This window comes from Melospiza georgiana, chromosome 4 (assembly GCF_028018845.1).
Source record: "Melospiza georgiana isolate bMelGeo1 chromosome 4, bMelGeo1.pri, whole genome shotgun sequence".
Lineage (NCBI taxonomy): Eukaryota > Metazoa > Chordata > Aves > Passeriformes > Passerellidae > Melospiza > Melospiza georgiana.
The window spans coordinates 29,870,290-29,940,655 of NC_080433.1; the positions used below are offsets into that span (position 1 = coordinate 29,870,290).

The 70,366-nt window shown below is 47.5% G+C and overlaps 2 protein-coding genes across 2 annotated transcripts; both read left to right on the forward strand.

Annotated features, from left to right (window-relative positions):
- Nucleotides 1–2,081: 2,081 nt before the first annotated feature.
- HMOX1 (heme oxygenase 1) lies at nt 2,082–8,223 on the forward strand. Its single transcript, XM_058022798.1, has 5 exons — nt 2,082–2,243; nt 2,560–2,680; nt 4,979–5,470; nt 6,072–6,183; nt 7,506–8,223. The coding sequence occupies exons 1-5, from the start codon at nt 2,110–2,112 to the stop codon at nt 7,637–7,639; spliced, it is 993 nt and encodes a 330-aa protein (XP_057878781.1). The 5' UTR covers nt 2,082–2,109; the 3' UTR covers nt 7,640–8,223.
- Nucleotides 8,224–10,815: 2,592 nt separating this feature from the next.
- MCM5 (minichromosome maintenance complex component 5) lies at nt 10,816–20,344 on the forward strand. The gene is made up of 17 exons (XM_058022880.1): nt 10,816–10,900; nt 11,152–11,334; nt 12,196–12,322; nt 12,420–12,548; nt 13,251–13,423; nt 14,654–14,809; nt 14,898–15,064; nt 15,645–15,816; nt 15,918–16,029; nt 16,764–16,907; nt 17,193–17,258; nt 17,830–18,006; nt 18,109–18,221; nt 18,410–18,538; nt 18,749–18,891; nt 19,452–19,579; nt 19,991–20,344. The coding sequence occupies exons 2-17, from the start codon at nt 11,168–11,170 to the stop codon at nt 20,090–20,092; spliced, it is 2,205 nt and encodes a 734-aa protein (XP_057878863.1). The 5' UTR covers nt 10,816–10,900; nt 11,152–11,167; the 3' UTR covers nt 20,093–20,344.
- Nucleotides 20,345–70,366: the final 50,022 nt, after the last annotated feature.

The window sequence follows — 70,366 nt, forward strand, 5'->3', positions numbered from 1 at the left end:
GGGGCTTTATCACATTTGCTTTGAAGATCCAAGACATCCTGATAAATTTATTTTACCCTCCAGAAAAGCAAGCAAGTTGTCTGCAGTGGCATGAGGGTAAGAACGGAACATCAGCTTTTGCCAGCGTGCACTGTTGCTTTAAAAGACAAAAGCAAGGCAGGAAAAGTCTGGCTGAGTCAGGATGGAAATGCTGAGTAATCCTTCCTGAGCACTGCACGCCAGATGTCTGCTGGAGTCAGAAAAAGAAGCGTGGAAGGATACTTTTTCTAGAATAGCTTTTTAACCTACAGCCCCCAGCCCTGCTGGGGCCGGTGTGGGTGCAGGGACAGGGAGGCAGGCGAGGTGCTGGCTTGGGTGGCAGCCCCCACAGAGAGGGCGGCTGCACAGGGACAGCAGATGCCACAGCCCTTCTCCTCCCACCCAGGCTCTGCTCCCCACCAGCCCCTGCACCACCGTACCAGGGAGGCTCTCACACCCACAGCAGCAGGGGAATGGTGGCTCTGGGTGCCCTGCTCTTCTGGGCTGAGCACAAATGTGTGCTTTTCCAAAGTACAGCCAGCCAGTGCTTCACCTGCCCCTGCTAGCCCAGCTTCCAGCATAGCTACAGGTGGGAAAGAAGGGCCCAGCTTCATCTGCTGGCTGCTTCACTGACCTCTTTATTGAAAAAAAAAAAAAAAAAAGGCCCAGCAGAGCAACAGCTACTGGCAGAAGCAGCATGTCCAACTCTTTTCCCAAATCAGAGGAATTATTTGCCTTTGAAAGTCTCTGCAGATTTTCTCAGTGTCCCTCAAGTGCTGTATGATATCTTTTCAGCTACCCCAGCCTCCTGGGAATCTGGGACATGGGTGTGCCATTTTCCTGAATTGCCCTGCACGCTGCTGTGGTGACGACAGGAGCCAGCTGTCAAACAAACCCAATGCCATTGTTTCCATGAGCAGGAGAGCGTGGAAAGGGTTTTGCTGTGCATGGGTGCTGGCACACGTGTGCACAGTGACAGGGCTCACTGCCCAGGGCAAGGGGGAGCTGCACAAGGGCAGGTCTGGCACCTGCAGGCCAGAGCTGGTGGCGCCTGAGCGCAGCCACGGGAGATGGGATGGTCATAGCTGAGCTGTGCCCGAGCAGGGGAGGGTCAGGGCTGGGTTAGCTCTCCAGGCAGGGTGCAGGAGGCTGCCCTCTGTGCCCCAGGCATCAGCTCTGTACATCCACCCTCCTTGTTCAACCCGCCGTGCCCAGGACAAGGAGCGCCTCTGGCAACACCCGGGCTCTGCCTGCCACGGGCAAGGCACTTGTGAAAAATGCATGTATTTTATGATTGGCTTCTCGCAAATATTAAAATGAATATTATATGTGTTGTGTTAGAAAGCAATGCTGCATTAATTTTCTGAAGTACTGTGTTAAATATAGTTTTAGGTTATAAAAATTGTTAAAATAGAAACTATGCTATGTAAGATGCTTTGTTTAACAGAAAGGACTTGCAGCAAGATAACAGCCACAGGACACCAAGATCTTTCAGAGAAAGGGAATTTATGGCCTTCTTATTGGAAGAAACGAACTTCTTCCTGCCTCGAAGGCGCTATTAGGATTAGAGGGGAGAAGATGATGAAGACCGAATCCTGTGTTTTTATGGAATTTATGCATCATGTATGAGATGTATGAATATGCAACCGGCTATTGTTTTTAAGGGTTAATCCTTTGTTAACGGGTGTCCTTTTTCGGGCTTATGCTGCCCAGAAAAGGTACCTGGACATCCTTAACTCTTTGTTTTTATTGTCTCATATTGTCTTAATTCAATTTGTCCAAATGGTTATTACTCTAATTGTGTCACTATTTTATAACCATTTTATTACTATTAAACTTTTTAAAATTTTAAAAACAAGTGATTGGCGTTTTTCACAGCACTGAACGGGTTACAGAGCCAGGCACCCTCAAAAGAGAAGTTTCTGGACGTCCTCTTGTTTTTGCTTAGTTATCAGGATGCATCTGGTGACTTCCTCCTGCTTCGGGGGGCTGGGGCCGGCAGGGGTGTCAGCGAGGGAAGCGCTGCTGTGTTGCAAGAGGAGTTTGTGCAGCCTGAGGTCAGCGCTCTGCTCACGTGGCCCGGCACTATAAATGCGGGCTGGGACAGAGCCCAGCTCAGAGCCTCGCTGTCCTGGAGCCGACGGGAAGGAGCAGAGCACCAGCACCAGCAGGGAAGCACAGGAGTGGAGAAACATGGAAACTTCCCAGTCCCACAGCTCCGAGAGGTGAGAGCGGCACGGGAGCGAGAGGGACGTTTTGTCAGAGGAGCGTAGTGCTTCTCACCTTGCTTTTAGGAATGCTGTTCCTGTTCCTGCTCTGCAGGGAAAGGCACGCTGCTGCCTCCACCTCTGGATGGAGCCTGGCAGCCTTCCTTGCTCGGGACATTGTTTGGAAAGCTGGTGCTCTCTGGGTCCCATCCACGCCTCTCGAGAACGCTCTGCTCCTTTCTCTGCCATCCCAGGCTCCCCCTTTTGTCCTAGAGAGCAAAGATCTGTGTTGTCAGAGGAGCCAGCGCTAATATCTTTCACTGTTCTTCCCCAGGATGTCCAGAGACCTGTCAGAGCTGCTGAAGGAAGCCACCAAGGAGGTGCACGAGCAGGCAGAGAACACGCCGTTCATGAGGAACTTCCAGAAAGGACAGGTGTCGCTCCAGGAGTTCAAGGTACTCCAGCAGCATTGCTTGGGGATGGGAACTGCTCACCAGACAGATCAGATGGGGACTAAAGGGGGCAGGATGGGGCCAGTACAGGTGAGGAGTGCGGGGGTATGATGTATCAGCATCTCCTATGGGAAACATGGAACTTCTGCACCCTGAGGTGTTACTGGCTCCCCTTGCAGAAGGTGGGGAAGGACTCTGCAATATCACAATGGGCAGCCAAGCTCAAACAGGAGAAAAAGGACAAAGAGGTTGATGGGACTAATGCTATTGCTTTTCTCTTGCTTCATAAATGCCTGCATGCTTTTATTGCCACTCATAGTTAATGGAGATAGAACTATGTTCAGATATTTGAGCAGCTGAAATGCCCAAAAGAGGGAGAATTCTGTATTTACAACACTCCAGGCAGCTGCAGCTAGAAATAATGATGGGATGGTGAGAAAGTGAGGATGTGGGATCATTGCTGGCACTGAACTTTGCATTGTCACTTGAGTTATACCACAGCTGAGATCATGAACAATAACTCAAAACCAGACTGAGTTTGAGCAATCTGTGTCTGCTGCTAACAAGCAGGAGCCTGTTGTTTTTTTCAAGAGAAATGAGAAACATTTCCACATATTAACCTAACCTGGCTAGATACAATTCCTGGGATCTGAGCCACATAACAAAGAGCAAAACCAAAACAAACACCTGGGCCAGAAATTCCTGAGAGGCCATAGGAAGTGACACATGGACTTGCAAACAACAGCTACCAATTCAACCTGTGGCTTAATTACTTTGTTGTTGGATTGTTCCTTGGCAAATAAATCCACAGAAGTAGGAAAGAGACTGCTTATTTCTGATAGGTGACATTCAGAATACTTAGCCAAGCATAAATTCAATCTCAGGTGCTGACTTCCTGCTGTACGAAATATGGCATTGGTTAGGCAGTGATCTTTGAGACAGGCAAGCTGTAAAAAAACCTTCAGGAATAGAACTTGGTTTCTTAGATGGTTTTTACATGCTGTCAGGCGAATGAGATGGGACATGGATTTTAAAAATTAACAAGTGTTTAAAAGCCATGTTTCTCATTAAACCACTACCTGCCTCTGAAAACAATCAGCTGAGCTACATTTTTGCTTAATTTGGAAGGCAGTGTTGCCATGTTTTGTTTCTTTTCCGGTAAGCTGGGTAACAGGTTACTGTTTAAAAAACTGTTTTTGTTTACTCTCTTGGCAGACCTATATATCTGGCCTGCTACGTGACCCCCCAGATGGTGGATGTTTGTTTCCACAACCAGTCACTGCCCATGTGCTTATCAAAGTCCTATTTTCTGGCACACTGGGGCAAGGTTGAAACAGGAACTCTCTCATTGCAGAACTGACTGCTTTGTGAGAAAGTAAACAGCTTTCTCTCTTGTGAGCAACATAATCCCCCCTACCCAAACCTGACTCAGCTCTACTGCAACACCTTCAGCTTTCACCATTTGCTGCTCACAAGGGGTCCCAGGGTAAGGAAGGGGTGGTGAAGGTGTGAGAGCCTCTGAAAACAGAATGCCTGGGGAAGGAAAGAACACAGCTATATTGTCTCAGATCACGTGGAAAAGTTGGCAGATAGAAGAAAGTATCACATAAGCTGGGAAAAACAACAATAACAATGGTTTCAAAATAGAGGGGAGAACACAGCCTCTCAGCCCTCCTTCACAAAGGCATCTTTCAGAGGCAGGCTGTGCTTCCAGATCCCTTTTATCTTGTCTCCCTGGGGCAACCGAGGAGGCAACCCCATTGCATGCCTGAGTGAGCAGAGTGGTGGTGCCTCAGTTCCCAGGACGGTGGGATGCTGACAGGATGAATATGTTGAAAAATAACCAGGGTGTGTCATCATCTCACAAGGCCCCACAAAGGAAAGCCACATTTTGGAGCATTCAAATTTGAACAATGTACCAGAAAGGATACCTTTGGGAATACCCTCCTATTGACTGAGGGAATGGGAAGGGACCAGGAATGCTTAAACAGGGCTCCAGTTTACATCACATCAAGCTGCCAGACTTTAACTGGAAGGCAAGGCAGTGACTTCAGAGCAAGTAAGACCAATACCTGCTGGAAAGGGCTCACCTGATTGCTATCTCAAGCAGAAGGGAAGGGCTAAACAGTGTCTCCCTGTACCTTGCACTGTTTTCCAGGTGGGAAATCTGCAACATCACAGATGTTTGTGACTCACAGTGGGTGTGCCCACGAGTACCTTTATTGTTAGTACAGTTTGTCCCACAGACTTGAAAGCAACAAACAGATGCACCTATAGCTCACCCTCTTTCTTCTCTTCCAGCTGGTTACAGCATCCCTGTACTTCATCTACTCTGCTCTAGAGGAAGAGATTGAACGCAACAAGAGCAATCCCGTTTATGCCCCGCTGTATTTCCCGGCCGAGCTGCACCGCAAAGCTGCCCTGGAGGAAGACTTGAAGTACTTCTATGGCAGAAACTGGAGGGAAGAGCTCCCCTGTCCTGAGGCTACTCAGGAATACGTCGAGAGGCTCCACTACATAGGGAAGAACGAGCCAGAGCTCCTGGTGGCCCATGCCTACACTCGCTATTTGGGAGACCTGTCTGGGGGGCAGGTGCTGAAGAAAATTGCCCAGAAGGCTCTCCAGCTGCCCAGCACTGGGGAAGGGCTGGCTTTCTTCACCTTTGATGGGGTCTCCAATGCCACCAAGTTCAAGCAGCTCTATCGCTCCCGCATGAACGCTCTCGAGATGGACCTTGCCACTAAGAAAAGAGTCACGGAGGAGGCCAAGAAAGCATTCCTGTTAAATATACGGGTGAGTAAGAACCAGCCAGCCCTGCCAGCCCACATCCTCTCTCAAACAAGAAAATAGCTACAGGGGAAATACAAGGCCAGTATTTGCACTGGGCAGCTTAGGAGAAGTTGTGGATCAGGGCGAGCTGGTCAGAGTTGGATGGCCATGCTTCTCCGACCTGGCAGCCAAATAAAACAGTGGCCTCTGAAAAGCTCTTCTCCCTCCCTTAGTGCTTGAATTCAGTCATTCCATGTGCCACTATTCAGATATGAATGAGAGTTAATACTACAGAGTATCTGTCCTGCCTCTGTGGTGACTTTACACAGATCCCCTGTGCACTCTGACCAGGTGACAGGCACCTTGCTTTCCTTCCCATCAGAAGGTGGGCAACAGCCTTCTCCTTAGCTGAAAGCTTCAGGGAGAACCTGCAAAGAGAACAAGGAGTTTGAAAGACATCCTCTTGAGCTCACAGGCAACTTTTGTTCCATGCAAAATGTGCCAGGAGATTTAGACTGAAGCCTCGTGTCTTCCTCTAGTTCCTAAAGTGCCTGGGGAAGGGGCAGGGGGTCCAGGGAAAGAGCAAGAGGAGGCCACACAATGAGACAGGGTTCCTTGTCCTCAGGTGTTCGAGGCACTGCAGGAGCTGGTGTCCAAGGGCCAGGAGAATGGTCACCCTGTGCAGCCACAGGCAGAGCAGCTTCGCACGAGGAGCGTCAACAAATCACACCAGCACGGTAAGGCACTTCCAGGGGCAGGTGCTTCACAGTGCTCCTTCCTCCCCTCCTCTGTCCTTGTTTGTAAAAGCCATTGGGAAACTAGCATGAGGTGCTTGCCCCATCTCCTCTCCAGCCATCAGCAGGCAGTGCAAGGAGAGGCACTGCTGTGTGCAAAACTTCTAGACATGGCAGAGCAAGGATAACACATGTGGGCTCTTCAGAAAGTGTGTCAGGGAGGAAGCTTTACAAAAAGAGACTCCTCTCTCCACCTCTAGGGCTTTAACAAATGTAAGGTTCATTCACCACAGAGAAAACAGACCTGGAGTTCACAGAGGCAAAGGCATCAATTTTGGGTGCTGCAGATCAGCCGTGCTGCTGTGATGCTGACAGAAGGTTCTCTGGACCCAGTCCTATCCAGCAGCCTGTCCTTTAGGACTGGATCTCCCTCTGATCATTTTCCTGCCTCCCAGAAGTATTGCTGAAAACACTGCAGAGAGTGTGCTGGGTTCACAGTGAGCACTGCTGTGGATGGTGGAATGTAATCAGGCCTGTGCCTGAGTGAGGAGTGAGCTCAGATGTTTGCAGAGCAGAGTGGTTCCCATGAGGACACGCAATTCAAATAAAAACCCCTCATGGCCTGCCCATTCTGAAGCTAAAATGGAGATTTGTTTTCAGTGCATCCTGGATTGAACCACAGTTTTTCCATGGCAAAGATGAAAAGCAAACCTTGCCTTAAGCATGTCTGGATAGTGAAGCTTAAAGCAGCTTCTGTGGGAAAGGCATTAAAAGTTGTCTGTGAAACGTTGCCATTCCTTTCCCAATACATGCATACGAGTAAGATTTTCAGAAAAATTTGGTGTTGGATGAGGAATCCCATCCTGAAGTTGTACTGCAGAAATTGCTTGGAGTGCTGAAGACTGTTCAAGGTCTTTAGAAGCCTAACTAATTAAATCAGTGAGAAGTAGGACACAAAATGCCTTTTAAAATCCTAGCTTCAGTATTTGTCTGTCCTCTGCACGTATCAGGGGTTTGATGGAGCTGGGCAGTGCACGTGTAAGCCCATGAGGAGACAAGGGAAGAGGCTGGTGGTCACCTCCAGGCAGAGGGGCTGTGGCCTTTGTGATTCCCAGGTCAAGTCTGCTGCTTCCCCTCTGCGCTGGGAGAGCAGAACCTGCTGCCACTGTTCCTCCCAGCTGCGCTCTGGCCTTTCTCCCTCTTCCCTGGACAAACCCAGCAGGGTGTGCTCTGGCACTGGGGAGAGCACACACTGCTCCTTAGCAGCTCCTTGCCCCAGCCTCTTCTCACTTGTCTTTATTTGGTTTTCTCCCAATGCGGTGCAGGGGCAGCAGCGGGGAGGGAGAGCGAGAGGACGCAGCCGAGGAGCACGGACGCCGGCGCGCCCTCCCTGCTGCGGTGGGTCGTGGCGCTCAGCTGCCTCGCCATGACCGTCGCCGTGGGCCTGTTTGCCATGTGAAGGCAGGACCTGCACCTCTCTTTGTGACTTCCCTCACCCTGAACTAATCCACCCTCCCCAGTCCTCGTGAGAGAAATTACCCCTGACTGGGTACTGTGATCTTGGTTCTGCCACTAATACTCGGAGACTTTTCTTCCTGGAAATCAGAGAGTGCTGTAAGGGGGGTCAGGCAAAGTTTCTCCTGTGCTTGGTGTGAGCTCTTCTCAGAGACTAACTTTATCACCAAAAAACAAGGGTGCAAAAGGCTAAAAACAATGGCCAGGAATTGTCATTGCTTTACAGAGTGCCTACAAAAACCCTACAGGATCAGAAACACAGCTTTGGCATCTGTCTTTCCTCAGAAAGATGGAGCTCCTCGGAGCTCTGTTTGCTCAGATTTTTTATACTGCTAGATAATACTGTGATCACTCTCCCTGTGGAGCCACATGCTCCCATGGGTTTGTTTTACATGACATTACTAGGTCTTTGTTATTTCTTTTTCCCATTATTTTTGTCTTTGAAAAACAAAAGACAGTTGTTGGGCATACAGTGTCATTCTTGTCTGGTTGTATAATTTATACACATAATAAATTTCAATGTAAAGTCTTTGAGCCTGGTGTTTTCTATTATTAAAGCCTTACCTGGGGAAAAAGGAGGTGTCTTTCTTCCTCCTGGCTTTATGTCTTTTGGAGCTGCTGCCTGCACAGACACAACAATAGACAGAAGTGGGAGCCAGACTCTGCTCCCACTCAGTGCTAACAATAACCTGTTCTAAGCTGGGGCAGGTTCCTTCAGCTCCTACACACTGCTCTCTCTATTTCTAGAAACAGCATGAAATTCAGTGAGCGTGCAGAGTACTTTTAAGGGGTGGAAGTGGCCCATAAGAGCTGGTTGCTATTCTGTCACAAGCAAAAGGTGATGGGACCCTCAGCTGGTTGAAATCAGGAAGCTCTCCCTGAGCTGCCAGCAAAGGGCTGCATTACAGGCTGCCTCTGCAACAGCTTCACGGGGAATCAGAACTGCCAGGCGTGATTTCACCTCCCAGAAGTTAAAGGGACCCCAGGTTTCGGTCAAGGTGGCTGAAAGGGAGGCACCAAGCACACAACCACTGCCCTCACCCTCAGTCCCAGGCCTTGGCACACAGGTGGCCTTGCTAAAGGCACCCCAAACTCACAGCACTGCTGCAGCAGCCCATGCACACAGCTGGCTCTCTCTCCTTGCCTTTTGCTGAGGCACATCTGCAGGGCTGGGTTTGTGCCCAGCCACAGGCCCTGCCTGCTCCAGGAGCTCCCCCAGCACAGGAGAGGCTGCAGGTGGGTATGGCACGCAGGTACTGACAAAAGTGCCGTGTTATCACCCAGAAAGCCTCTGTGATCAAACTGTCTCCATGATGTGCCGGTTCTGGCTGTGACCTTAATCCCAAAGAAACGTGTTCCTACTGATCTGTTTTAATGATCAGCACCAAACCTGCTCAAAGAACAAGAATCAGCAGGCAGGTCCTGCTGAGGATGAGCAGTGGGAAAATAGGACTGTTATCATTCTCAGGCTCTTTTCCACTCTGCATCCCTTCCCCAACCCCCTTTAATAGTTCTCCCTTTGGATCCACCTGCCAGAAAAAATAGTTAATTCTTGAAAAAGATAGTCGGGTGTTTGAAGAGCGGGAATATTGCTTGATAGCTATTTAAATACAAGAACTTGTTTATTCAGATTTGAATTAAGTTCTACCTGTTGAGACACTCTAAACCAGCCCAACTAAACCATTTTGTTCATTCAAACATGCTCAGGAAGCTCAGATCCCAAAGAGACCAACAAATGCCCATGAGCTCAGAAACACACTGCACCACACTCAGCCCTCTCCCCTCCTCAGAGAGCCTGACTGCAGCCTCAAAGCTGGAAAATATGAGTTCAGTGAAAAACAACAATCACTTGTTTTTAAAATTTTTAAAAGTTCAATAGAAATAAAATGGTTAAAAAATAGTAACACAATTAGAGTAATAACAATTTGGACAAATTGAATTAAGACAATATGAGACAATAAAAACAAAGAGTTACGGACGTCCAGGTACCTTTTTCTGGGCATCACAAGCCCAAAAAAGGACACCCGTTAACAAAGGAATAACCCTTAAAAACAATAGCCCGTTGCATATTCATACACCTCATACACAATGCATAAATTCCATTCAAACACAGGATTCCGTCTGGTCTTCATCAAATTCTTCCCTCTAATCCTAATAGCGCCCTCGAGGGGGGAAGAAGTTTGTTTCTTCTGATAAGAAGGCAATAAAATCCCTTTCTCTGAAAAATCTAGGTGTCCTGTGGCTGCTATCTCGCTGCAAACCCTTTCTGTCAAACAAAGCATCTTACATAGCATAGTTTCTATTTTAACAATTTTTATAACCTAAAACTATATTTAACACAGTACTTCAGAAAACTAATACAGCATTGCTTTCTAACACAACACATATAATATTCATTTTAATATTTGCGAGAAGCCAATCATAAAATACATGCATTTTTCACAGGTTCTGACAGGCATCATACCCTCCCTGCTCACGCCAGGAGAGAGATGCTGCTTTGGGTATCTCACAGCCATCGCAGTCACACACAGGAGATTCCAGACTGAGCCTCAAGCCCGCAGAAATGGAGACCAAGGCCTTGTTTGTGCCTGTCTATGATCGGTATGAGTACACCTGCTTTCTGCGCAGCAATGCCGTCTCTTCATTTCCCGCGGGCTGCGGCTGAGCCTCCCCTGCCGTGAACTCCCGCCTCACTCTGCACTAGGGCGCGCTGTGCCAGGCTTTGGAAGGGCCGAACTGCGCACGCAGCGACCGGCCGGCCTTCCCGCAGGTTCACACACCGCCATGAGGAAGGCGGCCCGGAGGACGCGTGTGCTGCGGCCCTGAAGCCCTGAGGGGCGCCGGCTGTCCCCGGAGCCTGAACAGTGATTAACGTGATGGTATCGCCCGCTCCCCCTCCGCGCCCCGCCGCAATGGTGCGGCCCGCCCGCCATTTCGCCTCCCCTAGCCCTTCGCTCCCAGATTTCGCGCCACACCGCTGGGGGCGGAGCGCTCCGGCCAATCAGCGGCTGCAGCAGCCCCGCGCGCTCCCTCTCGGGGCGGGGCGAGGGGGAGGCCGCGGCCCAATCAGCGGTGGGGCGCGGCGGGCGGGCCAATCGCAGCGCGCGGCGGAGGAGGCAGCGCGCGCTCCCTGCCCGGTTTGGTTTCCGCCGCGCGCCGCTTTTGCCGCGAAAATTTTTGGGAGCGGATTCCGGTAGGGAGCGAGGTACGGAGTGGCGGGGGTCGGGATCGGGCTCGGGAGGGGATCGGGCTCGGGGTGGGATCGGGCTCGGGAGGGGATCGGGGTGGGGTCGGGATCGAGGTGGGATCGGGCTCGGGTTGTCTCTGGGGCACTGCGGGGAAGGAGCGCGGCCCGTGCGTGGGTTGCGGCGCGGGCCCTCGGCTGGGGCGATCCCGCGGCACTGAGTGCGCCCGGGGGGAGGCGGCCGGGGCTGAGGCAGCGCTCCCGCCCCGCAGCGGAGCAGCGATCGCGATGTCCGGCTTCGACGACCCCGGGATTTACTACAGCGACAGTTTCGGGGGAGACGCGTCCGTGGACGAGGGGCAGGTTCGGAAGTCGCAGCTGCAGAAGCGGTTCAAGGAGTTCCTGCGGCAGTACCGGGTGGGCACGGACCGGACCGGCTTCACTTTCAAATACAGGTGCTGCTGTGGCCCCTTTTCTCCTTCTGAGCCTTGCCCATCCCCACCTGCACATCCAGTCTGCTCTTAACCTCCCTCCTGCAGTGCACACCCCACAAACACAGTAGCCGCTCTGTCTCTTCTCCTCAGCCATAAAAAGCTCAGTATTAAGAGATGCTTGTGTTTAACCTGACAGAAAAGCAGAGGTCTGGTGTTGTCACAAATTTTTAGGCAGCCAGCCAGTGGAAAACGTAGCAATAGAGGGATCCACACTGCCAGGCACTGCTCTTAGTTCTGAGATTCAAGGTCTGTGTTTGAAGTTATGATGCTCTCTGGTTTGGAGAATTGTCTGTGTCCATTAAATCAGTGCACCACTCTGCACGTATGCCTTCCAACTCTATGAAGTTCCTTTGGCCACCTTTTGCTTATGCAGTTTAGAGACATAGCTCAACATGTTGAGAAAACATGGAGATACATCATAATCAAGGGTTAGAACAGGCTTTCACCTCTGAATTTCATTAATTCTGGCATTTTTAAGGAAAATGTTACCTGTTCTGTTATTACTTCCGTTGCTTTAAACCACATCTTATGTATCATAATTATTATCCTACGTGCAAGTTTTTCTCCCTGTTTATCTGGTCATGTAACTGCAGTAAATACTTCACATTGCCAATGCAGCACTGGTGTCCCTGGTCTTGTGTCACCTTTCAAAGTGGGCTTGGGTGAAAGGCTGCCCAGCTTCCCCCGTGCTTCTCCTGGAGCTCACCTGATTTTCCCTGCTTGCTTTCCAAACCAAGGACTCCCTGCAGAGCCTGCCTTTTCTGATCCCTGCTTGACTGCTGCTTTCTGCCCTGCAATGCTTTGCTGTTTCCTGCCTTGCAGGGATGAGCTCAAGCGGCATTACAACCTGGGACAGTACTGGGTGGAGGTGGAGATGGAAGACTTGGCCAGCTTTGATGAAGATCTCGCAGACTATTTGTACAAGCAGCCAACAGAGCACCTGCAGCTGGTAAGGATGGGGGTTGGCAACCCAGACTATTGTCACAAGAGCAACTCTGATGTTCTGCTGTAACAGACCCACTGATGGCCCATTGCTCCCTCTCTAGTTGGAAGAAGCAGCAAAAGAAGTTGCAGATGAGGTCACTCGTCCTCGTCCCTCAGGGGAGGAGACTCTCCAGGACATCCAGGTGATGCTGAGGTCGGATGCCAACGCAGCCAACATCCGCAGCCTGAAGGTGAGTGAAGTGAAGCCTGCGGTGTGATTGCAGAGCAGCTTTGGGAATCTGGTCTCATGGCTCGGGACAGGTTGTTGCTGTTCCTTTGAGGGTTCCCAGGGAGTACCTGGGGGCCCCCTAAGCTGTAAGTTCCCTGGTAGCAGCAGGCAGGCAAGGAGACTCCACACAGATTCTGAGGGTGCTCATTAGGTGAGGCTCTATTGGGTGTCCCACCCCCAGGAGCAGCATGGTTTCTGAAGGAGAATGGGAAAGGGGAAGAGAGGGAGAGCCTAGGGAGAAAAGGGCCAAAAGAGCGCAAAGGGCCAAGAGAGAGCCTCGTCTCCCTCGCACAGTTTTACAGGGAAATTCAAAGTGAGCACAGAATAAGCCTTGGGCCAATGGGATTGCAGATACTTACATGATACTTCAGGGGAGGATCACAGGCTTGGAATAAACTGTACATTTTCAAGGGGTGAGACTGAGCATACCATTTAAATAAAATGTAACACCACAGCAGGTCACTCGCTAATTTACAAGCAGTGTTACTCTGCAGCTCAGATCTGACTGCAGAGGGCTGTTATTGCTGGTTCCTGCTGCAGGGACATTATTGCTGTTGGTGGTGCTCTGCACAGAGTGTTCTGTCCTTTGCTCTCGTGCTTTGTAGATTTCTATCCATCTTCCATTGATGGTTTTCTTACCTTCCCTTCGCCTTTGCCTTTTCAGTCTGACCAGATGTCCCACCTTGTGAAGATCCCTGGGATTGTAATTGCAGCAACCCCCGTGAGAGCCAAGGCCACCAGAATCACCATCCAGTGCCGCAGCTGCCGCAACACCATCAGCAACATCGCCGTGCGCCCGGGCCTGGAGGGCTACGCCCTGCCCAGGAAGTGCAACACGTAAGCACTGACAGGCTGCAGGGCCAGGAAAGACTGCATTCCCTCCTCCTGCTCCTGCTGCATCCCATGCATTGCAGAATCCCTGCTCCACAAGGCAGCAGCACCTGCACGGCTCTGCCTCCGCCCTTCGTGCTGCCCCTGAGCCAGTGTGCACTTCTGGCTGGCAGGTTCCAGCTGTCCCTCGTGGGCGTGCTGGCTGTGACCCTGCACGGTCAGTGCTGCGTGCAGCGTTGAGTGACCGTGTCCAGGGAGTTCTTCTTACTCATAGGGAGTTTCACCTGTTGTGCCTAAAGGCTCATTCCTGCCTCCAGCTGTCCCATAATGCTGTGTTAGTTGCTCTCCTCTTTTCCAAACAAACTCCTTGCTTCCACATTCCCACTCCTGAGTGGGCTGTTTTGTGTTACCTTCCTTAGGGATGCTTTTCTGCTGGCCTTTTTACCCTGCTTTACAGCTCCTGGTGCCTCTGAGAGCTGTGAGCATTAAACTGCCATTGTGCTGCAGCTCTCGAGGCAACCAGTCCTGGTGGGTTATGTCTTTGGGTTCATACCTGCCAGTATTTATTTTCTGCACCTGAACTCTAATGCAGCTTGAGAGGGGTTTGGGCTAGGGATCATTCCCAATGTGTGTGGTCTGTAAAGCACCTTGTTCCCGATCCCTGACTGCATGAGTGCATCTGCTCTCTGGTGTTGCCCTACCTGAAAGCCCTGCATGGAGTCAGGCATCAGTCGTGCCACTCTGAGACAGCAGCAGGATGTGGAGCTGCTCTTTGTCTCAGAGAACTTGTAATCTAGCTAGGCAGATATGGCTGGAGAGACTGGGAGGTGGATGTCAGCCTTGTCACATTGCTAATTGCTTTCTCACCAGAAACCACTTAACATTTGCTTTGTGCATGAGGTTGTAAAGAAAAACACCCTGCCGTGTCACCGAGTCTGTGCTGCTGCCCTCTGTGTAATTAATGAATTAGAGCTAGCAGGGGAGGGGTGGGAGGCAGGGAGAGTGCTCAGACAAGTGTCACCCTGCCTCTGCTTGCTCTCCTGTACAGATTTGGCACTTGTAGAAGACAGGACAGAGAGCTTGCTGGCCTTTGGTGTGGCCCCATGTGTCTGCCCTTAGCTGCTGATGTGGCACTGCTTGGAGGGGCAGCTGTCCCTTGCTGTCCCCTCCTCAGGTGCGCTCCAAGGGGTGGCTCCTCAGTGCTAACAGCCCCCCCTGACTGATCTCTCTGCACAGAGAACAAGCTGGCCGCCCAAGGTGCCCTCTGGACCCTTACTTTATCATGCCAGATAAGTGCAAGTGCGTGGATTTCCAGGTCCTGAAGCTGCAGGAGTCTCCAGACGCCGTGCCGCATGGGGAGATGCCCCGGCACTTGCAGCTCTACTGTGACAGGTACTGGCACAGCCCTGCCACCCTGCCCCTGCTGGCTGGTGCTGCTGCCATCCTTTCCCACCACCATCCTCTGCCTGTCTGCTCTTAGGTACCTGTGTGACAAAGTTGTCCCAGGGAACAGAGTCACTATCATGGGGATCTACTCCATCAAGAAATCTGCACAGAGCAAGAACAAAGGCCATTACAATGTGGGGGTGGGCATCCGGAGCGCTTACATCCGTGTGGTGGGCATCCAGGTGGACACGGAGGGCTCAGGTGAGGGCTGCTTTTGGTGTTCATTTGGTCTGTGTTGGTAGCCTGGTGTTGGGAGACCCTTCCCACCCTGTTCCTGAACAAGGAAGCGATCCCTCAGCAAGAACTGTTTGAAATCACAGCCTTCAACTTTCTCTGCTGTTTATGTAGCAGAAAGTTCAAGCCATTCCAGGCTCTGACTTGTCCTGGGCTCTCTATAGTCATGTCCTGTAAGGCTTTTTCCCAGTCATATTAAATGGGAGGTCTCAGGCTGGGTCCTCCAGGGCTAAGCCATCCCTGAGGATCCCAGCTGAAGTCCATGGTTAAGACTGTATTTAAAACGTAGTCCTGACTGTAATTCTCCCTCTGGTTCCTGCAGAGCTGCTTTGCCCAAGATCCTTGCTTTTTCTTACCAGCCTCTAAGGACACAGCCTGCCTTGCTGGGTTAGCAGATGCCTGCCCTCTCCACCCTTCCTACCTGGTGGCACTTGGCATCATTTTCAAGAGGGGATTTTGGTTGCAGTGTGCATGGGGGGAGTGATACAGTTTCCTCTAAGACCTCTTATTTGTTCACTGTTGCATCGTTCCCCTCATCCCTGTACAGGACACAGCTTCAGTGGCTCGGTGACCCCTCAAGAAGAGGAGGAACTTCGTCGCCTTGCTGCCATGCCCAACATCTACGAGACCATTGCCAAGAGCATCGCGCCCTCCATCTACGGCAGCGCTGACATCAAGAAGGCCATCGCCTGCCTCTTGTTTGGGGGCTCCCGCAAGAGGTGGGGAAGGGTCAGCCCTGGTTCCCAAATGCACTGTTTTGTTACCAAAATAAATGCTCACCCTCTCTCCTCCCTCTCTCCTCCCAACCCCATCGCTCCAGGCTCCCGGATGGCCTGACCCGCAGAGGGGACATCAACTTGCTGATGCTGGGGGACCCTGGCACGGCCAAATCCCAACTGCTGAAGTTTGTTGAGAAGTGTTCGCCCATTGGGGTATGTGGCTTGAGGTGCCCATGTGTAGGGCACCCCTTTTCTCCCTTCTGCTCCGTGTTGAGCTCCAGAGACAGGACCGTGGTCATGGCAGACGCCTGCCTGTGCATCCACAGGCAGACGAGCTGCCATTCCCAGTACCAGCCTGGAAGGGATGGGCAGTGAGGGAGGGAAGGTGAAGAAGGTCATGCCTTTTATTATGCTGTGAGCCAGGCTGTTAGCAAATGTCCAAAGACGTGCCTGGTGCTGCTGTTTATTGTTGAGACTTGATCAGCAGAGGGGCTGGCTGGTCAGGACAAATTAAGTTGACTGCATCTCAGGCACGGACCTCCAGCTTGAGCCCAGGCATAGAATTATGTTTTCAGCTGTGTTTTTTTGTAGTCTCTATTAAACTCAGCCTCTGACTGTATTGTTCCCTCCAGGGGCAAACAAAGCTAATGCAGCAGCCCACCAAACAATGAATCACTCCCTCTTCTGTACTTAATATCTGTGTTTGTGTCTGCATGCCCTCCGGTGTGTCACAGCTGCTTATTCTGAGGCTTGGGATGAGGCAATAGCCCTGCTCTTCACCCAGCACATCTGCTTATTACATGTGCTGAGGGCTTTTCTTGGAGGTTCTCCCCTCGGGAGCTCTGGATTTTGTGGTGCCAGGGATGTTTTGTCTCTCAGCTGGAGCAGCGGCCTCCTGGGTGCTGCTGCAGCTGATGTCCTGTCCCTTTCCTTGTTCCACATCCTAGGTGTACACCTCAGGAAAAGGCAGCAGCGCTGCTGGCTTGACAGCCTCAGTGATCCGTGACCCTGTCTCCAGGAATTTCTTCATGGAGGGAGGAGCCATGGTGCTGGCAGATGGAGGAGTGGTGTGCATCGATGAGTTTGACAAGGTACCTGTGGGGCTGCCTGTGGGAGTGGGAAGGAGAGCCCTTGGGGTGCCAGCCTGTCCCAGCAGAGCCCAGAGCTGCAGGAGGAAGGGCAGCTCCTCTGAGACTCCCTCACTTCCTCCAGGGAAGGTCGGGGATGGGGTTGCAAGGAAATTCAGTTACATCCCGCCTGCTTGGGCAGAGGTCCTCACAGACCTTTATGTTGGGGCTCACTTCAGTGAGTGTGTAGCAGAGGTGACTGATGGTGACTTTTTCTCCTTGCCTGGTTTCTCTCACTGGGATGTGAAGATGCGGGAGGATGACCGTGTGGCCATCCATGAGGCGATGGAGCAGCAGACCATCTCCATTGCCAAGGTGAGCTGTGGGTTGAGCATGCTGCCCTGAGGTGGCAATCTGAGAGCCCTGCAACCAGTGGCCACACATCTTTTGCCAGAACTGCCCATTTTAGAGCCCAGGCAGTGGTATTGATGGTTGCTGGTGTCACTGAGAGCAGTCAGCCCTGCCTGGAGGCTTTGGGCAGCCTGAACTTCATGGCTTTTCCTTGCTGGTGGCTGTCAAGCTGCACCTGCAAAACCTTGCTTTGTGCCAGAGCTGCCTAGGAGGACTCAGCCCTGTCTGCCCAGTGTTTGTCTCAGATCACAAACCTGGGGTGACGTCTCCTCTGTCTCTGCCTCGACAAAAGGTTTTAAATGAAATTACTCAGTGCCCAAGTCTCAGCTGAAGCCAGTCCCCTTCCAGAAGGACATGTGGGTCCTGTCCCACCATTGCAGAGCAACTGGGTGCTACTTTGGGGCTTTATATAAATGAAAGTGATTGACAGTGAGTCCTTGAAAATGGCTTTCAACCTTTCACTGAATAATGACCTGCTGTGACATGGAGGGGGTCTTGACACCATCCTTTTTTTTTTTTTTGCCTTCACCCACAGGCAGGAATCACAACCACACTCAACTCCCGCTGCTCGGTTCTGGCAGCTGCCAACTCCGTCTTTGGGCGCTGGGATGACACCAAGGGCGAGGAGAACATTGATTTTATGCCCACCATCCTGTCCCGATTTGACATGATCTTCATCGTTAAGGATGAGCACAATGAGGAGCGAGACATGGTGCGTGGAGCCGCGGGTGCAGCTGGACTCAGGGTGCCCCTTTCTTTGGGAGGAGGAGGAGGCAGGGGCCTTCCTGCTCTCTGACTGCCTCTGCTTTCCCAGACGCTGGCCAAGCACGTGATGGCCTTACATGTGAGTGCCTTGACGCAGACCCAGGCCGTGGAGGGTGAGATCGAGCTGAACAAGCTGAAGAAGCTCATCTCCTTCTGTCGGACGTGAGTGTCTTTGGCACCTGGGAGGCAGTGGTGAGAGGCAAAGCACCCGGCACTCTGGGTGCCCTTTCTCTTAACTCCTGCCTTGGGAAAAGGCTGCAGGAGGAGCTCTCTGTGGTGCTGCAACACCCAGGGAAGGGAGGGGTGTCCCTCCCCTTGGGCGCTGGCTCCAGCTGGTGTCCCCCTTGCAGGAAGTGTGGCCCTCGGCTGTCGGCAGGGGCGGCGGAGAAGCTGAAGAACCGCTACGTCCTGATGCGCAGCGGCACCCGCCAGCACGAGCAGGAGAGCGACCGCCGCTCCAGCATCCCCATCACTGTCCGGTGGGCAGCACCCCCTCTGGGGCTAGGCCGTGTTACTGGGCTCGTCCAGGAAGGGGCTGGGCTGTGAGGCTGTGGCCCCGAGCCCTGAAAGTGCTGTGAGGGGAGGCAGGAGGTTCATGGAGTGGGGTAGGTGGGGATGGCAGGAGCTGGGGGGAGGAAAACACCCTTGAAGTGGCAGTAGAAAGCAGGGAATGTCTCTGGTGGCTGCAGGCAGCTGGAGGCCATCGTGCGCATTGCCGAGTCCTTGGCGAAGATGAGGCTCCAGCCCTTTGCCACCGAGGCAGACGTGGAGGAGGCCCTGCGGCTCTTCCACGTGTCCACGCTGGATGCAGCCATGTCGGGCAGCCTGTCAGGTGAGGAGGAGATGCTCTGTTCTGGGGGTAGGAGAGACATGCTGGGCCTGGCTGCTGAGGGCAGGGAGAGACGAGCTCCTCCCTCAGGACCTGGCTGTCAGGGGCAGGTGCTGGACCTCCTTCCTGAGCAAAGACAAAGCAATGCTTTGGGCAGCAAGGGGCCAGCATGGCTGTGGGGCTGTGCCTCACACAGAGAGCAAAGGCAGACACTGTGCTGCTCAGGGGAGGGCTGGTTTGGACCCTTGTGGCCCCAAGGGCAGAATATGGTGCTAGGTGTGGTTCCCCAAACCTATTAATCCTCTAAGATCTTTTTCTATGGGCGTGAAGACAATGTTTCCTTGGGCAGCAGCATGGAACAAAGGGTTTGAAGAAAGCTCCAGCAGCCAGGTCCACATTGAGTTCTGTGGTTGGAGCTCCACAGCCTCTTACAGTGGAGTTGTTCATGGGTTCCCTAAAGTCTGTAAGCTGTGCAGGTGTGGTGGGAGACACAGGAGCTGAGCTCTGTGTCCTGGACAGTGACAGCTGGGCAGCACAAAAGCTCACTCAGTGTCTCCCTGCAGGGGCAGAAGGCTTCACGACACAGGAGGACCAGGAGATGCTGTCCCGCATTGAGAAGCAGCTCAAGCGCCGCTTCGCCATCGGCTCCCAGGTGTCCGAGCACAGCATTGTCCAGGACTTCATGCGCCAGGTGGGTCAGGGACCCAGGGAGGCCTGGGCTGTGAAACCAGGGACCCCAGGCTGCTGCTGGGGGCATGAAACCCCTTCTTCAAGGGCAGACTGGTGAACCTTTTGGTCATGCGTTAGAAGTTGTGTGTAGGGAATGGTGTGCAATGTGATTGCAGAGTTTAAGGAGACTGAGGTAAGTTTCTGCAAAAGCTCTGAGGGCTGGGGCTGTTTGGGGTCCTACCCTTGAAACCAGAACTGTTTGATTTGTGACACTGGCTGTAGTCAGGTCTAAAGTAGGGAAAGGAAGCATCAGTGTCTTGGGCTTGCTCCTTTTAGAGTCCTAGCCAGGCTTTGGCAGAGGCTGCGGGTTCCTGCTGAGCTCCTGTTGGCTATTCCACGCTGGCTCACCTTCCTCTACTCTCCCCCTTTGCAGAAGTACCCAGAACACGCCATCTACAAGGTGCTGCAGCTGATGATGCGGCGGGGGGAGATCCAGCACCGCATGCAGCGCAAGGTCCTGTACCGCATCAAGTGACCTCCCTGTCCCAGGCTGCAGGAGGGAACTGCTGCTGCTGACACTGTCCAGGAGCAGGCAGAGTGCCCCTGGGAGCTGGGGCCTGCTCCTGAAAGAAGCTTTTCCTCGGGGAGCCCAAAAGCCCCAGGCCTCCATCTTGAACGAGGATTTGTGGTGCTTAGGGCATCCCTTTTGTGCTCTGTTGCTGTGTCATGTCTGTGTTTCTTTGAACTTCAAAAGCTTTTAGTTTGTATTAAAATAAAACCTGATATTGGTGGCTTGGGATCTTTGCCCCTGAGGGGCAGAGGGGATGGATCTCCTTCCTCCTTTGAAGGGGGTGCAGGATTTTGGATAGAAAGGTGTCCCTCCTGCCTGCCCTCCCTTAATGCACTTACCCAGGCTCCAGCCTCATGGGCAGCACCAGCAGCCCTGAAGGCAGAAACTCAGTTCTCACTCCGGGTTTGTCTATTAAGGCATGAAGCCTGTTGGCACATGCTGTCCAGTTGGGCTCAGCAGTGCAGGAGGCACTTTGCCACTCCCTGTGTGCAGTCTGCTGCTTCCTCCCCCCTCAGCCAGTGGCAGTGAAGGAAATTATTTGCTGTTTGTTCCCTGCTCTTTGCTAATCCTTCTTTGCTCTCTTCCTGGGCTGCAGCAGGGACACTCTTTACCCTGCAGTGTTAAAGGGCTGTGTGAAAGTCTTGCTTGAGGCATGGGCAGAGTTCCCTTCATTATCCTTCATCTCCATCCTCACTCCTTGCTCCAGTGAGGATGGAGATGAAGGATAATCCCCATGAGCTGTGTGCTGTCCTCCACGTAGTCCCTGCCACCTCCTCCTTTATGCCAGTGGCCTTGGGGAAGATTGTCCCACACACCAGGAGCCTCTCCTGGACACTGCCCTGTGCAGCTACTCACCCTCAAACTGCATTTGCAGCACAACCTTGCACTTGAAAACTTGGCAGATTTTTGTTATTTCTAGCAAATCAGTACTGGCTCTCTCAGGTGTTCTCACAAAGATGTGTGGTGCTGGTAGGGCCCTGCTCTCAGCAGCCTGTGAGGACAGTGGTGGGGGCCTTGGAAGGCAGCGATGTTGGGTGAGCAGAGCTGCTGCCTGTGGTGGGCAGGCTGGTGCCCGTGGCTGCTTTCAGGCTGAAAAACCCCAGGAGAGGTTTCAACAGAAACCTTCAGGGCCAGCAGAGGGTACCAGAGCCTCGAGGATGCCAGACTGTGGCCCTGCTCTGGCGCTGCCTCCTTCTCCTGGAGGGAAAACCAAGGGATCCCAATGGGCTGTGCTGTGCACTCAGTCTGGCAGCACCACACGAGGGCTGGGCCCCACTGCAGCACTTGGGGGTCCAACAACATCCCCCTGCTGCTGGGTTTGAGGCACATGGTGCACTCTGTGTGTGGTTGTGGAGTTGGAAGTCTGGAGGGGTTGGTGGTGGTGGTGGCATGGGAGAGACTGGCTGCAAATTAGAGGAACAGCCTTCTGCTCTTCATTCTCCCATTTTTTGGTTAGGGACAGCCTTTGTGGAGGGCTAGAAGGAGGAGAAGGCTAACCTAGACTCCCAAAGAATAGGCCAGGATAGGTCTCTCATTCAGGTGATTTTATTGCCCCATGTTTTTGCATGTGCCAAGCACCTTGCAGTGTTTCTTGGATGCCCCAAGCAATGCTGGGGCAAAAGAGGGCCCCTTTGTTTCCCCTCAGGAAAAAAAAGGCATCTTCTGTCCTCACAGTGCTCCCTGGATGGAAAAATAAGAGAGGGATGTTGCTGCTCCATAGAGGGGATCATCTCCAGGAATAAGTGTAAGTGGATGTGGGAATAACAGCCACATCCTGCCCTAGAAACTGAAGTTCGCAAAACTCCTGTGTCTGTGAGAGCATCCTGCCCTCCTCACGAGCTGGCAGCATCAGGAGGGGCTCTCAGGGCAGGGTCAGCACAGGCCTGAGGCAGCAGCCTGGTACGGTGGCTGTTTCTGCAGAGCTGCAGTAATGGGTCCTGCAGATCTCTCAGCCCTGCCAGTGTCCCACAATTACCCCTGTGCCTGCTCTGAAGGTGCAGGCAGTATCTGTGGTCCTTTCAGAGGTGCACAAGAGCTCAGCAAAGAGGGGAGTGTGTGTGGGAGTGCAGGATCAGTACCCACAGCCTGCTGCTACTGCTGCCTCTGGAGGAGACTGAGCCTCTGCTCCCAGGCTGGAAAAGAACACCCAGCAGCGGGGCTGCATGGGGAGAGAGATGGGCAGAGGGTAAGGGAACACAGTGCAAAGGGCTCTATTTCCCTCATGTACCTTCCTTACCCCTTCCCTCCTGGCTTCTTTTCTTCCCTCAGGCACCCCCTCATCATCACAATTATTTTTTTCTGTGCTGGAGCAAAAGGACGTGGCTGGATTTTGGCTGCCAGAGGTGGTCATGTGTCATTCAGAGGTTTTAAATGAGCCATCATCTCCAGGAACATCAAGATGTGCTGGGTGTTGGCAGGTGTGGAGGTTGGAAATTGTCATTTTTTAATGTTGTGTTCGTGACATGATAAGAGCTGAGGTGGATTTCTGTGCTGGGGATCAGAATGATTGATGTCTTTGTGCCAAGAGCTGTGTTGATGATATGGTGTGAGGTTATGTAAGTGTGCATACGACGTGAAACAACATTTTTTAGCAATTAATGCATGCAGTGTTATCCCAAGGAGCGGAGCTGGGATGTGCACAACTGGCATTGTTTGGAACTTGAGCTCACTGCTTGGTGCTGACTTGTGTTGAGCACAGCACTGCAGGTGGAAACTGTGTGAGGAACAGCAGTTCTCAATTGGATAGGTGCACGGTGATATCTATTTGATAAAGGACCATCATCCTCCTGGTGAAGGCGTGTCAGTCTCATCTGAAGTTCTGACATGCTGAGATTTGGGATAAAATCCCTGTCCAAGTGTGGTTAGATGACCAAAAATACTAACAGAGACAGCCAAACCAGTCAGGCTTAGCCAGTTGGATCTGAGCAGCAGAGCATTGCCTTACCTGGCCTGCTGACCTGGCCCTGTCCCTTCCTCCCCTCAGTGCTGCCTCTGGCACAGGAAGCCCCTTCCCTACCCCTGGCTTGGCTCTCTGGGAAGCACAGCTGGATGGATGTAATCACCCCAAACCAGGCAGGCACCAACAAGGATCAGGTGCCTTTCATTCAAAGCTTGGGCTGTGGTAGAAGCCCTCTTGCCCCAGTGAATTAGTACCTGAAGAACTGGTAAACTACATCTGATTCTGCATGAGATGGGTTGATCTGTGTGAATGCATCACTCCAAAGAGAACCAGTCCACTGAGCTCTTGCCAGCATTTTTGGCTGTCCGAGGACGTCGCCTTAAGCTGCACCAGGGAAGGTTTAGGTGGGACATTAGGAGGAATTTCTTCACAGAAAAGATGCTTGGAAGGGGCTGCCCAGGGAGGTGTGTAAGGAAAGACTGGACGTGGTGCTTAATGCCACGGTCTAGTTGACGTGGTGGTATTAGGTCATAGGTCAGACTTGATGATCTCAAAGGTCTTTTCCAATCTAGTGGATTTGTGATTCTGTGAAGCTCATCAGAATATTTCTGTGAAATGTCAGTGGAGCTCCACTACTGTAAAATCCAGCAAAGCTGAGTCATCACATCTGCACCACTCAGATTTCTTCCATCTCTGTGTGGGATGAGAGCTGTTGCAATGCAGCAACATAACCTCTGAGCATGTTGTGAGTGTCACTTCCTCCATAAAATAAAACAGAACCCAACTGCAGAGTCCTGAGGGCTATTGCTCAAGGATGTGAGATAAACACTGGCGGGTGGGATTGGCTGATATGGGCAATGTGAGAAACAATCTCATCTGGTCCAGCAAGCACCAACCTCAGACAAATGAAGCTGGGACTCCTTCCCCCTTTCTGCTGCTGACTTAGTTGAGCAAGTGACTTTATCTCCTTGCCTGTTCTGGATAATGACCTTTTTGGAGCACAGATCACTTCTTACCATGATTTTGTGCAGTGCCTGAGAGAACCAGTAGCCCAATATCAGTGGCAGAGTTTACTTGCTGCCCTAAGTAACACTAATACATTCTAGGCTTCTCCAGCCCTGGTTAGGATGAGAAATTTATCTCCTGCAGGCAAAGAAATTCCTTTGATTTGCTCTGGACAATGCCAGAAAGGATCAAGAAATTGAGGAAGACCGTGGTGCAGCAGTGCTGTGCCGCCATGTGGAGCAGCCCCCGTGGCATGGGCTGGGGTGCCTGTGCAGTGCTCTGCTGGGTGGGGCTCTTGTGCTGGGTCTCAAGTCCTCTAGGTTTGGTTGGCAGCCTGTACCCCCTAATTCTGGGCTAGGTTCCTTCAAAAGCCCAAACCACTCATTCTCCCACAGCAGTGATGTACCAATGTCTGCCACTGCTCTTTGCCATGTTTTGCCATCCTTTTGCAACATCCTGTGCTCTTTCCTGGACACCTCTGCTCCAGATCTCTCCCAGCAATCCCAGGCAGTCCATTTACTCCTCCTCCCCTCCATTTCATGCCTCATGCCCGCTCTCTCCTCTCATCTGCATGGTCATCCCCTCCTATTTCCCTTCCTGGCCATTGTGGTCCGTCCCATGCCACCCTGTCACCTTACAGTGCTCAGCAGAAGCCTCCCTGCTCCACAGGCAGGCAGGACAGCAGGGTATGACCTGCTGGATCAACTCTCAGCACTGCCTGTTAGGAACAGTACACCAAGGGACATTCCTCAGAGAACACTCCCTGGACTGTCTGCTGTGGCCATTCCTCTTCTCCTTGCCCTTCAGCTTTTACCCAGCCAAGGTGCTCCACTTCCTCTCCCCATTATTTATCTTCACCTTATCTTGCCTCCCTTTTCTATTTTTTCATCAAGCTTTTTTTATCTTTTTCTCAGACTAGGGTGTGGGTAATTTGGCCAGAAATGCCCCAGATCTCCGGCCAGGAAAGCCAGGCAGCACTGGTTTATCAGCCTTCCGGGCCCTCAGAACAGCAGCAGGAGCACTATCCTGCTTGCCTTGGTCCCACTACCCATGGACTGCTTGCTGAGTGGGAGGCAGCTCTGTCCATAGCTGCCCAGTGCTGTGTGCCCATCAGCACCCAGCACCTCTGCAGTTTAAATAGGCATCTATAAATAGATGCTCAGGCATCCTTCCTTTCTGGAAATCCTTCACTTGATAGAATCTGTCAGGTTTCAAACTGCACCTGGTATTTTTACACTCTGAAAGAAATGATCAAAAAGGTGAACTTCAGTATTTCACTAGGACTGTGGAGCTAAGTGCATAATGTTAAAGATATAAGATTTTTAGAGAAACAGTTGACAGCTCATCTAGCATACAGGTAATATCACTGTCCTAGACACTTGCACCAGAATAAGGTGCGCAGTGTACATTATCAGTTATCTTCCATTTGTGTTTTGTAATGAGGAGGTGTTGGGTGGTCTGCCCAGGAGTGCAGACTGTCACCAGTCTGGGAGGTTTGTCATTCATGTGGGTCCAGCAGGTGAAGGGTGAGGGCATGAGCTGGGCAGAACCAAAGATCCAGAGGAAAACAGCTCTGCCAGCAGCACATGGCTCTAACAAACTGCTCAGTGCCAGAGTCCTGCATACCTGATGCTCAGTTCAGATCTTTTGGCAGCATGGCTGCTGCAGTGGGGGAACTACAATGTCTGATTTACCTGACTTCTCCTGAGTCAGGCACTTAAAATACCAAGGTTTCCACAGTAATATCACTACTGCCATGCTGCACCAACATGGCTTTACTGTGCCCTACTCAGGGACAAATGCAACTTAGAGTAATAGATAAATCCCATGCAAAGAGGGTGAAGCTTCTGCTGTTGTATCTCCTGCACTGGAGAAAAGGGTAATGCAAGGTCAGAGGACCAGCTCAGAAGGAGAAGCCCAGCATTTGAGTCCCTTCTCTATGAGAAAAACCAGAAGATCTATTTGTTTGTGGCTCATGCTGCATGCCCCAAATCTAGAGACACAATTTACAGTCGTGACCCCTTCACCTTTCTTGCTCCTCCGAGGATAAAATGGTTTCCTGTTTATTTCAAGGGGCAGCTGTTGTATGCGCAGGGGAGAGCAGCACTCATGGTTAATGTGGCTGATGTCCAGACACGTTCTGCAGAAGTTGCTTGTTTGTTTGCTGGGCTGTCCAGCAGCTGCTGAATGTCCAGACTTTGGGAATAGGAGACTCCCAGGCAATTCTCAGATGCTAGAGCATGGGAGAGGACTTGTTCCCCCCACACTGGGATCAGCGGGCAGGGAAGAGGTCCTGAGGTCTTTTTCAACATCTGCCATGTGCTGAAGTATTTTAGGAGCTATTAGGTCCTCCTTTGACTTCTTCACCTGGCTCATGTGTGGCCCAGAGATGATCTGTGTCACCCGTGGGAGAGCAGAGGCAATGCTCTTCCCCGGGATCCCATAACCTCAGTAAATGCTGCTACACATGAGCTGGGGTTCATAGCCAAGGCTGTGAGACATCCAGGACCAGTGAGGAAAAATTCCTGCAGTCAGTGCCCAGACAGGCAAGAGAAGTCTTGGGGTGTACACAATCCTAAAAATACTATCACCATGGGAGTCACTCCTCAGGCTGCTTTTGTGGTCACTTGGACAGAAGAAAATGTCCCAGATGTGGAGGATGCAGCTCCAGGGAGGTTCTCTGCCAGACATGCCATCACCATAGGCCATTTTTGATCTCCTCCATCAGCTTGGAAGAGGCAATTCAAATTGAATACCCATGGGAAGGAAACATCAAGGACAATTAAATGCAAGAGAAAGACAAAGCTTGATGGCCCCTGTCTCTGTATGTTTCTTTGTTGACATCAAGAGCACTTCTCATGTTTACTTTTCTTCTTGCATCTGCCTGCCAGAGCTGTGTTGGCTGTTTATGTTTTTTAATGCTACATTGACCCAGATTTGGAACAGGCAGGTGGTGATCCAGGCAGTCAGCTATGCTTATGCAGTCAGCTATGAAATGCTGAAATTGAAAGAACTCAAAGCCTAATCTCCAGTGACCCATACACAGGCATCAGAGTCACCATCAGAGTCTGGAACTGGGGCACTGAGATACAGGCTGCAAAGTGGAGACCTGGCAAGAGCTGGCCTAATGAATCAGTTGTGCCCTCTGGTCAAGCCTTTGCCGGTACCAACCCAATATATTTACTCATCGGCTTTGATTTTCAGCAGCACATCCTGTGTGCACCTCCAGGCTCAAAAAAGTGCTGGCTCACAGGCATTGCAATAGCCAAGGGCTTTGGAGAGCTCCTGTTGAAGTGGCAATTTGTTTAAAACATGTCATCCACCTGCGTATGACACAAAGAGAATGTGAATGGTTCTGTTCTGGGTCACAACAAGCAGCAGGAGGTAGGTGAAACCTGTACAGTTCAAATGACTGTAACTTCTCTGCTAGTTAATTTCTCAGCTTTCCCTGGTCCCTTTTGTGGCCTCCCTCATGTGAAGGTGGCAGCAGCACAAAAGGAGCAGTGAGAGGCTGCCCAGGGCACCACTGCGTGGAGGCAAGGGAAGCACAGGGCCAGTGGGAGCTGCTGGGAGGGGAGGTCTTGTGTAAAGCATGCCAGGGCAATCCCACTTCCCAGTGCTAACCTGCTCCCAAAGTGCTGCACAGGTCTGTTATGCTCATTGGTGTAATCACATTTATTGCAGCAGGGTGTCAGGGAGAGTCCGGATCCTTGCCTCACTATCTGGAAAGAAAGTAATCCCTGCTCAGTGCATTTCAGCCAAATACATTGACAAATAGCAGAGGTGAGCACTGTAATATGTTAGTGAGAGAAAAAGGGATTGCAGCACTTCTCTGCAGAAGGAAAATTGGTTTCTGTTTAAGCATAAGTTAAATATCAGAGAAATGATGATCTTACAAATGAAACATAACACCCCCAAGGGCTTATTCCTGTACCAGCCACTAATTTACTGTATGACCTTCAGTAGTTCATTCATTGCCTCCATCAATTTTTTTGTCAAACAAGCCCAGTGACAAATTCCTTTCTTGCAGAGGTCTTGTGAGTACTATGCATCTCCACCAGATCCTCACGGGATATATCAAAGGCAAAGTGTTTTCTCAACGAGATCTCATTTAATCTCCTCACTGATGTAATGTGGCACATTAGCTCGTTGTGCTAAGCCTGGAGCCTCCCACTCAGAGCCCATCCCACCTGCCTCACATGAAGGTGTGTGTTGCCCTTCTGAGCACACTTCCTTCCTCTCCCCCTGCTTCCCTGGATATCTCTGTAGCCTCCCTAACACCTCCACCCTTACCGTAGCACGCCGGTCTCCACAGAAGAGCCCTTGCCTTGGCACAGACAGGCAGAGCCAATCACTCCCCTTTAAAGAGAGGTGTTGCCTCAGCAACCAGAGTTTTGAAGTTGAGCAAAGTTCTGAAGAAAAATCCCAACCAATTGTGATGGGAAACGACACTCAGGAACAAATGTACCATGTTGCCATGGCAGCCTGAATACAGAACTTGGTGTTTTGAAAATATAAAAAGACTGTGCTTCAAATGAGTCCAACTAACTTAATGACTTTGTCAGGTAGCTGCACAATGCCAAGGGTCTGGCATTTGTGTTTTATAGCTGGCATGTGAATGACTTCATCATTTCTGAAATGAAAGTAATTTTTGCTCTCAGTCTGATAGACGAGTATTTGAGACCACACGTTCTTCCAGGCTGCCTAGTCTGGTATTGATCTGTTAGGGTTATTTCTGTCATTTGAACTCCATCAGTTCTTGGTTGTCTTGGTTTCCACATCTGTGTTTCATCTGTTATTTCATTTGGTGTACTTCTCTGTCTCAGCGTCTGGGCTAAAAACAGCAGGTGATTTGTTCAGAGGGATGGGTCCTCTTGCTAGAACCACAATCTTTCTTCTGAGCCATGAGGTGCATGAGTGGCTTACAGGGAACACAGACTTTTTCATACAGCTCTGTGAGCTGAACCAAACATGATTTTTCTGCATCAGCTAGATGCCTTCTCCTAATTACAGTGAGGAAGAGGAATAATCAGCCTGAAGGTATTCCTGTGCCTGTTGGACAGACTCACTTTGCAAACCCAAATGTGAACTGAATTCTTCTGAGAGTCTGTAAGAGCATCCAGATCCGGAGTTTATCACCATTTGCCCTAGAAGGGCCTGATTCTTGTTTGGCAGCTTCTTGGTAGAGCTTCCTGTGACCTGGGAAGTAAGAGCAGAAGGAGGATGAGAAACTGAATTTTGGTGATCTGCTGCTGTTATTCTTCACTGCCACAGACAGCCAGCCCTCTGGTAAAAGCAGTGTGGGTAGGAAAAGGGCTGTGAGATGCAGCAGGGGAACAGGCACTGGTCCAGTGCTGGGAAGACTGAATCCCAGACATTCATAGAAGGAGGCAGATTCTCAGTATTTAGCTGAGAAATAACCTGGGGCTCTGACACCACATTTCATTCCTTGCTGGTGGAAAGCTAAGCATGGGAACAGCTCTCTCAGCTGGCTACAGCAAATATGACTTTGGCAAAGTCAACTCTCCTCTGCTGGCAGAGAAACAGCTCAGCTGAGGAGCACCACACTCGGGTGCAGCAAGGCCACGGACGGGTGCCCGTGTGCCAGCTTGGGCTGAGTGCATGCACAGAGCACGGTGACACGAGCACTTCCCACCTAGGCTGGGCCGCAGCTCAGAGATCACATCCCACCGTCATCTGGGACTTTTCTTTGCCCCTTGTCCACTGGAGTGTGGACGCGGCTTCATCATCCTCAGCATCCTCCCCATTGCCCTGGGTGGGCCAGTGCTGGCTGCTCTGCCTTGTAGGCTGTGTGGGAGTGACCTAATTTGGAGAAATTGTGGGAGAAGCATCAGGAAGCCCACAAGGAAGTGGGAGCTCCTTGGCAGGAGCTCAAGCCATGTATCCATCCCCTGCAGCTCCTGGGCACTCTTCCCTGGGTCATCTGCTCCCCTGGTCCATGTGTGCACCTCACCCCAAATGCTCCTCTCCAAGGAGACAGTTTATCTCTAGTGCTTTGGAGAGAGGAGTCACTGTTCCTAATTACTCAGCAGTACAAAGGTTTCTAGTCTCTCATTTTCCCCTGACAGTTTTATTATGGAAATATTTTTTACTCTGGGCTCTCTCCTTTGTGTTTTTGTGTGGCTTTTACAATAGGGGCTCTTCAGAGCTTGCTCTCAAGCAGCTCCAGTGAGAGACTGGCTTCAGCCAAAACACACAGCTGCCTCTGAGGAGGCCGGCAGAGAAATGCTGGCTGTTCTGTAATGGCACGCTCAGCTCAGTCCCAGCTCCCCAGCCTCCACTCCTACACCTGCCTTTGCTTCTCTTGGCCTCCACAACTGCAGCAGACTGACAGGCAGTCAGTCCCATGCCTGGTGACAGTTTCTCTTTGCAGCTGTGCTCTGCCCATGATGTTTGGGACTGCAGGGCTATGAGCTTCACCCCTCATGGAGCTCCTCTTGCCCCTCCACCTAATTACTCTATCTTATCTGCTGTTTGTACAGAGCCATGCCAACAGATGGAAAGATATGAGGTGTGGGACATACCCAGCAGATGAAGATGGGATCTGGAAAATAAATGGAAAGAATGTGATGTCACTCTATTCACTTCAAATGGATCCTTATCTGAGCCTGTTGAAGTCTGAGGCAGTTTTGCTGGAGATTATTGTCACAATTATTTAATAAAGAAATTGTATAAAATCCATAGTCATTAGTACATTTGAGATTGTTCTAGTTTACTAGACAAGTAAGAGCTCAATCCTACAGCAACCTCATTTAGGAGGTTTATTTTGTGCCATGAGGGCTAAATATATTTCTGAGCCACACACTTTATATACTTAGACAGCAACCTCAGTCTATGTAAGAAAAAGCATAGAGAGGCATCATTAACCAAAATTAAAGTATTGTCCTGCCCTTGATCCTGTCCACCACACTTTGCAATTTTGCACAGAATGGGTCTGTCTCCTCTCAGTGCACAGGCTATAAGGGTATCACAGTCACCATGTGAGAGCAGGGCATTGAAAGTTGATTGTGTGTACCCCAGCCCAAGGCAGTCAGTCTGCCCCAGCAGGGGAGCTTTCAGGGAGTGGGATCTGTGTAGGGTGCTCAGATAAGGAGGGAAGGTCTGTTTCATGTTGGGTTAGTATTTTTTGCTTGTGTTGTAGTTTCTATGAGAAGGGATGAGTAAAGTTGAATTGGTGGGAATGAAGCAGAACTGGTGTTCTAGAGAAGTCCCAGTGGATCCATGGTGGTTGCTTTGCTAATACTTTATTGCTCAGAGTTGACTCACTCTGTCCAGGGGGGACCTGATCAGCAGCAGCAGAAGCTGCCTCGCAGGACAGAGCGTGGTGATGTGGCTTTTTCCCAGGATGGTGGAGAGGACCACGTGCCATAACCTCTGACAGTCTTCACAGGGCCTGTCAGGAAGGTTTCTGCAGTGTGGCTCCGTGGCTGCCTGCAGTTTTGGTGCTTGGGCTTTGATATGTGCACATGTTTTTGTGTGTGTGCACTCATCTGTAAGTTGTAAATTGCTGTGCTTCTCAACCAAAAGACACTCTAGCTCCTTCTCAACACCCTTGAGAACTGCTGGCTGGAAACACTACCAGCATAAATAACCAGGGAGACCTGCAATTTCCCACATCCCAAAATAGGAAAATGGCTCCAACTTCTCCCCATTCTTTTTTTTTTTATAATTATTATTTTTTTTTTTTTTAATGGGGGGCTTGTGACTGAATGAATCCCTGCTTTCTGGTCTCAGCAATTGGCAGAAAGCACTGTTTATAGTGTGTGTACAGATGTGCAGAACCAGCCCCAGTGCCAGGGCTGGAACAAGGCCCTGCCACCCCTGGTCTGCTGAACTGTGACTGCAGGAATTTGTTATAAAGTCAGGGCAGGAGGAGAGGGAGGAAGGAGCTGAAGGTCACACAGGATTTTGTTACATGTGTGACAGAGCAGAGAGGGCGGCATCACTGACAGCGCCAGAAAGAAGGACAAGGGGCAGATGAGGAGGGAGAGATTAGGTGTTGGTTAGCAGGAGCTTCTCTGGAAATTTGCTCTCCACCTAAAACCTGTCTGTCCTCAAACAAGGCAAGCTATGACACTCCTGAGGCAGTGGGACTGGATCCATCCCAGCTCCTTGCAACCAGGGCAGAGCTGTTCTTGTGCCCTGGGGCTGCACTCTTCCTTCTTGTGAGCATCCCTGGGGCTGCCAGCTTGGCTGTGCACTGCTCTGGGCTTCACCTGCGACCACTTGCTAGCACCCCGTGTGAGATGCAATGGTAAAATGGGTTTTCCAGTAACTTTCCTCAACAGATCTCCCATCTCTCACACCAGGAGGGCCAGCATGTCCTCTCAGATCTGGTTTGCACCCAGGCCCAAGCCTGAAGACGCTACTGCTTTGAGGAGACAGTGGCAGCATATCTCCCACATCCAGAGGAATGAGCAGAAGACAGCAGAAAGAGATGAAAGCATGATTAACACCCAGGAGCACCTGAAATCAGAAGGGAAGTGAGAAGCATCACCTCTGAGTATTGAGGCCATCAGGCTGGAGCTGGAACAGGCAATGAGAGGCACACAGAAATAAATGACTCACTCAGAAAAAGGTCAGCCACACTTGATTTGCCAGAGCCAATTTGTGGTGAGTGTGCAAGCTGGGACACGCAGCAGTGACCACTTTCAGATTTGTTTTGAGGCCACTGTGAATGTCCCTTCTTGGAAACACTTGCCCTGAGAGCTTTCAGCCAGCAACATCTCACCCTGAGGAGGACTGGAGGGGGGCACAGGCAGGGGTCTTTATTGGCAGGCAAGGCTGGTCAACAAATGGAAAATTTTAGTGAAATCAAAAACATTAGGAGTTATTTTCGCAAAACTTCATGTTAGTATTGTTTGCTTTCCCTAAGAGAAAAGAAAAATGCTAGAATTTCAGAAAAAAACCCCACTTTTTAATTTTCAATACTTCATTTTCTACCAAATCCAGGTGTGGAAATTGGTGAAGATGGCTTCATGAAGATGGACTGAATGAAGATTCATCTTGGAAGGAATAAAATAGGTAATTTCTAAGCACATTAAGGGACAAGAGAGATGATTTTCCACAAGAGTATTTTGTCATGCTGTGTTCCATGTCTCAGTTTGCACAGAGGGTCATTCCATGAGTACCCACTTAGGACACCCTTTGGTAACAACATCCTCTCAGCAGAATTGTCCTGGGACAGCTCAGATAACAGAACAAAACATTTCTTCTTCTAAAAACAGCTCCCAGGCAGTCTCTGGGCACTCTCAATCTGATTATTTAAGTGGAGTTTGAGTACAAGATGTGATTTGGTCATTACAAACTCCCACCCTTAAATAAATTTACATTGGTGTTTCACAGGAGTGTTTACTCCTGCTTCCCCGAGTTCCAGACATTAAACAAATGGGTTTTGCTTAATTAAAAGCACTCTGCAGGGATGCTCCCTTAGCTGGGAGATGAGAGATGAGGAAAGGAAACAAATGGGGGAAAATGAGACGTATTTCTTCTTCTCTTGAAACTGCAGATTTGTGTCAGGATCTCCCATTCCACAATTTTTTTTAATACATGGGATTGTTTGGCTTCAGAGTTAAAAATCCATAAAGCAAACCAATTCATTTTAAGTTTCCCATATGGATCTCAAAAAGAACAAGATATTCCTTTGCACTGCAGCATAGTTGGGAGTCTTCCGTTTGGTTGGTTTTTCTTTTTTTTCTTTTCCCTTCCATTTTTTCTTTCCCTGCTCTGGCAGGGTGGGAAGTGTTTCTGAAGGGTGTTATACCTCTCTGTCCCAAGCAGGACTTTGTGTTCCATGGCAGAGAACAAGCCCAGTTGAGAGGGGTCAGGACATGCAGGGACAAGGGTAGTGTGCATGCTGTACTGATGGAGAGGTGGTCTCCAGAATCCTGGGTCCTGAAGGCCTGGGAGCCCCCACAACTCCATAATTCCCAAGGCAGGTTCATGTGAGTCATGCCAGGGGAGCTAAGGTGAATGTAAGGTAAAGAAAGACGTGGTGCTACCAGCCTGAGATCCAACTTTCCTCTGCCTCCTCCAGCAGGCAGTTTTGCAGAAGGAAGAGTGCAGCATGCAGGGTAAGTCCTGAGTGGTGTTGTTTCAGAAGAACCCTTCTGAAAATCAGGAGTTACAGGAATTCCTGAGCCAGGAGATGCTTCTGGGTGCTGTGTTTAATAACCACCAAAGAAGCCAGCTACAGCTACCACAACACCTCATCAAGAAATTCCACTGGAGCAATAATGAGCATTTTTTGCCAAGATCCAGAGAGCTCTTTGTGATGTCATTCTAACTACATTTTTATACTTGACAGTTTTGAAAACACTATAAAGTTATACAAGAATGAACTGAATGCTGTTCTGCCTATGTTGGATTGTGAGCTGGAGCTGAATTTGGTGTTTCAGCCTAGCCTCTGTATTGCTAGAGAGAGAAATACTCCCAGCACCCTATTGGTGAGCAAAAAAGACTCCCAATCATAAAGGAAATTGAGAAAACAAATAACTCTCAGCTCTGTTATTATTTATAAAATGAGAATATTTCCTATTCTTATGAAATAATGTGTGAAGATATTTTCATAGAAAACTTTTGCAGAGCATCTCAGTGCTAAATTCTATGACCAAAAAAGGGTTTCTTGGTGCTTCTGAACTGCTTTTTCTAAATCTAGGTGGTATATAGGATTTTTCACTGGTCTTGGACACTTACTTGGCTCCAGAACACATGGCAAGTCACAGTGTTCTGGAGCCAAATGGTACTGAGCAAATATGCAAGCAAAGGTTACTGTGGAGCATTCACCTTATGAAAATGTTCCTAGAGTGATGGAAGAGGAAAAAGTTTAAACAGCTGTTGAGAAAAGAGGGTTTTGCAGGAGTGAAATATTTCACATAATAAGCAAAACTTAAGAAGTAAGCCAAACACCAGGAATAACAAAACAACAGAAAGAAAAGCAGAAATATTTTTAAATACATCAGTGCATCCTCATAGAGATGCCCTTTAATCAACCTAGTGCCATTGGATTTGTTCTCTCCTCACCATTTAAGGAGCTCCTTGCATTTTCTGTGCATCATTGTGACATTGATCCTAGCGTGCAATGAGTAATTATGTTTTCTTTTAGTGAAAATTTCCAGCCCCCTAGCTTGGTTTCTATAGCCATGTTCTTGCAACCATTCTTGAGAGGGTGCCTGATATTGTTCCACTTATTCATTAATAACATGTGTTGTGGCTTTTTCTGATGTAAACATTAGCCAGTCTTTCATTAGGTTTTTAATAAACTTGTCCACCACCACATACATTAAAATGAAAAATTACCAATGACCCCTTTTGCAAATCATTAATGATGACACGCAATTTGGCTGATGAATCACGGGTTTGCTGTAGATTTAGGCTATGTTTGTGTCCATCTCAGCGGAGTCTGTCCCCTTCTCCATGGTAACTGCTCTGCCTCTGACATCACTAGCCAAAATAGAGCATGGAGGTTATAAAATCCTGAGGGGGTGTGGGGTGGGGAAGAGTAGAGACAGACAGAATGAAAATATAATTCAATAAAGGAAAGTTCCTTAACGCTTCAGTCACTGGACAGTGCCCCATGCAGGCAAAAGATGTCTCAAATCTGAGAAATGGGGATATCAGGATTCCAGAGCTCAAGATTTGTGTGAGGTTATTGGAACAATTTGGAAAGCAAAACAATCTGCGACTTCTTTTTGGACAGAGTCAGGAAGCACTTTATCTATATAATTTTCTTTTTTGGCATCAAAAATCCTCTTCATCACAAGGAGGGTAAAGAGCCTGATGTTGGGAGTCAAAAAAGCAAAAGCTCTTTGACAGCTAGGGACAGCCACAAGAGCAGGAACTGCAGATTAAGTGTACTAAAACAGATGCCAGTACCACTCAATCTTTATCACAACCTTTACCTGTGGCCTGGGATGCTGCTTTTCCAAAACCCAGACCCCAGAAGCCATGAACTAGGTGACAAAAATTAAAAAAAAGGGGAAAGGGAAGGGAAGGGAAGGGAAGGGAAGGGAAGGGAAGGGAAGGGAAGGGAAGGGAAGGGAAGGGAAGGGAAGGGAAGGGAAGGGAAGGGAAGGGAAGGGAAGGGAAGGGAAGGGAAGGGAAGGGAAGGGAAGGGAAGGGAAGGGAAGGGAAGGGAAGGGAAGGGAAGGGAAGGGAAGGGAAGGGAAGGGAAGGGAAGGGAAGGGAAGGGAAGGGAAGGGAAGGGAAGGGAAGGGAAGGGAAGGGAAAAGAGATCTCTTAAAGACTTTTTAGGTTAAAAGAGACAAATATAACAAAAAAGACCAACACAGAAATTCAAAACCAGAAGGGAGAAACAACGAACCCAAGGTTTCTGTATTAACATTTCAGAGTTCAAAGTACAACTGAGAATTTCCTAGGCCCAGTGTAGTGTTCTGGAGCCACCAGCACTGCAATTCGGGTGCCACTGGAGGACAGGATTGCTTAGAAGGTGTGCTGTGGGTGTGGGGAAAGGTCAAGAGAAGGGGAGGAGGTGGAGGCTGATCTTTGTTCATTGGGACAGGGCTGTTGGGCTGGGGAGGGTTAAGTGTTTCCTGGGGAATGGAAACTCAGCTCAGCCTTGTCAGAGCTCTGACGTGACAACACATATAAAATAAACACCAGTGAGTGTTAAGATAAAGCACACACACCAGGCCTGTACAATGTCGGGACCATTTTAGATCAACTTCACAAAGCTATTATGCCTTTATGACTTGTATTTTTAGCCAGTTTTATATGTCTTGAGGACTGCTTCATTTAGGGGGAAAAAAGCTAATAATGGAGCCATGTATTTTCTTATTGCAGGCCTGCTTTATTTACACTGAAGGTATATGAAACCCTCTTTCTTTGAACAAAACAGGAATGAAACAGCAGGAAACAGTTTCTTTGTTCACAACTCTGAGGCAGCATTTAGTCCCACAACCTTTTTCTCTATGTTCTGTCATTCCTATGTTTTCTCTTTCTCAGTGCCAGCATTTTTACCCCCTCATAAACCAGATGTAGCAGAGGTTTTGTTTATTTTTACTGTAATAAAATGTCTTCTAGGAAATTCAGAAAGCAAGTTGTGCAGTGAACAGCAGAAAGAATGTAATGTGAGTTCCTGTAAAATTGTACCCACTGTCCCTGTCTCTATATCCACTCAAGAGCCCAAACAACACAGTGATCATGTGTCTGGTCTCCATTTGCAGTTTGGCTTGACTGCATACTGAACAGGAAAAATAACTGTTAAATTTATGCTGTGGCCTCCCCCTCAGCATATTCCTAGCTTGAATATCTTCACTTGGTCATTGGTTTTCATGCAACTTGTAAGAATTTGTTATGTTTGAGACTTTCACTGTAGAAACTAGGGAGACTGATGGCCAGACTGTGTTGTCTCTTATTTCCTTGGGACAGCGAGATGAAAAACACTAAATAAATCCACTGTCTTTTTAAAAATTATTATTGTTTCAATAAAACAAAGTAAGAAAGAAACAAAACATGTGTGAAAAAGAGAGGAAAGCAGACAGGGAGGGAGGGAGAAATATGGTGAACAAAGGAAAAATTACATTTTAAGGTAATGTGAGGGGGAAAAGAAGTATAGAGAAGAAACAGAGATAAAGAATCAAAAGTAATCTACAGATAGTTTAGGTAAAGGAATTTTACACTGGTTATTTTATAAAATGAATTTAATCTGCCTTGCAAATAAAGTGCAATTAAATAATGTTTCTCTATTAAAGACAAACATTAAAGGATAAGAAAATTTAGTTATGCCATCTGCAGAAACAGCTGTCAAATATCAGCTGTTTATTTTGATGGATCTGAGTTTGGACCACTGGATGTATGCACACCATATATATTAAATTCTATTAAGAGGATGGGTGACATGATTTGGTCCTTTGCCATGATGATTTTAGCCAGGTGCCTGAACAACCATGTTCCAAAGTGCTTTTGGCTGCAAGGATGGATGATCAAAGACCCAGTGTGGTCCAAGGGCCAGAGCTGAGGTTTGGCCTGGTGTCCAGCAGGACCCAGGGCAGTGGCAGGGGGCTGTGGAAGAGAGGCAGGAGGTCCCAGCCTGGGTTCCTGGGCTGCAGGGCCAAGGCACCTCCAATCACCACTCTGGCCCCTCTTGCCCCTCCAAGATAAGGGCCATGATCATGCAGAGTATCTGCTGCCACGTGGCTGCAGACCCAGGACAGGCAGGTACAGAGTGGCCAACCCCCCTCCCAGCCCCCTGCCCTAATCCATGCAGGGAGGAGCATCCCTCGCTGCCTCTGTCCCTCACTGTGCTCCCTCTGACATGGTGGCTGGCCCTGGTCAGCAGAGGGACTGTGTCACCCCCTGATGGGAACCTTCTGGTCACACATCTGCTCACACACACATGGTCACCAAGGCCTCCCTGCACTGGCAGGGTGCCACAGGAGAGGTGTCACCAGCGGTCACACTCTGTGCCCACACAGGACAATGTCTTCACTTGCTCCTGAGCTCAGGTGAGAACCTGGCAGAGAGCAGGACAGGGACTGCAAGAAATCCTCATGGGATGATTCAGATGTGAGCAAGGCAAGCCCAGAGGCACAGACATTATCTCAGGGGTGATGAAGAAATGTCACCATCCCTTTACAGATCACTGTGTTTCACAGGTGGGCAAATGTTGCAAATGCCAAATGTAGAACTCCTGCCTCATCTTCTCCTCCATCTTGCACTGTGAAGCATAGCCTGAGCTGGAACTACTCTCTGGGCTCACAGAAAGCTGCACCTAGCAGAGAGGAATGCAGTATATCAGTATTTTTAAATTAGTGATGAGGAATGGCACAGGTGACAAGAATCAGCCCAAGAGCCTAGCCCCTGTTAACACTGCAGCTGGATCCAGCTAAAGGATCAGGAAGGGTTTATGGGTGCACCTCCAGGAGTGAGCAGGCAGGTTGGCTACCCTTTTAGGTAGAGATGAACTCTTTTTTCTAGGCTGATCAGAGAGTGTTGCTGCCCGTTTCAGATGAGGGCAGAGAATGTTCTGCTCTTTGGGTTCAGCTTTCCTGTTACTCTTCTGTGTTTCAGATAAAGCATTTTTCAGAATGCTCAGTTTTGTGCTGACATGGCTGGGGCACTCATTGGTACAGAGCTTCCTGGAGGCCTGAGCAGCTTCATCAGATCTCCACGTCCCACCAGAGCTTCCAGAGAGGGAGCTTCCAACTGCTGCCTAAATCGTGGGTCTCTCTGTTGTCCTGGGTTGAGTTGCAGATATGTCAAGTGATGAGTGTGGGTTTCCCCAGCCATGTGACAATGAATAAGCCCTGCCTGTGTGATTCAGATCGTGCAGATGCTGTGTGATCTGAGCAAGGATGCCGGGGCTGATGCGTAGGTTGGAAGAACATGGAAGAACCTACAAACTGGTGTCCTCCTTTAACCATTGTGTGGTTAAAACACGATGTTTGTTTTCTCCAGAAGTGGTTTTCTGTGCCATACTGCCTGTGCCCTGGAGTTTCATTAAGGAGACATACAGTGATTCAGGTTTCACAGTGTTCACATTTGATTTCAGCACCGTGGGCCAGGTGAGAAAGATGGGGTGGGTCCTGACTGATTCAGATCTAACAAGGAAATGACAAGGAAGGCAGTGAAATTATCTTAACTGTGGAGTTTAAAGATTCCCTGGTGATTTTTGGCAGCTGTACTCAATCATCCCCTGTAGCAACAGACACATTCTGAGCATGGTGTGGAAATGGTGCTGCTGCCTGGCAGTGATGAGCACTGCTTGCTGAGGAGAGCCAAGTGCAGTTTGGTTGTGGGGAAGGTGCTTTGGGGGGCAGGGGACATCTGCCTGCTCATAGGCAGAGAATGCCATACCGTGGAATAGCGTGGCTCCCTGCCATTGGACCCAAGTTGTAGCTATTATTGCAGATAATTACAGGTGTTTCAAGTTTGTCAGTGGGCTTTTTCCAGAACTGTGTGTCTTAGCACATTTCAAAAGAAGCAAGCAACCCACAATAAGCATGCTAATTAGCAAGTGGCAGTGATGAGAGACACCAAAGAGATGCTGGAGGAGAAGAAATGCCACAAATGGTTCAGAGGATTGCGCATTTCAGCTCTGAGCCAGATTCAGACCCTGCAGTCAGACTCCTGGCTTCGTGGCGGGGCATTTCCAGCCTTTGAAGTCACATTTCCTGCTGACACCTCTGTGTAGTGAAGATGGGCCCACACTGCAATCCCTGATGTGCAGAATGGGATGCAGATGGGAGCACAAGGCACTGCTGTGACAGAGCAGAGCAGTGACAGCCTGCAAGCCCTGGGGTGGGCAGGCACCGGCTGGGGACCTGGCACCCGGGGTATGGCTGTGGCTCTGGGTGCTTTGCTGCCCTTTGTCACCCTTGCTTTGAGCAACAATGCCCTTGGCCAAGCCAAATCAGGCACATGCTCTGCACAGCAGGGCCTGACCTGATTCCTTGGAATGCCAGGACGCTGCTATGGCTCTTCCTGGCTGGAGGAAGTGGCGCAGCACTTCAGAAATTATCTCAGAGTCTTCTCTTTAAAGTTCCTATAAACCACTTAAAATCCGTCCTCCTTTGCCTTCTTTTCCTGGGCTCTCTCCCAAGTGATTTCTCAGAATTTCCATGAAAATTAACTGAGAGCATAATGGAAACAGAATTAAAGAATACATCCCATCTTTTCTCTTGATGACCAAAGCTTTTTTAAGGTGAGGGTGTCATGATGGATGAGTGAGGAAGATAATTTCCATTTCAATTCCAAACTTCAATGGAGTGGCTTCATTTTCTGAGTGAGGCATTGTGCTGAAAGCTGTTACCTCTAGGCTTGGATGCATTTAAAGTCCATTACATTAACTTCAAATCTCTTCACATTATATTTACACTCTAGATGTGCCTACTGGGTGGATTTTCAAAGGCTAGTGTTATCCCAGCAAAGCCAATCTGTCTTGGGGAGCTGCCCCTGTTGCCAAAGATGAAAGAAGCTGTACAAAATTATGTTTAAAATAGAAATAAAGGCCATGGCTTGGACTGAGTGAAAGAGGATCCTTCTTAGTGTGTCTTTTAACTGGGATGAATACTGGAGAGGTAGAGGGGATTGTTTGGGTCAAACTGAAGTAGAAAATTTTACATATATTTTTCTCAAAATAAAAAAGTGAAAACCAGAAAGTAAAGGTGTTTCAGGTCATCCTTAGGTCTTTTTGCTCAGGCCAAGGGAAAATGTTGTCTTCTGAATCTCCTGCAACTTCTTTTACCTTTTTTATTTTTTAATACAAAGCTGCTAGTCAACTATCAAAACCCACTGTTTTGGAATCCTGTGATTGGAATTTTCTTTGAAAGTCTGGAGTCAGACAGAAAATCTTTGATGTGATTTAAGTTTTTCCAAAATGGAACATCTCATTTTGCACATGTCTAAGTGACATTGCATGGCATTTTCAAAATTCCTCCTCTTTTCACAACTTTTTTTTCCCCCAGCCAAAATTATTTGTTGGTTTTGACCCAGTTTTGCAAGTAGTTCCATTTAGTGCTTGTCAAAACATCTTCCCGATGATCTAGTTGTGCTGGGGTGAGAGGCCAGGAGGAGCCATGGGATGCAGCAAGAGCTATGTAAGGAAAGAACAGAAGGCAGAGGTGGGAATGGCTAAGCAGGGGCACAGCTGGTTCTGGCCACCTCCTCGTTGTAGGTGCTTAAATTCAGCAAATGGGGTGACACAACCACTCAGGGAAGAGCTCAGAGGAAAACCTGGAGTGCAGAAGGCTTCAGGAGAAGAGCTGAGGGGAAAGAGTGAAAGAGTTAATTGGAACAACCAAAATAAACCATGAATCTATTCTCTGGCGACAGTAAAGCCACACTAATTCATCATAGCCCAGTCAGGAACTGAATGAACAGAAGAGATTTGAAGCAGAGCCAGAGCCTATGCAGATGGGCATGCAGAGGGTTAAGCTCGGCCAGCTGAGCAACATGGCTTTGTCTGAAGCTGGCTGAACAGGAATGGGGAGAGGGTGAAGTCCATAGCACTGGCTCAAGTTTTTTGCCCAATAGACTGCCAGTAGACTGTGAGCTCTTAATCTCGCTTGCAATGAAGCAGGCTGTGCTTGCATTGCTGTGCCTATGGTGGCCAGAGAAGCCAAGCCCCTCAGAGCCCAGGCACACCCTGGAGTGGGAGATGTGAAGGGCTGTGTACTCCCTGTTGTTCCCTGTGAACAACACACTGAAAACACAAACCATACCCCTCAAATTCGCTTCTGCCCTTAGATAACACCATGCTTCTTGAAGGTAAAGCTTCTGTGTTCAGACACTGGCTGGGTTTCTTCACAGCCCAGGGTTTGAGCCAGCTCCCTGTGGCCAGGTCGCAGTGCCAGGCCCATGGCACACAACAGAGCTGAAATGTGAAAGACAACAGGGGCTGTCTCTGCAGGCAGCAAAGAAAAACTGAGACAGATGTGCACTAAAACATAAATATCAGGAAATCTAGGAAAGGGGTTCAGGAAATCTAGGAAAGGGGTTCAGGAAACAACATCTTAAAAACTTGCAGTCAGTTTTCCCCTCTTCCCTTTTGCATGGTGTCCTGCTTACAGAAGGAGAGTGCCAGTGTAGTGCTACAGGACTGTAACAGAACTGTGTATTCTGCTCCTCTTTAGGGAATTTCTGATGAACTATTAATGGTGGATGGTTTGCAGGAGCTGCCCAGGGCACAACTGACACTTCAGGCTACAAACTGGGTGTTAAATGATATAAGGAAAAAGAGGCAAACTCTGCAAGGCAGGGTGGTGTTCATTTTCTTCACAAATGACTCAGCTGTGATAACTCCCTCCGGGGGAAGCACCAGCACAGTTACACCCATCCTGAAGGGATCATCTCTTCTAATGGGCCATAATGAACTCAAGGACACCACCAGAACAGACAGCTGCAAGCACTTGGACCATGAAGAACTCCCAAAGTACCTCAGGACTTAGAGGATTACATCATTCCACTGTGAAAGTCCCTGCCCTGGGGGAGGTACTGAGCATTCCCACCTGAACCTGAGGCTATAAAATCTCTGGAGGCCTGGGACATCGCCACCACCATTCAAGGGATCCAGAGGAGGATTAGAAATTTCACAGGGCCATTGCTTTCAACAGCACTACAACCACTCTGACCAGCAGGTTGTACTCTGACTTGGTGAATTTAAGTCAGTTTTCACTCTGTATTGTTGCATTTATTGCAATCTCTTGTGGAGAGTTTTGTCAAAGAGAGGCTTGAGGAGAGAGGACACAGCCGAATTGATTTGATAGAGATGTCCTAACTAGGGCAGAGAGAGGCCTTTTTGCAGGCAGGGTGTCTGTTGAGAAAGCAGCGGGCTAAAGAATGGAAAAGTACAAGATAGTAGTTAATTCCAAATTTTGCACCTGCAAAGATAACGTGTCCTTGGGCCTAGCGGAGGATGATAGAGAAATGGACAGCAAGGTGTGAGAAGTAGAGAACGTAGGCCCAAAGGAATGTGGATGAGTTAATGGTATAGTTTAACCAATAGATTGCTTGGCTTACAGAATATTCATGAGCTTATTATTTGCTGTATAAGTGTTTGATACTTTCTTTAATAAACTGGACCTGTGATGAACCACCTGGTGTCCGGGTCTCCTTCCACGACAATCTCTCTCGTAAATTGTAACTCTGACCTGAAGTTTCTCTTAAGGTGATAGAGTGGGGTTCATTTCTCCTACCAGTTTACTTTCAAACAAGAATAAATGGCTATCCATCACTCTAATGCTGCTCAGAGACAGAAGCATCTGGTGGAGGTACACAGCACTGAGATGTCACAGCAGTTTGAGCCAAGCAGATTTTCTGAGCCCATGGGGACCTGTGCTCCCTCCTATTATTTACCTCTTGGGCTGGCTTCCAGTAAACTACTATAGACTTGTTTTTGTTCATGTCTGTGTTCTTCTGTGATATTTAAGGAGAAGAGACATCCATGGCAAAGAGTACTCACACAGGGCTGGAGGAAGCCCACATATTTTAGATATTCCTCGAGGATACAGAAAATATCTGGGGATAAAGGAAGCTTGGCAGATTTGGACTTTTGCAAGCAGTGGTGGTGGGAGGCATGACAATAGATGCTGGTGATTAAAATGTGAAACTCAAATTGCCTCACTCTTCCTTCCAGCAGGCCAGGTGTCCCGTACCTTGTGTGTAGGGCACAATACTCTGACTATTTCCTTTCCTGGGCCAGACAGAGCTAAATGTCCTGAGTGTCTTCTGATCCATGGTGCCTGGGTAGGAGAGGCACTGCAGTACCACACTGCCACAGTACACCAGGCTCCACAGCTGCTGTGTCCTACTGCAGCCCCTTCTCCCTCCTCCCTCATATGCTGGATGTGTCTGTCATCACACAACAGGATTGCTCTAGCATTACACAGGAGGATGCTTGAGAGATCTGGGCAAGGAAGATAGGGGAATTTTCAGAAAGGAGGGGGAACAAATAGTACTCATCTCTCCAGAGCTAATTGGAGAGAGTTATTGCAAGCTTTTGTTTCTCCTCTGCATAGAGGAATAATTGTGTAGATCCTCAGCTAGAGTAAATCAGCATTGCTACTCAGCACACACATTGAACTGTTCTCATGCTCTCTCCTCTGTCAGTAAACTGAGAGCATCCTTCTCAGCTCAACATGACATCAAAATCCTTAAATCCCCGATGTTGCCATTGATCCAGTCACTTTCTCTGGCTTTGGCTGTGTCCTATGTACTCTGCCTTTAGTTCCCTGTTTTTCATGAGTGTCCTTTCATTTTATGAATGCTTTTCCAGTGAAGACAACAAAACAGGTAGAGAGCTCTTGGGCATGCTCAGAAAGGAAGAATGATTCCACAGTGAGGGCCACACCATGTTCAGGTCTTTGCTCCAGGCTCCGCAGGCTTCTAAGCCATGAAAATGGGGTTAAGAGAATAAGCATCTAAGCTCCTCTAGCTTTTAACCCATGAAAATAATTTCCTTGTAAACATATCAACTAGGAACACAGGAAGTCCAGTTCTAGGGAATGTCGGAGAGTCTCAACACCTTCATGCAGTTTCCACTTCATTCTACAAGTATTTACACGTGGTTCTGGCCTGCCTGAGTGGTGCAGGCAGAGGAATAAGGAGTCAGGCTGTGCAGAGGTTGCTGTTGTACAAGGCTGATCTCTTAAGCAGAAGAAAGCAGCTCTTGGCTGCCTCTTGGCTTAGGGTGACCACAGAACAATGTTGCCTCAGTAGGATAAGGGGACAGTATAGGCCCCAGCCTGACCAACAAATGCTTGGAAATGTAGAACCAAAGAAGGATTAGATAGCACTGTGTCCTGTATTTATAGGCAGGAAAAAAAGGCTGCCAGAAACATGTCAAAGTGAAAATTAAATATCTAAGCAATGTATTTTTAAACAAAGTATAAAGATCTAGTGAAAAATGTAGAAAGGTTTTAATTCTAACAAAACAGCGCTGCACTTTAGGTTAGCTGATTCTTTGTCTAATCCCTTTGTTTAAATTCACACAAGTACTCTGTGTCATGCCAGCAGCTGTAGGCACATACAACCAGCACTGCCATGGATCCAGGGTATCACCTTCAGTAAAGGAGAAAGGTCACAACCCCCAGCAGCATCTCACGGGTACTCTGACACACAGTGGACTCCTTGGTTTGCAGATTTGACTCACTAAGTTGAAAGAAAATCAGTTCAACTACAAAATAAAAATGGTTATTCTGTACAAAGGTACTAAGCTGATCTGAGCTCTAGCATAGGAAGGACAAGGACTTGTGAACGGGCTGGTTTGGTTCAGAAGAGGACAAGATGAGGGCACTAAAGATCACAGGACCTCTGGAACACAAATTTTAGGGGGAAGATGAGTGATCAGAGGCCCAATGTACCAGAGAACACATTGTACAAGAGTGCAATTGTACAAGATTCCACTCAACTCCTCTATCCAGGACTTTCATGTATATAAAGGACACCTGTTTAAGGCCCCTTCCCATCTCCACACATGGCTTCTGCTCTGTTTCACATTGCACATGGCTTTGAGTTATTCTGCCTAGTTTGGCTGCGTCCCTTCCAGGTGTATCCTCTGCCATCCTGGGATATTTTTGCTGCCATCAGTGAATATTAAACCCCATTTTCAATATCAGACTGAAGGGATTTTTCCATCAGACTCAGACCTATTACCTTTTGTTGGCATGGTCCTTTCCATTCCTCTTACCTGGGCGTCTCCTTGACGCTCTCACCTCACTCAGACTAACAAAGAAACGGCTCCACTGACTTATTGTGTAGAGCCATCAGACCTAAACTTCTCAAACAGAAATGTCCTTAGGATGGTTTCACAAGCTTTTAGAATCCAAGGACCAACTTTGCTTTCTGAAAGGACTCCAAGGGCAGCTTATGTTCTGTCTCCATGGCGGTTTTAATTCACAAGCCAGTAACAATTAATCCATTAGAAAGAAATCTATTCATTCAGTCAATTCCATCTGTGTATTTATTTCCCAACACCTATATCAGAAGAATGCTGAGTGGGAGTAAGTTAGGAAACAAGGGATTTTGCAGGCATTTTCCTGGTCACAGTCTGAGGCAGCTCACCCAACTTCTGATGATACCATTCTTTAAGGGAGATTTCTCTCCTTTGCTCTGCCACCACGGGTAGTCAAGGTGCAAAAGGCAGTGATGTTGGGGCAGTGCCACGCTCCCCTTGCCATGACTTTTGCACTTCCAGTATTCCTGGAGCTCCAGGCTTGGTGGCTTTTTTAATCCTAACCTTCTCCCAAACCCTAACTGCAGCCTTTGGCTGAGACTCGTGGCCATCACCACAGAGTGTCCAGATGTCCAGGTGTGTGGCAGATACTATTTTCCCTCCCCTCCTTCCTGATGGAACTGGGGCTCATTTGACCCCTTCAGTACACTGGTTTATAGAAAAAAACCTCTTGAGAATATTTTCTTTTTTAACCTAACCCTGTTATCTGATTCACTGCAGGTACAGAAACTCGTCAGTATCAGGGCAAGGGAAGGCATTAGGGGACCTGGCTGTGGACAGAGTGCAGGACAAACCTGCCAGAGACAAGTGGCTATTGGATTTGAAAACACACATTTCAGACCATACTGGTCCAGCAGGTGGGGAATGCTTGCCAGGGTGTTGATGCTGTCTAGATGTTGAACTGCTGGTATCTTCACCTAAAACTGCTGGGCTTTGCTGGCATATTTCTTCCCTCACTATAGATATTTGCTAAAAATAGTCATATTAAAACTGAAGGTGTTTTTTGTTTTTTTTTAAAGAGTAGTAATCAAACCCTCAACAATGCAGAGATTACAGGTTTAAGAGGATCCTTACAAGAGAGACTGAATTTAGGGAGTGCAAATACTTTCCCCTGGCAGCCACTCATTCAAACACAGCCTTGGTCCTTAGTAACTGGAAGTGGTTCCTGCCTGATGGATTTTTCATTGAGTGACATAAATAGAGGCAAAGTGGAGAGGATTCTTGACACAATGGCCAGATGCCAACATCACAGCCCCCAGTATAATTTTCAATGGAATTGAATGGTTCAAATGTATTATGAACAGCACCTTTTTCACTTGGTCAAAGCATTTTCCTCCACAGTCCTCTCCTGTTGCCTTCCCACTATCACAGCTGTAGCTTCTTTGTGGGTAAGTGGAAGATTTCATTCTTGTGGGCTGCCAATTAGGTGGCTCTCAGTACCAGCTAGAATCAGAGGGATGATTAAAATAAAGTGCAGCCTTTTCTCCTGTCCTTTGCAAAAGGAACTATCATCCATTTCAGAGGAGGATAAAGACTTATCCCACCTCCTACACTCCAAAAGATGAACAGAGTAACTTTCAAAATGTTAGAATGTTAGAAATATATTGTTTTACCACAATTCTCACTCACTTCCCATTCAAAGAGAAAAGTTACTTTTTTTTTTTTTTTTTTTTTTTTTTTTTTTTTATAATCCCCATCATTTTATTTCAGTGTTTTGGCTGCCTTCTGGATCCCTGTTTACAGTGTTAGTGCAAGTTAGTGACCAGTTTTAGCCTAGCTCCTACCAAGTAGATGTTTCTTTTCCTGCTGCTTGGTATAACTCTACCATTTTCTGTCCTCAGAAATGTAATAATATTTTTAATAGGAGACTGACATTCAGGTATCAATTCACCTTCTGAATTCTGATTAGACAGAAAACCAGGCTACTCATAATTTATTGTCATTTGCAAGTACCTTCTCAAAGAGCAGTGGTCAGACTGCTTATGTCCTGGTCATATTCCAGTCTCACAGACTTTAACTGCAGTTTGGGGTGGAATTTTAAATTTATTTTCTTTTTAATTTTTTTTTTACTCTGGAGAACCTTAAAGCTCTCTCTGGACTGTTACACAGATGTCACATGTCTTACCAGATGTGAATTTCCTAAAGTAAATCCTGCTGTGTATAGAGAGGACTAATGTCTGGATCACATATCTATGGGCTGTAAAGATATTTGCAAGTTCTTTGGGGTAAGAAGACCACATGGATACAGAACATCCCTGCAGGCCAGTACAAGTGTCTGTGATTCATCTGAGATGCAAATCAGCCTGCAGTCTTCAATAGGAGATATATTTCAGAATAAATATGTATAGTAAATATATTTTTCCATCCTCAGATGTTTTCTGAAGGGCAAATACTCTTCTATTCCTGCATTGATATGAATCTACCAGGGGATGGGTCTCCCTCTTCAGTTTCAACAATTGCAAAAAATACACAGCTAAGTGATGAATGACAACCAACCTCCCCCAAGGACAAGTTTCAATTCAGATAGTTTATCCCTGAAACAGTGGATGGGTATGAAAACATTAAAAAGAAAAACCTTCTTTGGAAAGTTCCTGACCAGGAATTTTGTTACAGAGAATTCTAAGCACAGGCTGATACTGAGAAGGAGACTGTGAGGTATTTGGCTCCTGCCAGGCATTGTTTCTTAGTTTGATTAAGCTCTTAATCTTGTGTTTCCTCTGTGAGTATCAAGCTCCAGAAAACTGCCTTATTCAGATGCCTAAAGGGAAATAAGATTCAGCTTCAAACAAACAACAATCACTGCTCCATTTTTGATCATAATCTGGGGGGAAATGTATCATGAAGCTCGATACCTCAAAAAATCAAGTTTGGGAGTCAAAATTTAAGAATCTGTCAAAGCTAATCACTTCAAATAATGCTGAAATAGAAGATTGGACTCACCACAAGAAGCATTTGCAGCAGGAGATAAAAAGATTACATGCTGCATGGTCTGATGTGAATAGGAAAGATGCTATTCTTAAAGCCCTGAGTTCCCATGATGCAATATTACAGCTTTGGACTGAAATGGTAAAGCTAAACTAGAAATGTGCACTGATAACGTCAGAGCAATCAGCCTCTGGGATGAGAGCAGAATTCCTACTTCAAAAACAATTTTTTTGTTGAATTGCAATTATTAGTATTTAAAACAGCAGCAATTAGTCACTGAATCCCAGAGCCATTGTGCTGGGCTTTATTCTGTTCTTCATAGTGAAGAGCTGGTGCCCCAAGGACCATAAAAGTGTGAAGAGACAAAACAGAAATATGGATGGAGGGGACACAGAGAAGGAATGACCTGTGGAATGCTTAATATCAAATCAGCAGCACAGCCAAAAATACAACACAGGCTTGTAATCTGCTGCCTGCTTCAGCCAAAACTGCCCAAAGCTTCCTTCCTTCCTTGAGAATTCACTTTACACAAAAAGAATTTCATCTCAATGAGACTTTATCCTGGTGGGAACAGGGAAGCAAATGACAGCAGCTGTGATAAGGTGAATTTCATGGGTTAATCACCCATTCTGCATTCACCTCTGAAATGAAAAGCCTTTGGAATGAAGCCTTTGGAAAGAGATATTCCTAAGGGAACAGGAAGTGAGTCCAGGTTTTCTGAGGATACATGTGAGTACCTCTTCAAGGAATTAGAAAAAAACTGTTCAGATGCTCAGACATCTAAAGAATAGTGGGTATCAGCTGCAGTGAAACTCAGGCTAGCAGGCTGCATTCAAACCTAGTCAAGCCATGCTCAGGAAAGATGAATCCAACAGGCAGAGAAAGGAGTTTCCTGGGGAGTTTAAAGAGATGCTGTCATACAAGGAAGGACTACAACATCCTATCTCTCCAGTCTTCAGCAAAACACAGCAGGAGGAAAATACCAGCTTGGGAGAGCAGCTGTTCCAGGCACAGGACAATGTTGAAAAGTGGTAAATGAGCAGAAGTTTTCCACAAATGCATTTGACCTTTGAGCAACCTCTGCTGAGAGGACTAGTGAGGCAAAAACTAGTAATGCTTTTAAAGTGGAGCTTGTGAACTGGGTATTGCAATGCACTTTGCTATGGAAAAGGGAATAGAGTTAATTGGTCCTCCCAGGCCTTTGTTCTAAGAAGATGCTGCTGCCCTTCATAAGATATTTTTCTAGAAAAAAGCAATGAATTTTTTAAAAAGCTCTGCGTTCCACAGAAATCTTGTAAAGTCTCTTTGCTGTTGCAACATCATGGCATATTTTATAAATGTGGGAATAGCTGAACTTCTCGAGGAGACTCTTGTGATCATTGAGTCATTTAGTCTTTATTATATATTTTCAGCTGGCCATTTAACATTTTTAAGAATTATACTTCTAAAACCTGAATCCTTTTGGCCAAAAAACCCCCCAAGTTGCCCTAAAATTCCAGGAAACTGGAAGAACAAAGCTCCCCACCTGAAAAGCAAGCCAGTGCACTGCAGTTATCCTAAAGTTTGTAACAGATATATTTACAGCGATCTTTTGACCCCCATGTCTCAAGATGACTCATTTTTGAGAAAGTTTAAAGCCTGCCTTTAAAGGATGTCTTCACTACTACATACACCCATATCTGTTCCCTCTGGGGGAAAAAATGAATTCTAATACATTGCGTTGGTATTGATATATTAATCACACATATGAGATGATTATTCTTGATAATGCAGCTTAACAATATAATGCAGCATTGAGGAAGAGGTCTGATTACATGTCATTCAGCTAGAGTTGAGCTACTATATTTAGATGCTGACTAATTTGGGAGAGCACTTATCCATCTTCCTGAGGAATTTCAGCAGCTCCTGTTCCTGTGGGATCTGAAGACTCTACACCAGCTGGGCTTTTCACTCCTAGGGTTTCTGCAAGCCTGGAACATGCTGATCTCCCCATTCAACCCCTGCCTCCTAGGGCTCCCTTCCACTGCCACAGTGTCTTGCAGGTACCAACACTTCTGGCTCTCCCAGGGGTGGCAAAGACCTGGTGTCACCTGGACAGGGGTGAACTGAAGGACATGCCCCAGGAAAACTGCATTGGTGATGATCAAGATCTGGGGTCTGTAGTGCAGCATCACCCAGATGTACACTTGCACCTAAAATATGGCTTTGACTTAACTGAACCTGATTCTTAGTCACAATATGAGCACTTTATTTTTTTGTATGCTGTATGTAGGAAGGGAAGTGTAGAGAGTTCTTGAATTAGGTGTAAATGCTCCCCTTCAAGTTCCCCTTAAGGATGCCCCAGTGTATTTCCAGTACAGGGCACTGTGTTTATCTGCAAGGTGTCTCTAAGGAAGCATCCTTACCTAGGAGACAGTGGCTGCCCACATCTGCAGTGCTGCTGAGACACGTTTGCTGGGAGCTAGAAGAAAACATTACTCACATCTAAGATGAGGAGCCATGGTTACAAAGTCCACAGGGACAGCAGAAGTCAACTCAGCAGTGACTTTCCCACCTTGAAAAAGATCCATATCCTGGACAGACCCAGGGATTTGTAGCAAAAGCCTTTTTAGGAGCTTGTGAACTGAGCATGCAGACAGACCCACCAGTGGCAAAAGCTGGAGGAGGCACTGAAGGGCTGACAGAAGTTGGCAAGGAGAAGCTGCGAGAGTGAAGCTGGACGAAGAGAGCCAAGGATCACCCATCATCCAGCCCAGAGCTACAGCAATGTGGGAAGACAAGGCAATCAATCTTTCTAACTTACTTGGCTACATGATCAAGAAACATTAAGCACTGCATGACAAGGCTGCTGTACTTGGAAAGGTATTTCAGGTCCACAGTGTCCTGAGCCAGAGCGTCCTGAGCAAGGCTGGGTGGGAGGTTATTGGTTGATTCTTACAGAGACAGCAAACTCCTCAGCACAGGAAGAAAGGGCCACCCATAAAGATTGCACACGCGAGCTACACCATTCTTTCACTCCTTTCAGCAGACCCCAGGACCCAGGCAATGAAGCACATTTGAATGTCTCTGGCAAGAACACAGTCCCACAAAGACAGCATGGTGCACACAAGGTTAGAGAGAGCTGAGCCAGAGGACACGGGAACTCAATCTCATTCCAGCACAGGGACCTGTCTATCCCTGCTTTGTAACAGGTGGACAAACAAATAACAGGATCATATTTGATTGCTCCCCTCAGAAATGTCAGGTCATCATTGCAAGGGCAGCTGGCTGAAATGAATGGGTTTTTAAAATCACTGCATTTAGCTGTGACTAAAGCTAAAAAAGAAAGTTTAATCTATTATTGTTATTCATGGGTTTGAGGGTTTTGTGGTTCTTTTTCATTCCTTTTATTTTTTTCTTTTAAATTGTTTTCTGGGGAAAAAAAAAGGTAGTTTTTCTTTCCCCTTTGCTGCTTGACAGTCTGATTTGCAACTAGTTACACCCTGAAGAATAAATAAGGCATTTCTATTTGCAAATCAAGAGAACAACTTGGCCACATGCTTAAACATCTTAGTATAGTAGAACAATCATTCACTGTTTTTTAAATAGTCACATTTTTAAAATTCTTAATCTTTATAAATATAATTAGGAAACAGCTTAGAATCCAGAAAACTAGCATTTAAATTGGTATTATGAGCTAAGTCAGACAACATTACATGTGCTGGACAGAAGTCACTTATCAAAATATTTTACATGAAACATATGGTTTGTTACCCAAAGAAAATATGCTAATGAAAGTTATTTTCCTTTTGGTGTTCATCAGGTCTGTAGAACTAGTAGATATCAGCCTAAATTTGAAGAAAACAGACTTCCCCTTTTCATTGCCTATTCTGCTTCTTAGCTTTGAGTGGGTTAACTGTTGGACTGATGTAAACTAGAAACAGAAGCAGGGAAAATGTTATTCAGCTGCAAAAGGGATCTCAGTTGTGAAAGCGATCCACCACTTCAGTAAACTCTCACTCTTAAAAAATAGCTGGTTCAGCCAGTTTTTTAAATTTACAGCAATTAATCTCTCCTGACAACTGTTAATTTTAAACCTTGGTTTTTCACCTTTCTTATGCTCCAGAGGAACAAATGCAGATCCTTAAGGCTACGAGAAGCCTCCACATCCTGTCCCATCCATGTCCCCCTGCTCCCCCCAGTCTGTGAAGGCAGCTGGGCAGGGCACAGCCAGGCATAGCAGGCACCTTTTGCGTGGGGAGAGGGAAGGGGGAAAAGGCAGAAGATGCTACAGGCAGATGCTATAGGAGAGGAGGAGATGGCTGCCCAGGTGGCCCACTGTGAGGTAGATGGCTGGGAGAATTAGGGTTTGCAATTGGTTTCCTTGTAGACTAAGACAGTACCTAAACTAGCCAATACACATCTGAAAAGGGAGTTAGGGCTACATTCCATCTTTCCCAGGTGCTTTGCTGACTGAGTTGCTGGGTAAATACTGCAAAAGATCAAGGTGCTTGAATAACGCTGTAAGAAGCAGACAGGGACTACCTTGACTGTCTTTTTAAGGCATGTACATAGCCATGGCTTATTTTTGTTCTGGAAGCAACTTATGTTCTTCCCATATGGGTGTTTTTGAATGCAGCCCCAAAATAACAACCTCCATTTGGTTGGGAGTGAGAGTACAGAAGAATGAGCAAAGCTGTAAACAGCCAGATTCTCCAGAGAAATAAGTAGCAGTGAGGAGTTCCTAATCAAAGGCTATTTCATGCCTTTATAGGCATTATTAAACTCCTAAAGGGGCAAATTAGACTTGGAAACTCCCCATCTAAGAAATTTGCTCCAGAAGGTCTTGGGTGGAAGTTACATGCCACCTCACCATCAAAACTCAGGTGCCAGGGGAGCACTGATTCTGAGGACATCCTCTAAAAACCAGTTCCCATAGATTGGAAGGTGCATGAACCTCCTGTGGTTGCTGGGCAGAGTGCCCAGGGATTACTCCAAGGCTCACACCAACCAGACAGTCAGCACCCTGGGCCAGAGAAAGTCAGAAAAGCACCCCTGGCAGAAGAGGTAAGCAGTCAGTGCCTGGGGGTACAATACTGAAGGACTGTGTAGGGCTGAGGAAGCCAAGTCTGGTGAGGACTCCACTATTCTGCCGGAAGGATGCAGCTAAATATGCATAGCAGAACACACAGCTTTTGCCTCTGTAGCAGCTGGTTTATCTGTTGCAGCAGAGGCTAGGAGTAATCTAACATACGTGTAGTGTGGATGTTCCCGTGACCACACTCTGCAATGAGAGTGACCTAGAGAATCACATCAGCTCTGTCCTACTGCTGGGGTGTGGGACAGAGTTCATGCCAAAGCAGCAGACTATTTCCCTGCCCAAGTATTGGCATCTCTTGAACCATCTCTTAATATTAAAAACTTATTTTTCTCCTACTGCCTCTGCTTCTTCCTGGGGTGCTGTCAGGGAGGGGGCTCAGTCTATTCCCAGCACAGGATTGTTATTAGCACTTACACCAGGGCAGACTGGCTGGGGGACCATCAGTCCACCACCTCGGTGGTAACTGCAGCACAATGTTTCCCCAGCCCATGATTTCCCTGCTCATCTCCCAGGTATGCTGTGTGCTAAAAGCTGGCACAAAGCTGGTGTGCTGCACAGTGTTTGGGAACTGTCGGGGCCCCTCTTCCCCCCCACACACGCACAGCTTTCTGAATGACACCAGTACTGGACAGAGAGGTTCCATCCACCAGCCTCTCGTATTTGTTTTCATCTGTCAAAAACCAAATCCGAGTCTGAAGGCTTGCAGGAAAATCCTGGAGTCCAGATCCAGGTTTCAAATAGAAGGAGTAAAAGTCACAGATATTTATATTAACATGTAGGGGTTTTTTACATGTTGAAAACATGTTAAAGACAGAACTATCACTATATAGCAGATTTTTACTGTATATTTAACTCTACATCCATGTTCATGTTCAGACTGGCTAATATGTTATGGAGATGCCATATTTCGGACCTGGTGTAAAAAACATGGCATCAGTAAAATGCCATATTTCAGTTAAAAAGGAAAGTCTTGGAAGAATAGTCTGATCTACTGGTAATGAATACAGGCAGGAGAAATTGCACCAAGCTGGCTTTATCAGTAAGGAGAGGTGGAAACTGGACAGAACTGGCTGATCCCCACATCCCATTTAGGACTGGGCTCTTAGCAGCAGTTTTGAATCATCTCTAAATTCTTCCTGAGCAAGTGGAAAAGGCATCCTCCAGAACTGACTCCAACCAGTGTATCCGGTGGTCCCAGGTATCCATGATATATCTCTCCCCACACATTTTTTTTGCTTAAACCTTCCTTTGGGAGAATAGGGAAGTGTATTTTTTATGGATTGCTGAGTATGCTGATGCAGAAATGCAGACTCTGACAATGGTGCCAGGCTGTCATTCAATGCTTAGACTATGGATATGGTTTATCCCAAAGGAAACCACAGCAGTCTTTCACCACTGAGCAGCTAATTACCCATAATGTGCTGAGATGCTCTGCAGTTCCAGATGGGAGCAGAACTGGCTTTTAGAAGGAAACAGTCTCTAAGTCCTGCATCCTCACTCTAACAGTAAATAGACAACCTCTCAGTCTCTTGTGGCTAAGGTCTAGTGTAAACTGTGACTTACAAGACTGAATGTATTTTCCAGAGTGAATTTACAGGCTCTGACTTTACCATCTTCTTTTAACTCAGATGGGGATTTGCAGCTGTGTAAACCAAATAAGAATTGCATCTATATCTTTGCCAAGAAAATGTGCTAAATATACAAATAGGCTGCAATGAATATGATTTAATCCTCAAAGCAGACGCATTTTGAAGGATTTGATTTCCTTTCTCTTCTCAAAGTCAAGCTCTTGCTGTGAGCCTGTACCTACAGAAAAGTACTGTTTGTGGGGACCCCTGCTTCTTCCTTTGTCTTAGGGAGTGCCATGACCCAGAACAGCTCTGCAGCCTCTGTCTCAAGACCCTTTAAAAGAACCGGGAAAGCTGGGTGCGATGAGAGGAGGAAATCCCTTCAGTGGGCGACAGAGTGAAGGAATGTTGCCATTTTGGAAGAAGTCTCCTAATCAAATCTTTGCAAGCCAGTATCTCTCAGCTGAATGACACAGAGGGAAGCTTAGGACACCTTAGGACAAGGTGTCTCTTGCCCAGCCTGAGTTAGCTCCATGACAAGGACGCCTGTTTCTCTGTGCCGTGGCATTTCACTTTCAAGAAGCCAGAGAGGCCAAGGCTCATTCATCCATGTGCTGGTGGCCTTTCCAGAGTCACGTTGAAGCTCGGCTTGGGGCCATTCTGGCAGCATTGCTAGCTTGTGTTAAATCTGCCTGTTTATTAAGGTAATGTCCCCTAAACTCCCAGTGCGCTGAGCGTGTCCTGTGAGTGTGCAGTCAGGTGTGTGTGTGTGTGTGTGTGCAGGTGCAGTGCAGCAGGATTGTGAGGAGAGAAGCAGGGAATGTTATAACCACATGTTATATCCCTATGTGGCAGTCACTCAGTCTGGGGAAGTGGGACGAGCAGGCAGATGGGGGCACTCCTACCAAAGCCAATGGGAGCCCCAGCCCACCCAGGACATGCAGGGGAGTTTGTGCCACGCCTGTGTTTACACTGGGACTGCTCCACACCAGGTGTGTGGTTTAATGAGAGGCATCTACCTTCCCTAGCAGTAGGCTGGGGCACTCACTGGCTGAGCTGGGAGGACTGGGATGCAAAGCTGTGGAGAATCAATCATTTATCATGAGCTGCCCAGACTCTGGCATGCGCAGTGGGTCCAGCTGGAGACAGCAAATCTCTATTACTTAAAGAGAAAAAAGGAAGCAAGAAAAGAGGTTAATGCTGCTTAGCCTTGATAAAGCTTTTAGCTGCAAAATGTCACATTCTTCAAAACCCAATCAGCCAGTCATGCCTTAGGCTTTAGCAGCTGTAACTCTAATTGGACCAAGAAAATTATTTGATCTGCAGCATGAAAACACAAAATACAGAAAAAAAAAAAAAAACCAACCCACAAAGCACATGCTAATGGAGTTAACATGTTGAGAGGGTCTGTATGACATGAATGTTCACTTCATTGCCAGTGTGGCCTTTACAGCCCCCTCCAGATGACAAAGCCCACTCTGAAATCTGCCTCCAAAGTGCCTGAGCTCCTAAGATGCAGCAACCATGCCAAATTGCCCCATAAAGAAATGCAGTTTTAATTGCTGGTATCAGTCAGCCTTGGAGCACTGGAACAAGCAGCTCACCCAGATGATTAGCATTCCTTTTGCTGGAAGAGGAGTCCAGCCTCAAGAAGGGACGCAAATGCTGACTGACACCTTCCCACATTCATTGTGCTGTTTTCTCCTTCCTGGGGAGAAGGGCATGCTCTCCTCTGTCCACGGCTGACAGCACCATACATTACCTCTCTGTTTCCTGCAATATTAATCCAGTGGCACTACCAAGAATAGCTCCAGATCTCAAAGGCAGGGAGGGAGCTGCCCAGGGTCTGAGTGTGGAAGCAAAGAAAATTATTCCAGGAGCCAGTCAGATGGACAGGTTCCCATTTTAAGCTGTGCATTCCGTATTTATTTATGTGCACTGTCTCCAAGCAACCCTCATAATGGCAGACTAGACCTGGATTTCTGGTTGTGAGAGTTCCCTGCCCTGCCATGTCCAAAGGCTGAAATATGTTGCAGCCTGCCCTGGAGGACTCCTGGGACTCCTGTTTGTGAAGGCCAGGGCTGTGCTTGGGTTAAGAGTAAGAAAGGCTGGTGTTTATTGCAATGGTAATTCCTTGCCAGAGGAGGACTGCTCACTACAGGGCACCTCCCAGAGTCTGAGTTGTCAAGATTTATACAAGCAACAAAAAGCAAAGTGGCTTTCACCACTTTTCCTGGAGATCAGTCCAAAACCAGATGGATCTCAGCATCCATGGCACTGGACAGAATGTCTGCTCCACAAACTGTGTCAAACAGTTCTCTCTTTTCCTTGATGTCTGGATCCATGGGGCTTTTGTGGACTATGGTTATAGCCTCTATTAACTGCCCCATTTTAGATGTTTCCCATACGCAAAGGCCTCACTACCTATGGAGGGATGGATCTACAGCTGCTATGTTTTTCAAACAAAGGGTAATTTCCACCAAGCAAAGAAATTGTTAGTGCAGGTGGAGATGTTTGACAAGTATGTTTAACAAGGAGGTATGAAATCCTGCTTCCATGCAGCTTCTTTCCTCTTGGGTCCTGAAATCTTTGAAAGAGCATACAGCATGGCAGTCTTTCTCCAGGCTCTCTTCAGGGCTATTCTTCCATGCATTTCCTTTCCCAAATGTTGCTGCCTGCTTTTCACAGTAACAGTAACAGTGAGAGCCTTTAGTCTGCCTTTAATTTGGGCAGAAAAACTATCTATATTTGAGGTAGGAGATGCTCTTATTTTAGTTAGTCATTTCACAAAGGAGTCATTTTATAGGAAACGCTTTTATGGGTGTCTTTTTATGGGTACCTCGTGCACAAAGTTTCATCATTCCTTTATTTGCAGAGGTATCATTGTATCAACATGAGCAAACTCAAGAGAGCAAAGGGAACTGTTCCTTCACAATCAAAGAGGAGTACGCTCAGTGAGATTTGGGGTCCTAAATTCTTGAGTCATCAGGGATGTGATGGCCAGGTCACACTTCCAGCAGTTTGGATTTGTCTCTGCTCTAAATAGGATAAAATAGGTATGTAAAAATGCAGGTTTCTTCTTTTACAGATTCCTGTGGTAGATTCTGGCGGGGTGTGACTGAGAGGAGAGGGAGATGTGACTCTCTGGGAGATTAAAGTGATCTGAGTTGAACTCTAAGTTTCCCCAGCACCCTTCTGGTAAGTTCCTGCACTCAAGATCACTATTCCATAAAATTGCTGGTCACAGCCACCTAAGTAGTAAGTGTTGCCTTCCAAGGCTGTGACAGAAAGCAATGCCAACCACACTGCTTGTGTTTAGTGTTCTGGCTGACATACCTGACCTGTGGAGCCAAGACCAATTTGCTGCCCACTATTCCTCTCTCTTGTCTCTTTAGACACTGTTGCTTCGTGTTGCTCCCTCCCAGGGAGCATCTGTGCTTTTTTGCTGTTTCCAGCCGTTAGCATGTGACACAACTTGCTCTTACTGACTTGTCCACATATCCTTTCTCTCTTTAGACTGCTAAGGCAACCGTGGTTGGTGCTTTTGAGCCTGGACTGGTCTGCAAATCTCAGGGTTAGTTGTGACTGCAGGCCAGGCTTCAAAAATTAAGCGCTTTGTTGGAGTCCTATCTGAGAACTGGAGAAGGATCAAATGTGTCCACTATGCAACCATCCATCTCCCTGGTGTTTCATAATATTATCCATCTGTTCTTTTGCTTTCTTACAAGAAAGGCTCATGGGGTTACCAAGGTACAAATTAACACATCTTGGTGAGATTGTGTTTAAAAATATTTGGTGTCCATCTGTGTGGAGAGAAAAATCCATTTCTGTTAACATGGTTGTTTTCCTTCTGACACTTACCGTCTGCAGTACCCAACGTGGAACAACAAGGAAAGGAAAGAGCTTTACAGCAAGTGGAGCAGTGCCTAACTTTGCATCAGGCTGGTAAGAGTCAGTACTAGAGGGTGAGAGGGAAGTTTTGTGTGCAGGAAGGGGGCAGAGAAAAGTATTTGTAATGTTCCCCCTTCCCACCCCCAAATGCCACTGGAGACAAAGCCTACAGTGGTAAGGTGCCTAAGGTGCCACAACTGGGGTGCAGTATCTAACAGGGCTCTGTTAAGTGCATGCTCACTTCTCTCTTACTGGGCTAAGAGGGACTGCAAAGAGAGGTTTTGCAGAGAACAAGCACTGCACTGAGCACAGATTGGCATCTGCTTGTCTTACAGGGCTCCTTAAAGGTCTGATGGCAAGAGTGTCAGCCTTTCCCCACAGCCACAGACTTCAACTCCATCATGCTTGGACACTGTATTCATGATTCTCTTTTATTCTCCCTGATGATGGCAGGCTATAGAAAGCAGCAGAGATGTGAAGGAATCTGTCTGTCCTCTCATCTGAGGGTGGCTTTGGTCATCAGGCCAAATCCAAGAAAATGGCCGGCATGGAGTGCTGGTGAATCCCTTTGTGAGCAGAAGGACTGAGGGGGTAGCAGCTAGAGAGGAGAACAATGAGCAGCTCTACGCTGTCCCTCTGCCACCCCTGCAAGGCATCCCCTCCGAGAGCCACTCAGCCCATTTTAAATGTACTTCCTTCACAGCAAGGAAGCACTGTGAGAGGCACTCACCATGTCTCCCACAGCTGCCTCCAGCACCTGGGATTTGATTTCCTAACTGTGTCTGTGTGCTGGGTTACTCTTGCTGCTAGGGCAAGGGAGAAATGCAAAGCGGCAGAGACACTGGAGAGAAACAGCAGGCAGCAAATCATGCTTGGCTGTATAGTCCATGTGTGCTTGGCCTTCATTTTGCCCTGGGCTCTGTCACAGCCTCAAAAGGCAGTGGTGTCCCTGCATCACTCTGGCCTGTTCTGTCAGACTCTCCTGGGACAGATGGTGGTCAGTGAGGAAGGGAGACGCTGTCTGTGTGAGGTCAGCAGCAAGATCTGACAGTCTGAGTGAAGCTGAGAGACATCTCCCTTACCACACACAGATACCGGTGATATTCCAGGACCTCCCTGCACTCCAACTGTGGGACAGCTAGGAAATGCAAAACCTAGAAGAGTTTAAAATAGTTCTGTAACATTTTTCTTGGCTATTAATGACTTTGTGTGATCTCATTGTAGTTGGGACTGGCATCTGCAGCCTTAGGTCTGTGTATCTTCCTTCAGCAATAACCAGAGGGGAGGTGACACACCCTGTCATTTTTAGGGCTACCTGCAATTTTCATATTAATTTTACAGACTGGAGTTGATCAAAAAAGAAGCCTGGAGGAAGCTTATAGACCCTAGCCACCAAATGTGAGGACCTTGCAGTGCATGCTGCCTTGCATGTAAGTGTTAGTTTGCCCAGGTGCTCATGAACAGACCATAATCTTCTTCCTCACTGTGAACCCAACAAATCTGTGCTTGCTCTGGGCAGGCTCTATCAGGAGCAGTGTTCTCTAGACATGCTGGCACAAGGTGTAAATGTCCCTTTCTCTCTCCCCTTTGCATTTTCATGATGCTCATGTGCCACAAACAGGGCAGTTGTGACACAGGAGTAGGGGCAGAGGGCTGGAAAGGCTGTCAAAGGCAGCTCGAGTAGCTGTTCCCTTTCCAAAAGTACATCCTTCTTCAGAATAGCTCAGCTCCCGTCACCTTCCTCTGCTTTCTCCTGTCCAGAGGAAGAGAAAAATTGGAAGCATCCCAAAAGAATGTGTATGGGCTGGCTTTGGTTCATCAGGTCATATAATAAATTCCCTGAAGCTCAGCATTAGGAATGCTGGAAAACTGCACCCTGCCTAGAGAAGATTTCCACATAGAAAAAAGCCATCCAGCCACAGAGCAGTTGAGAAGCGTCTGAGCTCCTCACCACCTTTGATGATCCTTGACAGGCTTGGCCAAGTTCGCTGAGAAACACATCAGGGCATGTTTGGCAGGCCAAGGAACGGAGGGATACTAACCTGGGCAGCCAAGGCTTTTTGCTTCTGTGCTGCCCCTGTGGGAAGCTCTAGCACCTCTGACTAGGTGCTAATGGGACACTGAAGGTGTTTGTAGCAATGTCAATGCTGGCCTACCAAGCATCTTGAAGCATGAGTCACCTCTTCCTGAATCATGGGACTGGCCTACAAGTTATTAATATTTATTTTCTGACTGAAAATAGGAACGACCTGCCTTTACTTCCAAACCTTTGATTCTGTAGGATTAATTCCAATGATGCTTACAGAATTTTCTCTGCATTGATGAAAACTTTGTTTTGTTGTCTTTGTGTTGTTTTCCCTGCTTGAAATCAAAATAAAACTGAGGAGTTCATTCTTCTCATCACACAGATCCAAATCCTGAAAGACTCATCAGCTGTTTGGAGATTTACTGTAAAACCACAAGGATTTGCAGTGGTTATTGACCAGCCATATGCTCAGCTCAGCGCAGTGCCCTTTTGCACTTCTGACCAAGCCGCCTATCTGTCCACTTTAAAGCTCTCCCTGCTGGCAAGAGTTTACATTAGCTCAGCTGCAGCGAGGACATCAGATTTATTCCCTATTTGCCCTTTTCAGTATTCACAAATAAAATTTGTCCAGCATGATAGATACAATTGCTAGTGGTGTCTAAAAAAACTCATAACTGAGGGTGTAATAAGATAAGATGGAAGAAAATCTCCAATCAACCCCATTAACTACTACATGCTGGAAAAGTATCTTGGAGATTCATTCTGCTAACAGAACCCCTGGCTTTTCTTCACCTTTTCCTTCACTTCAATGAGGAGGACAGAAGACCTGCTTAGCTGTTCACCTGAAAACACTTAGGACCTGAAATCTCCATGCTTTGTATTGGCAGCAAGAGCAAAAAGCTGTCATACAACCTCTTCATTTTCTCCTTGGAGGTGCAGCATTGCATCTCTGTGGTGCAGACCTGGAGCACATGGTTAGGTAAGGCTGGGTGTGTCAGGGCTGAAGCACAGCAGTCAGTGGGTCATCCATCCTATTTTTAGTCATGCACTCTGTACCTGAAGCACCCTTGGCTGGCTGCTGGTGGTGAGTAAAACCCAGAAAGCCAGTAACCTTTCTCAGGTCATGCTCTCATGGGTGATGGATGAGGTGAAGGGCACTTTGCAGGCTGCTGCTGTTGCCCAAAAGCTTGTAATTCTTCCAGAAAGAAAACCAAGGCAAGGGGGAGGCTTTGCAGGAAGTTCAAAGCTCTGGCAGATCATTTATTTCTGCTTAATTGCCAAGGATGTGAAGCAATTGTTGACGAGGCTGTGAGAGAAGGGAAGTGCCCTTTCCCACCTTCTCAACCTGCCGGTGGTTGCATAAGCCCCAGTGCGCAGAGCCTGAGGTTGCTATGCCAACTCGCGTCGTTCCTCCCATCCACCTCCCGTGCGAACAATGCAGGAGCGGGAGTCCATCCTGAAACAAAACAAACCATCGGATCGGCCGGCAGCAGAGGGAAGGACTCTGCGAGCCCTTGTGCCACCAATGAGAGACTGCACCAGAGCAACTGGTTTGTGCTTTACCTTTGCTGCTGAGTTTGGTTTCAAGTCCTCATTGACAGCACAGAGACTGTGGTGTTACCCATCAAAGGAATCACAAGTTCAGCATGAGTATGTGTGCCTGCTTTCCCTTCTGTAGCATTAAAATAAAGTGCCTTTCAAAGGCACTGGGAAGGAGGAATCGCTATTTCCAGGCGCTTACATAAATGGTCTTCAACTGCAAAAGTGGAAAATCTTGAACTCCTTAGGCTCTTCACCAACCCCCTCCCTTAAGAAGCACTATATGGAGCTAGGTTGTATGGTAAAAGGGTCAAATCCTTGAAAGAGAGGATAAAAGCAGTGTGACTTAGGTGTATGCCACATAGAAGAGGCTGGCAGATGAAGCAGTTCCCTGTTCTTGAATTTTATCTTCATTAGCAGTGATTTCCAGCACCAATTCTTATGGTTAGCCCCTTTCCCATCTTTGTTTGACCTCCCACATAAACCACAAACTCTTTTCTCTACAGTCCAGCAATAAGCAGGAATGGAAATCCTGACGAGTTAGTTTGCCAGTAATTAAATTTGTCCCTTCTGTTCGTTTCACAGATGCAGTTGCCCTCTGATTTGAAGCAAAGTGCAGGTCAGTGCCAATGGGAGCTTTTAATAATCTGGTAGTCTGATTGGGCGCTGAAGATGGGAAGTTTTCTTGTTAATTGGACTGTTGTGTAATTATCTAAGAGGAACAAGCTCCTCTGGACAGAGGAAGGCTGGGAGAGTGCAGGGTGATGGAAAAGGTAATGGGTAAATTTATACTCCTGCACAAATTCTCTAAGCCTTCAGCCAGAACAAACATATAGACGATGCCTTAGATCTTATTTCCTTTGACTCAGCAGCTCGCTTTGTCATTTATACCAGAGAAAAAGGCACTTTGATAGAATTTCTTGTCAAAATGGTCACTCTTTACATTGCTAAAAGTGGGGTGCCATCTAGCACAGCCTGCACCCTGGCCAGAGGACACAGACTCATAGCAAGGAAAGGCTGGTGCTGCCCTCCTGCTTCTGCTGGGCAGGGCTCAAGGGGGATTGCCCCAGCCTTAAAATCTGGCCCCTGAGGAGGCAGGCAACAATGCTGCTGTCCTCATACAAACAAGACCTGATTGTAGCTGTTGCTAAAAAACTGTATTTTCCTGATTACAGATCATTAGAGATTTGCAGGCAGAGGAACCAGGTAGGTTCAGGAAAATTCTCCAATTTCATATTAAAAAAAGGGGCCCATTCAAATTTGACCCCTGTCAGTAAATATGTGCAAATACAGAAGCTTTGATCAGAGTTTTGATCTTTTAGTTAAAAAACAAGATGCTAGACATTTCCACTGCAGAGAAAAACCTGACCTTGCAGCACCCTGAGGGTCTCTTTCCTCTTATCTAGTTGGTTTTAATCTTGCAGTTTTTAAGCCTGCTTTATGATGTTGAGGACCTGACATATATTTGTGGAGAGATTGTAGCAGGCAACACTGCCTTTTAAAAACTGGGCCAAAGCAGTTTTGTGCTCTGGTTCCTTTCAAGCACGCAGATGAGGTTGTTAACATGTCCATTAGTGTACTTCTCAGGAAGGTTTTGGTGGTCTGCAATGAGGTTATTATACACACATCTCTGTGTGCTGTGTCACCTCCTGGCTGTACAGATGATCCTGGGGACTGGGGACTGTTTCCAGTCGTGCAGCCTGAAGGCTATTATTTGTGTGGCCCTTTGCAGACAGATAAAATTCACTCTGCTCATGCTCTGAACTAGCCAAAAGCTATATAATCTCTCACCAGGACAAATTAATTCATGCTCAGCAGCTGGCTCATTAGTAATGGCTGCTCAGTTTTCAGTTAGTTTGCAGTGTGGGCAGGGGGAGCTCAAGTCTGGAGATGCTTACTCTGAGTAACCCGAGAGTAACTGTTTAAAACCTGTAGGCACATTCAGTTTTTCCATCTGCAAATTGCTAAAATATTTATGTTCCTGAGACACTGAGACTCACTTCCTAGATATTTGCAGAATGTATGGAGATATTAGCAAAAAAGTTACACTAAGAGTATGTAGTATTACCTTATTATTATTATAATGGATTTTACTTTGATTCTTGAGTACATGATTGCAGTCCTTTGAGAGAGGGAAACAGAACAAGAACAAAAAGGAAATATAAAAGAACAACCTGTCATTATCACCTGTTCTTCCCTCAGAGTGATATTCCCATTCACTGGCTTCCTTTCATGAAAAATAAAGGCATATAATATCTCTCAAATCAAAGGGATAAGGCATTTTTCAATCCCTGGCACATTCTTATTTTCTTAATAAAGGAACTGTAAATGCCCAGGTTCTAACATGGAACTGATCCTTTAGATAGAGGAAGGCACAGAAACAATTAGCCCTGTGTGAAGACACAGAGCTCTAATTCACATGTTCTTGTTAATAACTGCAGTGAAACCAAGTCTCAAATAAAACCTGTGTAGAATCATGCAGATGTAGAGCCAGAGCCACCACGGAGTGGTGGTAACCCAAGAAGATAACTTAGTATTAGACAGCTGTAGTGCTCAGGCTCTGGCTCCAGGAAGACAACCGAGGGAATTGTCTGAGATCAGCTTGTCATCATGCAGTCCACACTTATGGCTTCAGGGAGAAGCACTGGATTTAGAGAAGCTTGGCAGCCAGGCATAAAAAGACCTTGGAGTGAGCAGAGCTGTGCTAGAAGGATGTACCTGTAAAGACCTGTAAAGGTTTCACAAGTGAGTTAACCCTGTTTTCTGGAGGCACGGGTGTAGATTGAATGTGTTGGTGGAGTATGAAAGAATGTGAGAAAGCAGATCCTTAGAGAAACCATTTTCTCCCCTTGACAGATCACTAGGCAAGAAGAGTTTCTGACTGGGAATCTTTATATGGAACCAGCTGATACCAAATATAGTGGCCAGACCCAGATTTGCAATTGCCACTTCTTAATGGAGACCCCAATAGAATAGCTGGTCAAAGGCAGCACCACGTGGGATGCAGAGGGCTCTGCCTTGTCAGTCTCTCTTTCATGCATTTTTCATGCACCTTGTCTTGTTCCATTTGTTTTGTCTTTGTTTTTAGCTGTATCTAATGAGACTTGATTGTGCTTTTGGTTAGCTATTTTTCCGTGAAGTCTTACAGGGCTCTCATCCCAGTCCTCTTCATCTTCTCCCAAGTCTTCCTTCCCCTCTGCTCTCCTTAGTTGTCCATATTCCCATTGCAGATAAAAATGTTTAACAGATGATCATCAGCCCTGGTAGGAAGTCAGAATGGAAGGTGAAAGAGGACAAGTGAGTACATATCTTGGGGATCCAAGCAACATCACTAGGAACACAGCCGCAGAAATGGCCCAAAATGAATTGTTTTCCTCTCTGTCTTTTGAACGATGTCAGTGAGGGGAGACATTTTGGGGCCTTTTTGAATGAACCCCTTCCTACCAGCATCATTCAGCAGGAAAGATATGTGTCGGCTCAGGTCTGCAGTTATCTTTGTGGACACAGGGCCTGGGAGCAGCTAGGGAAATGGGATGCTAAACAGAAACTGGAAATGGTGAAGTTTGCCTACAGCCACTCCTTCCTGAAGCACTCTGTAGTCACTGTCAGGTGGCTGGCTTGCCCTTCTGCTCCAGCAGGATCATAAGCTACACAGAAGGATGTGTTGGGGATTGCTTTTGCTCCATCAGAGCCTGAGAGACCATAAACAACCCTACCTTGATATTCACCAAGGGCAAGGAAATTAATTATACACTTCGAATGGTTTTTTCCCCCCATGTTCTATCCTGAGTCTTTTCCAAATACGGGGAGGGGAGTTAAGCTTTAATTTTGCTTTTGAGTAATTTTTCCAAGATTGGAAGAGTTTTAAAAAGTTCAGCAGTGAAATGCAAATGTAAAGATGCATGCATATCTGATAAGGAAATCTGGACATGCTGTGCCAGTGGCAAATAGAAAGGAGGGGGACTAGAAATGCAGTCTTTTCTCAAAAATATTTAATTAAAATGTAATAAAGCACCGATTCACAAGAAATGCAGCAAAAAGAAAAAAAAAAAAAAAAAGAGGTGACTTGAATTCATTTTTCACAGCAATATTTTCCACTTTGCAGGGATCTCAGTAATTACTATTAATACATTTTACACCCTAGGACACTGAGAAATTACAGCCATGCACAAATTCTGTGACAGGACCAAGAATAAAAGTCAAACCACCACTTTCTAAATTGCTTGCCTTCTCCAACTACATTCTCTCAAGTATTACTGTTCTCACTCATAACTAATGATTATTAGTTATTTTCCCAGTCAGTGTAACACCCCTGGAGAGCCCTTCACTGACTTTAAACACTGGGGGGGAGCTATGGATAATTCAGAGGCAGTAACAGATCAGCAGCTCATCTATTTGCTGTTCAGAATATGAGTTGGTACCTGCAGTTTACTGGCTCCTGAACACTAACTTTTCAGCACTGCTGGAAGGGAGAAGCACCAAGCAGGAGGGATGAATGTGGGAGGGAGGGAGGGAAGGAAGGTGAGGGGGTGGAAAAATGAGCTTTACTGAATAATGAGGAAAGTGAAAAGGAATGGGAAAAGAGAGAGAAAAACTGGTTTAAATATTTAATCTCCCTTGCATTTGCTTTTGAAGAGAAAACAAAAGGCTTGGAACATCTTTTGTCTTGAACTAATTGTGACCAGAGATGAACGGCATGTGATTGTCACTTCTGTCATTTGCCTTAAGGTGGAGAGAAACAGATTGGTCCTGCTGCATCAGCGCAGCACATCAGACTCTGTCTCCAGCTGCAGCCAATGCCTGAAGCTGCAGAAGATATTAAATTACTCGTGGCAAAGCAACTGTATGAGCCCACATTGCCCTGCATCCTGGTGCCAGCATGGGCAGCATGTGCGGTGCCTGAGAGCTGCACTCTTCTTTGGAGAAGGAAACTCCTTGGAGAGGTCTGAGGAGCAGTTGTACTTCCCCATATAGTAACTCACTTCATTTAGGTCTTCACCATTTAAAACTAGCAGCACACAGCAGCTGTAACTTCCTCTTGTCTCTCCTCATTCCTCTGTACATCTTTCTACCCAGCCTCTTTCTGCCACATTCTTTCACTTCCCTTGACTTGCCCTCTGTAGTCTTCCATCTCTGCTCACCCACAGTCTAGGCAGGGCCAAAAGCCACACAGGTGCCCTGTGTACCAGTCACAACTGGTGCACAATTTGTGGCACCCTCCACAGCTGAGCACCCCACGGATGAGCTGGCAGGACCTGCATGCCAGCAGAGACAACAGCTACGTGTGCCAATGGCCAGTGCATCAACAAACCATAAATCACAGAGCAATTTCTTTTGAAAGAGACTTTAAAGATCATTTAGTTCCACCTCCCCTGCCATGGGCAGGTACTTCTTTCACTAGACCATGTTGCTCAAAGCTCCAGCCAAACTGGACTTGAACATTTCCAAGGATGGGGCATCCACAACTTCTTTGGAAGTGCCTCACTGTTGCCCGATTGATAAATGACACAAAACTTGGATAAGTTTTGTGGGTGCTTTATTAAGGGCCCGGGGAGCTTGGGGGACTCACGTCCCAAAATCCCAGCCCCCAAATTCACGTATGGGTGCTTCCCTCTTATACATGCGATTCACAACAAAGTCTCCAAGAAACAGTTCCCCGTTCCCCTTGCCTGGTCACAGACCCCTTGTGATACATTCCTTGGTTCACAAACAAGATCATTAATCCTCTGCTTATCTTATTCTAAGAGCATTGTATGCTGCCTCCAGACAGGTTAGCATTCTTACTTTCCTGCACTAGTTTAATTATTTATTAAATCCCTAAGACTACCTGCTAGGTAACACACAAAACCCAACACACACTTTCAAGGCTACAAAACTACTTTTTAACAAACCAGTTCACACACAACTCACTATAATTAAATATTTTGCTAAATTTCATTTCTTTTCCAACATCACTACTATCATAGTAAATATTGTTTTCCTTAACTCTAATACAAAATTTCTCTTTTCCCAGTTTGAAATCATTACCAGTTGTCCTATCCCCTCTCCTTTCTTTTAGACTCTACTTAGGTACTAGAAGGTGCTATAAGGAATCCCTTCTCTTCTCCAGTAAAGGAGAGACAGTCTCTCAGGCTGCCTTCATAGGAGAGGTTCTCCATCCCTCCTGTTGTCTTTGTGGCCCTCTAGGCCCACTCCAACAGGTCCATGTCCCTAGTATGCTGGGCACTCCAGAGCTGGATGCAGCACTCCAGGTGGGGTCTCCTGAGGGTCAAGCAGAGGGGCAGAATCTCCTCCCTTGACCTACTGGCCACATTTTTTTTGATGCAGCCCAGCATACAGAGCTGTGAATGCACATTGCTGGGTCATGTCAAGCCTCTCATCCACCAACACCTCCAAGTCCTTCTCCTCAGGGCTGCTCTCAATTAATTCACTGCTCTGCCTGTATTTCTTCATGGGACCACCCCGTATGAAAGACCATGGACTTGGCCTTATTGAACTTCATGAGGTTCATGTGAGCTCACCTCTCAAGCTTGTCAAAGTCCCTCTGGATGGTATTCCTTCCCTCCAGCCTGATATTCAGCAAGGCAGGCACAGCCCTTCATAGCAGTGGTGGTTCTCTGTAGCCACTGTCTGTCATCCTCCTAAACAGGCTTAGCTGGATAAAAACCTCATTTAGGCTTTCTTTACAGACTGGAGGAGTGGGAGGGAGAAATGCCTCTAGAGACTAATACATTGCTAGCCTGTCTTTTAAATTGAAAAATATCTGCAAGATTCAAGAAAGTCTGATGGTCTCTGACTAATCAGAGGAAACTGCTGAGACTGGGAACTTCTCTTGTTTGGCTGAGACTTCGTCTCTCTGATTCACTTATTCCCTTTATAAGCCTCAAAGCAAAGAGGTGCTGCCATCCCTCCTCCTCAGAGGAGGGCAGAAGTAATGTGACTTCTCCACCAGAGCCAATCATGGGATGTCTTTTGAAAAAGTAGGGATTTTTTGACCTCTGGTCTCCTGAGCCCTGAGGGAAAGTATGAAACCCAGCTTTTTGTCAACTCCTTAACTGGTAGCACACCAGAAGAAATAAAACAAAAAACACC

Excerpts from the sequence above, each read along its gene's own strand:
- HMOX1 (XM_058022798.1), top strand. The coding sequence starts at position 2,110 with ATGCGGGCTGGGACAGAGCCCAGCTCAGAGCCTCGCTGTCCTGGAGCC. Across the intron at positions 2,244-2,559 it reads CAGTCCCACAGCTCCGAGAG|GATGTCCAGAGACCTGTCAG; the intron begins GTGAGAGCGGCA and ends GTTCTTCCCCAG. Across the intron at positions 2,681-4,978 it reads TGTCGCTCCAGGAGTTCAAG|CTGGTTACAGCATCCCTGTA; the intron begins GTACTCCAGCAG and ends CTTCTCTTCCAG.
- MCM5 (XM_058022880.1), top strand. The coding sequence starts at position 11,168 with ATGTCCGGCTTCGACGACCCCGGGATTTACTACAGCGACAGTTTCGGG. Across the intron at positions 16,908-17,192 it reads GCATCGATGAGTTTGACAAG|ATGCGGGAGGATGACCGTGT; the intron begins GTACCTGTGGGG and ends TGGGATGTGAAG. Across the intron at positions 18,222-18,409 it reads CTCATCTCCTTCTGTCGGAC|GAAGTGTGGCCCTCGGCTGT; the intron begins GTGAGTGTCTTT and ends TCCCCCTTGCAG.